Source organism: Bufo bufo, chromosome 10 (assembly GCF_905171765.1).
Source record: "Bufo bufo chromosome 10, aBufBuf1.1, whole genome shotgun sequence".
NCBI classification, from domain to species: Eukaryota; Metazoa; Chordata; class Amphibia; order Anura; family Bufonidae; genus Bufo; species Bufo bufo.
This window is the reverse complement of record NC_053398.1, coordinates 34,266,091-34,338,179: the sequence shown is the minus strand read 5'-3', so window position 1 is coordinate 34,338,179 and position 72,089 is coordinate 34,266,091. Positions and strand designations below refer to the sequence as shown.

Genomic DNA, 72,089 nt, shown 5'->3' with positions numbered 1-72,089 from the left:
GGGATAGCCAGGAGGAGGGGAGTGGTAGTAGTGACTACTGATAGGAGTTGTGGTGTTTTGCAGTGGCTGTCCTCACCCCAATGCTCCTCAGGGCTGTGCAGTGAAGGGAGGGAGGGCACACCCTGGACCTCTTGGGCAGACCCTGGACCTCTTGGGCAGACCCTGGACCTCTTGGGCAGACCCTGGACCTCTTGGGGGCTCCTGCCTGGTGTTAGGCAAGGTGCCCTTGATGTTTGGTAGATGCAAGGCAAGAGGGCAGAAGTATAGGCCAGCGGATGGATGGTGGAGTCAATGACTAGAACCATTGGCTATAATAAATACAGTCTCTCTTTACAGAATTGATTATAGGAGTAATAGTACAAATAGCAGCAATAGGCACAGTCCCAACGTATGTTACAGTATCCCAATAACTGTATAGGCAGCAATTATGGTGGTAGTAGTACTCCCTGTCTCTCTCTCTAAATTCACTTTGCGGTCTCTCCAAGTAACCACACACATGCATATATGTTCTCATTTCCTCTTTCTGTTGTTCCTAGGCTGCGGGGTGCAGATCTTGGATTGGATGACCAGTTTGTCTCAAAGGGTAGCAGGCACTAAAGCAATACACACGTTCCACAAGCAGTAAAGTCCTATTGCCATAAACATGCAAGGCAAAATTCTATATTTTTTGCAGAGCTACGTAACAGACATACGGATGAGAACAGCACATCATGTGTTGTCTGCATTTTTTGCAAACCTCTTGAAATTAATGGGTCCATGTGTGAGATGCAAAAAATGTAGATCAGATGTGGAGCAAAAATACGGTCATGTGAATGCACCCTTTGTGAGTGGGGAATTAAACTGGTGCTATAGTGACATCTACTGACCAATGATATTATCACAAATGGATAATGTCGGGGGGGGGGTGACAAACCTGTGACACCATGTGACTTTAAAGAGGTTGTCCAGTAATTTTATATTGATGGCCTATTAGACACCCTGCACCCTCACTGATCAACTGTTCTGAAGGGGCTCTGCAGCAAGCCAAAGGGGGGAGCGGAGAGGATAGGGGTAGTTGTAGCAATGATAGGGGTAGCAGTCTTCTCCCTCTCCCCTGGCCCACGCAGTGATAGGAAGGGACTCCCTTTGGAGCATACCCTGGTGTTGAGGTTCTCCTGCTTGGTGGATGTTTGGAGTGCCGTCAAGTTGCTTTGAGGTGCAAGGCAGGGTCCCTAAATAACGTGACAGCGGTGCAGGGGCATGCAATGATGAGGCAGGTTACTACAGTAGCTTAAAATACAGTTCACACAGCCACTTGCAAAGTTTAGGCACAGTCTTTGTCATACAGTAGCATAAAACCTCAGAGGTTGCATGGAGTAGACAGGCCAAATACTAACTATCTGAATAAAGAACCTATCTGAATAAACAATACTTTCTTCCCAGTTCAACCAAATGGAGGCCCCCTATAAGACAGTTAAGCAGCCTCCAAAAGGTATTGGTCTATCAGGATAAATCCTCATTTACTGTACGTCCTCAGAGGCAAGGCTCTGTCTCCTGCTGACTGATTCTGCTTCTTCCTTTGCTCTCTCACTGACTAATGCAGAAGCTCCCTCTAGAGGAGGTGGGAGGAACAGCTAACACAAACTACTTTTATTGTGGCCATTTAATTAAAGAGGTATTCGGGTTATGTAACTGTTTTTTTCCCCCTTTATATCAGCCTCTGAAGTGACTGTTTTAAAATTCTGCACCCCACTTCTTCCAGGTCTGCTTCCCTTTCCTGAAACACACAGTGCAGTGCACATCTCCTGTCCTATGAAAGATGGAACCATACATTCAGAAAGAGATACGGAAAATAGTGAGAGATACATAGCGAAAAACATACAGACACAATGTAACATTTGCAGACAGACAGCCTGAGACAGATTGACAGACACATAGAAATACAGAAACAAATACTAGATAGCTATGTAAAAGGCAGAAACATACCAGCATCAAGACACAGACACAGAAAGGCGTTTTAAACAGCAAGTAACAGATGAAGCAGATAGGGAAAGACCAAGTGACACTGAGCAAGATCTACACAGGCAAGTGGAAAAAAGAAGCAGAAAAAGCTACAACAAAATCTCAGCTTACTGCTACATGTCAGGATAAATCAGCAAGCCAGCTTCAGGTGATGTAGAGCACTTCTCCCTTACATGCCTTGTGGAACCTGCAGAAAGCTCCCTCTCTCAGGAAACAGGAAGTTCAGCGCAGAGAAGACCCGACCAGAGCTTGTCCCAGGTGCAAGAGAATGCACTTCCCAGAGCTGGGACTAGACACAGGGCAGAGAAACTGAGCATGCTCGACCAGCAGCAGGAGAGAGCAGACAGGTCGTAACCAAGGCAAGTAGGAGTGTAAACAAGGCAGAGGGAGACTAAGAGTACTTTCACACTAGCGTTTAAGTTTTCCGGTGTTGAGTTCCGTCATAGGGGCTCAATACCAGAAAATAACGCTTACGTTTTGTCCCTTATCATAGGCAATGGGGACAAAACTGAACTGAACAGAACGGAGTGCTCCAAAATGCATTCCGTTCCGTTTAGTTCCGTTCCCAGACCGGAGAGTAAACTGCAACATGTTGTATTTTGCTTTCCGTCCTGGGATGCGGAGCAAGAAGTCAAAGGGGACAGATCCATTTTCTCTGGCACAATCTGCCACAATAGAAAACGGATCCGTCCTCCATTGACTTTCAATAGAGTTCATGCCAGATGGGTCTTGGTTTTATGTTAAAGATTATACAACCGGATCCGTTCATAACGGACGCAGACGGTTGTATTATCAGTAACGGAAGGGTTTTTGCTGGACCCTGCTGGATCGAACAAACAAAAAATGAATAATAAAATAAGTATAATTATAATAAGTATACATAACACTAATAAAACAAGGTGGTTTCCTCAGTTCTTACCCCTCTGTCACACTGACCCTTTGCTAGTCTCCACTTACGTGACCACCTGGACTGGCTGCAGGCTCTTCCGCTCAGATCCTGACCAGATACTTTCTTGAGTCTTCCTGTTCAATTTCATTTACAGTATGTAGCTGAACAGGAAGACTGAGGAACACATCCGGTTGGGACCTGGGGTAGAGGAGCCAAAATATACACATCTGTAAAAACACCAGAATAGGTTTCATTTTTTTTCCCACTAGAGTTTTTTTCATGGCATTTTTCCTCTATAGAGAAGGTCTCAAAATACCTACAAACAATAACTCCAGCATGCTGTGTCTAGGAAAAGAAGCAAGAAAGAAAAAAGAAAAAACTACTTAAGCAAAAATGTCAAGACCAAAAAACTAAACAAAACACTAGTGTGTTCTGCAATTCATATTTCCCATAGACCTTCTGGTAACATCTGGCGCTAGTGTACGTACTGGAAAAAAATGCACCAAAAATGCCAAAGGGCAGAAAAACACCACTCAAAATCTGTGTACTGATGGCGCCACCTTTCTTGAAATAGAGCGATAGGCCCTGTGTATCTATACAGATTGCACACACACATACCTATCAATAAGTGAATGTGATAACACAGCCCTTTTTAGCTTATAGGGTTATGTTGGGTCCATGTCCAACAAGCAATAGTGAAATATTTATTTTCTGAGCAATAACCTGACATACATAGAAATTCGCCTGAAAATATTGATCAAGAAATAATTAGCATCAACTTACAAATCTTTGCACAGTAATTTTTGTGTAAGAGGAAAGGATGGAGAGGACTTCAGTCATTACAAAATGTGGTGGTGCTGCTAGAATTTCATCAGCTTTAAGTAAGAAAGTTGACTAACTTGAAGGGGTTATCAGACTAGTAATAAAACTGGAACCTTCATTTCACAACCCTGTCTCTACCCGGATCATTTCCAGTCACTTGGCAGAAGGAAATTTGATCTGCCATTGACAGACAGATAGCCACCATCACCTTTGTTTGCAATGGTGTCGTGAGAAAGAATCCTGGACAGCTACGGACTGTATGGTCTTTAGAGACGAATCAGGATTCTGTCTGGAATCCTGTGATGGTTGGGTTTGAGTATGGAGGCCTCGTGGTGAGCGCCAGTGGCGTACATAGAGAAGTAAGGGCCGCATAGCAAGGATCAAACCAGGCCCCTCACACAGGACAGAAGGGTTTCTGCCTAATGACCCCTTTTTTGACCCTTGGGCTAGTTTTTCCACTGCCTCATTTGCTAAAAGTTGTTCCTTTAGAGGGCAGAGTCCTGACCAAGTTTTCACCTCGAGTAGAAGAGAGGATAATCCGAACTGGGCCCCCTCTTGCCCTGGGCCCCATAGCAGTTGCATGGTCTGCCGCTATGGTAGTTACACCCCTGGTGAGCGCTTTTATCCTGCCCTTGCCGTGGAGCGACACACTGCCCCAACTGGTCAGTTGCATAAGTGCCATATGCTCCTACATTAATTAAAGGGAACCGGTCATCAACTTTATGCTGACCGTATGGAGGGCAGTATAAAGTAGTGACAGAAATGCTGATTTCAGCGGTGTGTCACACATGAGCTAAAAGTAAGTTGTTGCCAAGAACCAGCATCATAATCATTGCAGCCCGGGCCTTGAAAAGAGTCAAATCTACCTGAGAAGAGTCCTGGTTATTCCTAATCTCCTGCTCTCTCACCCATCTGCTGATGATTGTCAGTTCTCTCCTAGAGAGAAAGGGAGAAAACTAGGTAGAAGCCGGTCAGTCATCAGCAGGAGAGCAGGACTTCATGAATAACCATGACTCTTCTCAGGTAGATTTGACTCTTTTCAAGGCCTGGGCTGCAATGATTATGATGCTGGTTCTCGGCACCCACTTACTTTTAGCTGATGAGTGACACACCGCTGACATCAGCATTTCTGTCACCACTTTATACTGCCCTCAGTACTGTCAGCACAAAGTTGATGACCGGTTCCCTTTAAGGTGGGGGTATTAGATCTTTATGTGCCTTGCTGATTGCCAAGAGGAGGGTTTAAATCGCCCCCTGGGCATCGGGCCACCGGGAAATTTTCCTGTAGGGTCTATGGCCCATCCGCCTATGAACTCAGAGAGTTGTGCAGGACATCCTGTGGCCACGTGTTCCTCTCATGGCAGGGCTTCCAAATGGAATTTTTTCAGCAGGATAATGCTCGCTAACACAGCAAGGGTTTCCCAGGAAAGTCTCCACTAGATTAGATTTCCTTGGCTGCCCAATCAAGCATTTATGGGACCAGCTGGGATGCCAACTTCGGCAACCTACAAGTGTGCAGGATCTACAGGCCCAGCTGCAAGATCTGTGGGCAAATCTGATGCAGAATACCATACGGAACCTGTATGTCTCCATGCTCAACCATATATCATCTTGTATCCAGGCTAGAGGCCGTACCTCATCTTGTATCCAGGCTAGAGGCCGTACCTCATCTTGTATCCAGGCTAGAGGCCGTACCTCATCTTGTATCCAGGCTAGAGGCCGTACCTCATCTTGTATCCAGGCTAGAGGCCGTACCTCATCTTGTATCCAGGCTAGAGGCCGTACCTCATCTTGTATCCAGGCTAGAGGCCGTACCTCATCTTGTATCCAGGCTAGAGGCCGTACCTCATCTTGTATCCAGGCTAGAGGCCGTACCTCATCTTGTATCCAGGCTAGAGGCCGTATCTCATCTTGTATCCAGGCTAGAGGCCGTATCTCATCTTGTATCCAGGCTAGAGGCAGTATCCCATCTTGTATCCAGGCTAGAGGCCGTATCGCATCTTGTATCCAGGCTAGAGGCCGTATCTCATCATGTATCCAGGCTAGACGCCGTATCTCATCTTGTATCCAGGCTAGAGGCCGTACCTCATCTTGTATCCAGGCTAGAGGCCGTACCTCATCTTGTATCCAGGCTAGAGGCCGTACCTCATCTTGTATCCAGGCTAGAGGCCGTACCTCATCTTGTATCCAGGCTAGAGGCCGTACCTCATCTTGTATCCAGGCTAGAGGCCGTATCTCATCTTGTATCCAGGCTAGAGGCAGTATCCCATCTTGTATCCAGGCTAGAGGCCGTATCGCATCTTGTATCCAGGCTAGAGGCCGTATCTCATCATGTATCCAGGCTAGACGCCGTATCTCATCTTGTATTCAGGCTAGAAGCCGTATCTCATCTTGTATCCAGGCTAGAGGCAGCCCAACAGGGTCCAAGAGCCTCCTGTCAATTGTACAGTTTTCTACAATAAACTTCGCCTTTTCTTCTAATATTGTAATCACTTACATATATATTTCACACATAGAAAGTTTCACTCCATTCCAACAACTCCTTCTTGATGTTAAAAATCAATGGGTCCACACCGCGATGTGGCGTTCACACATCTGGTGCCAGTGTTTTGTGGTCCACAACATGGGCATGGCAGCATATGGCAGTGTGAACAGGCCCTTAAATAGACAAGTCTGTGTGTGTGTATAGCTGCCAAAAGTGTAGCCAAATACAGTATAAAAAAACTGAACCCAAAAACTTACAAAGTAAAAAAAATAAAAAAATAAATACCTTAAATTAACGTTTTTATTAATGACAGCCAAAATCCAACAACTTCGCCAAGATTTACAACCAAAAGGAACACATTGTATTTACATGCAAGTGGTTCTTTGACGGCACAAATTTGAAAGGACTCCTAAATTGTGATCGTATTCAATGGCTAAAACGAGTTTCCCTCTGAAAATGACCTTTCATTTTTATTTCCTATTTTTAGATCAAATCCAGTGTATTCACAACAAATTTCCAACAGCAGCCGATAGACCATCTACACCAAATCACATAGAACACAAAGCTAAGGAAGAACCCCAGCAATATTCTAATTTCACACCAGCAGTTTACATAAATAGTGCACGCTTTATACCGCCTCTTCAGGATAGCAGCTATACTCGTGTGAGACACCGGAATTTAATACAATACCACTTGTAATTATATACAAAGGATTTTATTCCTCCTTCATTTCATTTCCTTCTCCCTCCCTTGATTTCTGAAATTGGTTGTCTGAGATTACGAAAAAAAAAAGTAATTTTTTTTACCCCTCCAGGGAACAGCGCCACCCTTATCTATAGGCTGTGCCTGGTATTGCGGCTTAGTCCACGGATGCCCAACCTGCGGCCCTCCAGCTGTTGCAAAAGTACAACTCCCAGCATGCCTTGACAGTCTACAGCTATCAGCCTACAGCAAGGCATGGTGGGAGTTGTAGTTTTACAACAACTGGAGGGCCGCAGGTTGGGCATCCTGGCTTAGTCCTAATCAAGTCACTGAAGCTAAGCTGCAACACCAGACATAGCCTATGCACCATGGTGGTGCTGTTTCTAGAAAATACTTTTTTTTTTTTTTTAAATGTCATATCATCCTTTTATTAAGGGGGTTGTCCCACAAAAAATATTCTATAGTTTTCAAACCAGCACCTGGATCTGAACACTTTTGTAATTGCGTGTAGTTAAAAATTTTGTATAGCCCACAAGTTATTCAACAAAACGTATCTGTATAGCGCCACCTGCTGTCTGTTATTTCTTATTTCTTTGTGCGCCTCAGTTTCATCCTTCAACTTCCTCCTGAGCTGTGATAGGGGGAGAGAGCAGCAGCAAGAACACGCCTCCAGAGAAAGTGCACACCCCTGAGCTGCCAGGTTGAAATAAATCTAGCAGAGCAAGTGGAACAATGAAGGGGGAGATCTCTGGATCCATGGGAGGTACAGGGCTGGTTTATTAGAAAGAGACTGTCATGTCCTATATGATTTTCATTTTTTACATTAATCATGGGACAACCCCTTTAAAAGTCACTTAAAAGTTTATGTATAAAGATTTCTTTTTTGAAGCCCTAAAAATGATATTGTCAATAGACTTAGACATATGAACCCATCCTTATCTTGAAAGGAAGTTGTCATTTTCTGCGGAGACACTGGTCATGATATGACTTTCATATCAGGGTTGGGTAGAGGACTGGAGATGAGAACCTCCTGACCTTGTTCTTTACCTAAGTTGAGAGCAAGGCTTCCCAATGGAGGACATGGTTGTGCCATGACAAGGTCAACTTAAAGAGAACTTTCCACCTGGTTTGGAACCACTAAACAACCAGCATGCAGTTATACAGCTGGTGCTTAGGGCCCAACCCTGCTCATAGCAAAACCATCTGTCCATGCAAACACTGTCCATGAAAACACTGTCCATGAGAGGAGCCCAGGACTCTTCTCCAGGAGGCTTGGACTCATTCACACTACACCAATGAGCTTTCCTATGCATGCACTGCACACTGGAGACTAGGATATTGTGATTTGACTACTGTCAATTAGGCTCTCGGTCCTCACCTCAGTGTAAGGGCTCATGCACACGACCATATGTATTTTGCGTTCCGCAAAAAATATGGATGACATCCGTGTGCATTCCGTATTTTGCGGAATGGAACAGCTGTCCCCTGATAGAACAGTACTATCCTTGTCCGTAATGCGGACAATAATAGGACATGTTCTATGTTTTTGCGGAACGGAAATAAGGAAACGGAATTCACACAGAGTAACTTCCGTTTTTTTTTTGCAGACCCATTGAAATGAATGGTTCCATATACGGTCCGTAAAAAATAAATAAAAAAATGAACGGACACGGAAAGAAAATACGTTCGTGTGCAAAAGGCCTTAGGCAAGGTATCCTTGGCAACCAATCTGTCTCAAATGACTTATCCACTCCGCTCAAAGCAGCCACACAGTGCAAATCCCCATGTCAGGCAGTTTTAGTAATCAGATTTTTTTTTCAAATTTAAAATATATGGAGAATGTATTTTATGTTGACAAAATAAAATCCTGAACAAAATTTCAAGGGATTGTCAGTTATTACAAAAAAAGGGGGTCTGCCTTTTTCATAGAAAAGCACCAAGACCATTCATGGGATTTGTTTGGTATTGCTACTCCACTTTATTCACTTAAATGGGGTTTCATGCGATACCAGTCACAGCCTATGGTCCAGAGTGGCATTGTTCCTGGGAAAATAAAAAGCCAGCTCTTTTTTTTTTTTCTAATCCTAGACCACCATTTTAAGGCAAGGATTTGCTGTGAAGACATTGGGGGTCATTTATCAAACTGATGTAAAGTACAACTGGCTTAGTAGTCCATAGCAACCGATCAGATTCCACCTTTCATTTTCCAAAGTAGCTGTCCAAAATGAAAGGTGGAATCTGATCGGTTGCTATGGGCAACTAAGCCAGCTCTACTTTACACCAGTTTGATAAATGCCCCCCCCCCCCGCCCGCTTGTTCTGAAAGCACATTCATACATTCAACATCAGAGTTAGTGCACCTTTCTGAATTTTTTGCTCATAAACATTAAAACTTTTCATAGAAAATAGAAAAAACAAAAACTAAACTGGCTGAGATTTGTCTAGAATGATGCTGAGAAAAAGTGGGGCAGTTGTCCTTAGCAACCGTTCCGATTCCTTTTTCCCTTGCACTAGTTTTGATACATCTCCTCCGTTAACTAGAAACATGATTGATCATAGAGCGTCATCTGTAAAATCTCTCGGTCCCCATTTGTAAAATCTAGTCTAACCGCTGTGAAGTTCACTAATAAATACATTCAAGATCCAACAGAAGTGGAAAATCTAAAAAATGTCAACATTCGTATTATGAGATCCGATCTGTGTAGAAGATACGAGCTGTGGCCTCCAGACGTGACTACTTGTGATATGTGGAGAACGAGGCACGTGGTGTTACGACTATCTTACCCCTATAAACCACTATGGCAGTAAACATGATATATACTACAAGTCATAGAACTATATATACTGTATAAATATATATAATGACTATCTTCCTCCCACCACTGCTTGTACACATAAGGCACTGGAACATAAGCTCTCCAATGTCCAATGGGGGATGGGGAGGGGAGTCTAATGCCCAAACTCACAAAGCAAATAGTAAAGATACATGTATAAGATCCGCCTCGATCCGATGGGTGTGGTTTAAATGGGTTGGCCACCACCTTTTTTGTTTTTTTTTGGTTAGGGAAGCATACTTACCTGCTCACCCGCCTCTGGTGCTCCTTTGCTCCCTCACCACCTCTGCCTTGCTCGGGTTCCCCGCTGTCAACATCCGCTGTAGCCAATCACTGGCTGCAGTGGTGACCTGCTCCCCTTTCGTTAGGTCACCACTGCAGCTCCCCTTGTGTTAGGTGACGAGAAGGGGCAGGTCACCACTGCGGCCAGTGATTGGCTGTAGCATTGTCAAAATGGATGCTGACAGCGGGGAACCCGAGTGAAGCAGCCGAGGACAGGGAATGAAGGAGCTGGGACCAGGTAAGTATGCTTCCCTTTACATATTGGGCCAAAGGATTGCCACCAACAACGACCCCCCCCCCCCCCCCCCCCCCCCACCAAAAAGGCGGCCAACCCCTTTAATCATTTTTAAGAAAAACAAACTGGCCCAGTAGTCCTTAAAATCTAAGTTACAAGTCAGATTTTACTCCTGGATATATTCTCTTGTACAGGGTTGGGGTGGCCCACCAGAGTACCAAAGGATCCTTTGGTGGGCCTGAAGCCATAGGTCCAGGAGATAAATTCCATTTGGAGCTAATCACTCACCACTAGGTTCTATTTCTTGGATTCAAAACCTGTTAGACTTTATTGAGGATATGGGGGTTGTGCTCCCAAGAATAATTTCCTCTGGTGGACTCGAGGAACCCTAGTCTGACACTGCTCTTGTAGAGCGAACATCGGTGTTCAGCCATTTATTAAAATGTAATTTATATTGTATTTCTATTGGTATTGCATTTATGCCGAAGCCCTTACATATCTTGTAAACGTCCACCCTTTGATTTATCCGTATGCTTTTAGTCAGGCCCCAGTTCTTACAACACAGAGACCCTCTACATATCTGTATGTGTTCATGCAGGTCTCTGGCTGCAAAACATGTTCCCAAAATGGTACGTCACTGGTGACGTCCCCTTTACAGGAATACTATTGGCCCATGTGCTGGACAATATGGTGATGTCACAGGTTACATGATTATCAAACAGGTTACTTTTAAAGCAGCAACTATATTACAAACCTAATAAATGAAGCAAGGGAGTTTTAATGGCCAAGAAAAATACCAGATTTTAGTGGGGTGCGTCTCTTGATAAATTTAATCCTATTCTTCATAAATCCTCAAAAGAGATGAATCAGTACAGAAAATCGGACTTTAAAATGAAACGTATCACTGGATTATTAAAAGTCATTAAATGAAATAAAAATACATTAAAAAACTTTCGCCTCGTATGATTGGCGTTGGCAAAGTGGGGAACTCGAAAATTTTGTTTTCACATAGACTTTCTTTCATTGGGAAGTGGAAAGAAAACCCTTTAGGGCAATGTTATGTCAGTGGGCGCCAGGAGGAGTCGCACAAAGACAGTGCAGCATTAAAAGCGAGCTAGAAGGTCTCAAGAGAAGTCCGAAACCCATGAGCAATGTGGTGGCTTTATCTCATTTAAAGGGCATCTGTCAGCAGTTTTGTACCTATGACACTGGCTGACCTGTTACATGTGCACTTGGCAGCTGAAGACATCTGTGTTGGTCCCATGGTCATATGTGTCCGCATTGCTGAGAAAAATGAAGTTTTCATATATGCAAATGAGCCTCTAGGAGCAATGGGGGCGTTGTCGTTACACCTAGAGGCTCCGCTCTCTCCACAGAACCAGACAGTGAAAACGTCATCACGTCTGGTCCTGTCAAAGCACAGAGGGCGTGACAGTTGTAGAAAGAGCAGAGTCTCTAGGTGTAACGGCAACGCCCCAATTGCTCTTAGAGGTTCATTTGCATATAATAAATCATCATTTTTCTCAGCAATGCGGACACATAGGAACATGGGACCAACACAGATGTCTTCAGCTGCCAAGTGCACATGTAACAGGTCAGCCAGTGTCATAGGGACAAATCTGCTGACAGATGCCCTTTAACTCTAATACAGGATTATATTTTAAGAAATGGCTGAACATTGACGCTATGCGTGACATGGTGCCAGTATGAGAAGGTACGTTCCAACTCTATGGGATGACGGTGAGATCGGTCTCCATACTCAGGGGTGCTATTGGGGCATGTGCCCAGGTGCTGGGTTTCAATAGGGCCCCAACAAGCCATTTTGCCTTTGCTAAAGCATTTGGATACAGGACTAATGAACTGCCTGTTTGCCCCGGGTGAAGTAAAGCCTAGCTATGACTTTCCTATCGTTGCTACCCTCAATTCTATACTGATAATGGTTAGCCTGATCCCATTGTAAATGGTATAAATGCAGCTTTACATACGACATACAATAAGCCTGTACGTTATTCAAGTTCTAGGTTGAGTTAATTACAGTATCTTCTAGTAAAATTATACTTTCTTAGATCAAGCTGCTCCTCCAGACGCCTCCGCCATGTGTAAATGTCGATAAGAATATCTCCACTGCGTAAGTGAAAGCAAAATGGTCCATAGGATGGTTTCTGGGAGACAAAGTGCGATTAGCAGAAGATATCACGTACGTGGAGGCAGAGGCCTACGTACCAACACTTGAATCCAAAAATCACAGGACATTGAAGCTTCTGTCCGGAAAACACCCCCAAAACGGACCAGGAATTCCCATTTCAATGCAAATTAGCAATAACCCGCAACCCTTTGAGGTGCCATTCATGGGACAGTCCCGTGATCATTGGGACCGTTGGCAAGTATACAGGTGAAGTCGTGGACCCACAGAGAACAACCCTGTCCAGGGTTATCAACTGGCAAACTATAGCCAGGTTAGGAAATCAAAAGGGAAAAAAAATGTCCAAAAAGAAATAAAAAAAATGAAGAGTACATTGAGAAGAAGAGGAGCCCACACAGCGTGGTGTAGGTCTCCAATTCAAGAGAAGCCCTTGTAACATTTCTGGAGGACATTCCAGCAGCAACTGAAGTAATGTAAAGTACACATATGTTCCGCAGACCTTGCAACATAAAAACGCCTAAAAACAAATAAAAAATAATAAAAAATAACCGGCAGAAGACTATGGAGAGAGAGCTGTCTGCAGTTGCTTAAAAGCATTAGCTTCAAAGTTAGTTCTGTCAGGACCGTTGTGGTTGTAATATATTGATTTTAAAACTGGAAACGGGTCAGGGAGTCTTCAGGTTTTTTTTCTCGTTTTTTTTAGGTTTGTTTTTTATTCCATCTCATCTTCAGACTTGGAGGCTTTATTTCTTTCCTTTGTTGCAGTTGTTTGTGGAGTTGTTGAATAAGCCCATCATTTCCAGCATGGCTTGTCTGATGTGTTGTCCAAAGCGGTGAGAGTCCTGAAATGAAAGAATCATACGGAATTTTAATTAGAGGGGTTCTGCAGTTTTTTTTTTTATTGATCATCAGCATCTGATCGGCGGGGGTCTGCCGATCATATGCCAATCAGCTGTTTGATAAGGCAGCGGCGCTGGCAGTATTGCCGCGGCCTTCTCGCTGTTTACCGCAGGCCCAGTGACGTCACGACTAGTATCACTGGCCTGGGGACGTAGCTAAGCTCCATTCAAGTGAACAGAGCTTAGCCCCACCCAGGGCAGTGATACTAGCCGTGACGTCACTGGGCCTGTGGTAAACCGCGAGAAGGCCGTGGCGCTACTGCCAGGTGTCGGACCCCCGGCGATCAGATGCTGATGATCTATCCAGAGGATAGATCATCAGTTTAAAAAAACTGCAGAACCCCTTTAACATGCCATCGGATCATGTATTAATTTGCAGCGCATTTGCCTACGATCTAGTGCAGTTAGTTATGGCTAAGGTGAAGTTACATAGATTGAAAAAAATGTCACAAATCCATCAATTTGTTTAATCTTTCTCAGATCAATTAATTAAATTTAATTATTTACTGTAAATTAATTATAACCCTCAGTGCCATTTGCTAATAGATAAACATAGCCCTTTTTTTACATGCTGCCATTACTACCTCTTGGGGTCGGGCATTCAATAGTCCGACTACTCTAACTGTAAAGAATCCTTTCCTGTATTGCCGGACAACATTACCTTTCCGCCACATGTAATCATTGTCCCCTGGTCCTTTGTAACGTCCTTGGAATGTATAAATCCTTTTGCCAGTTCCTCGTATTGACCACATGTATTTATACACGTTAATGAGATCTCCTCCCCCGCCCCTTTGCACAGAACAACAGAGTAGCAGATTGGAAGGAAGCGCTCCTTCCCGACAACCTGCTGCTTGCTGCTCTTACCTGTAGCAATCTCCTCCAGAGTGCTTGCAAACGATTTTTGTCTACGCACAAACTATCGGATTGCCCAATGAATGAGCATTTAGCTTGTTCATTAGGTAATCGGCAGTACATTTACACCGCCAGATAATCGCTAATGAGCATTCTTACTCTCGGCCCGTGTAAAGGGCCCTAAAGGTGTCTTTTTTTCCAAGCTGAACAAGCCCAATTTTTTTATCCTCTCATTATAACAGAGATATTGTATGCCATTAAAGGGGTTATCCCACGAAAACTGTAGACTATTTCTAATCCACCGTTTGCCATCTGCGTCCGTGATCCATGGTTCCAGTCCGTCCAAAAAAATATAACCTGTCCTATTGTTTTCGCGGAAAACGGTTCGCGGACCCATTTAAGTCAATGGGACCGCTAAAAAACGCGGAGGCACACAAGATTGTCGTCCGCGTCCGTTTTTTTCCTATCATTTGCATGGCAAACCTGTCTTAGACTTTTTTGTTACTTTCCTTTATGTCTGGTGGTCCTCCAAAAATAAAGGAAGGCGCACGGAAACAAAAACGGAAACGGATCACGGAACCCCGTTTTGCGGACCGATAAAAACAACTGTCGTGTGCATGAGGCCTTAATGTGTATGTAGTCATATGATTACTATGGTCTAGGTGTATTTTGCATTCATCCACGTTCTCGCTGCCAGTTTATCTAGGGCTTTATGTAATATTTGACAATCAAGCTGGGTTTTAAGTATCCTACACAATTTTCTATTATCAGCAAAAACTGAGACTTTACTCTCAAGTCGACAAGATCATTGATCAAGACCCATTTTAAGTATGTACCATTTACAACGACTCTTTGTTTTCTGTCTCGTAACTGATTCTTTACCTACATGCATATATTGTCCCATAGTCCCCACATTTAAGGTAGATGCCAAATTTGGACCTGATAGATGCAAAAAAACTCACTTGTGCCATTGGAGAACCTTCAGGAAGAAAGTCCAAACACTAAAATTTATTATTTTAACTTTTTCATCCTAGGACTTCAACAGTCAGCCATCCTGACATGAAATTTGTATTACCCATAGAACACCAATTCAGGACTATCGCTACTAAGAACCTGTTGTGCTGTTCCTCTGTTACTCCTCCTGCAAATGCATGAATAAGCTGACAAGTGGGTGTAGCCATCTCTCGTCATGGGGAGTGGGGGACACTATCCAGTGTCACACTGTGTAGAGGCGCAACCCATTGACAAGGAGAATAGTAACACCCAGTTATAAATGTAATTATATATTTCCAATAGCAACAGCACAGTTCCACAGAAATATACTCCAAAATTGGCATTTCATTGGGAATACAATTATTTACTAACACAGACATATCAGGAGAGCGAAGGGTCCTCTTTTAACTGGTTCTCTCTGACCCACGTTCTCCTTTTGATCTTCCACATTGTGCTGGAAATGGACGCAGGTCCTGTTCCTGCTCCTCTTAATTTTCTGGTCCTGGCTTGACATGTCGGAAATGGCTCAGTCAATCGCTGGATGAGGTGGATGATTGCAACGGCAGCGATTGGCTGAGCGCGTCCTTCCTGACATTTCCAATATGTTGAGCCGGGACTAGGAAGTGAGAAGCAGCAGGGATCAGACCGGCATTGGAACAGTAGCTGCGGGGGATCGGTGAGGCATGGTATGGTTTATTTTTTCATTTTTAACTCTTTGTGGCTGAAATTAAAAAATTCACTACAAGCTGATTTGTCGAATAAATTAACTGCGATATAAATAAATAAATAAAATACAATCATCAAAATAGACATTTCCATACATTTGTCTTGGGAGACTCTCCGTATAACAGAACATTATTTCCAAGCATTTTGCTGAGGTACATGCTTGATAGGGATATGTGTGATGCGGTTGAAGGCCAAGAGAAAAGACCGGAGAAAAACAATTAAAAACTATAGGGGATTCTGCCTTATTATAATTAATCCCATGACGCTCTACTCTGGACTAAAATAATTGCTACAAATTAGATGTCGGTATAATCAGCTATTTATATGGACAACAGGTGCCAGCAGCTATTTACAGCATCCATCAACAATTCCAGCTTTAAATACTATAAAAGCTAAACGTTTTTGATACACAGGTGCCAGGGAAAATACGCATATGATAGTCTAGGAACATACGGTATCAAACAAGAACCAGAAGAGCATGCCTACACAAAGTAAAGAAATGAGGACATCATTTAGGATGGATCTCAAGTTCGGGGCTTCCTTCCATTCACCAGATCTGAGAGTTTCTCCAAAAAGGTTTTTCTGCCCTGAAGAACTTTGTATGACCATGCGTTGGAATGGAGCCATCAACACAAATATTAACAAGAAGTCAAGTGCTCTTCTGGATCCCACAAAGTAGGAGATGCAAAGGTGTCCACAGCATGACCAAGATATGTAGTATAGAAAAGGACACAAGAAAGATGCCCATCCCCGAAATGAGATCCATTGTCAAAAACTGACCATTGTGGAAAATATTTCTTCCCGAGAGGAGCTTCACCTTTACATTATTTGTGACAAGCACCATGCAAAATTAAGGTAGCCCTAGAGTAGAAGATCTTTCGAAGACCAGGGAGGTTGCATTGTGACTAGATCAAAACTGAAGGACATGAACCCAATTGAAGGACAGGAACCCATCTCATGTTTGAAAATCGAAGAATAGCAAGTAATAGGAATCTTCAAACTAAAAATATTGTACTTACTGTTTCCGGGCTAGAAAATTTGCTTGATATGTGGAAATTGATCAGATTTTCACCAACAATGATATAGGAAACACCGTATCCATCATTGGCAACCTAAAAATGCAGAAATCTGTATATTATGCTTGTGTCTAATGTTCATTAGTTCATTTTTCATTTAGCGGTGCCACAAGTATTGGAGGCGTCATTGGGGTCTAGCCAGGAAGAAAGATTTCTATAAAATCTACACATACACCTAAAACACTGGAGAAACAGGATTACCACCTTAGGGAATATTTTGTTAATACATGTAATGAATTGTTGAATATTGCTCATTGATACTTACAGGTCCAAAGCCACCACCACTTGAGACATTTTCGGGATACTTCTCCAGTTGGAAAAGGTGAACCTGTTGCTGAGGTGTTTGACTTGTAGACAGTCTCCATGGTTCTGACAGAACCTAAAGAATTCAATTGTACCTCCATTACTTCTCTAGAACACTATATATATAACAATTGTCACTACTATTAATTCAGTATGAAAAATGTTATTCAGTTTATGTTCTGCCTACTGACCCTGTACAGATGCAGCACCACAGAACAGGATTACTGTAATATTATGTTGTTAAGGAAAATGTTCTGATTTAATGTATTTGTATAAGACTTGAGGGAGCAGTGCCCAGGAGAATAAACATTCATATTTACACCACCTCTGACAAAAGTGCTCCACACAAAGTATGTTTATGTTCCACTTTTCCTGGCTCTTACCTAGCACCGTGAGCAGTTTTGCATGGTCAATACTGCTGACAGACTCCCTTTAGTTTAGTCAGTGAGACAACCTCTTTAAAATTATTACCGATGAGAAATATTAAGAAACACTCAGATCGTACACCAGATGACAGTCTTATCTTACTTCTTTAAGGAAAGGTGAGTCCACTGCCAGGTACTTGGACACAACATAAAGACAGAAGAGGTGACGATCTATTCCAGACCCGGTCATGGCCAGACGGTACATCTGCTGATGTTTCTCTGCTGCTGCCTTGAAAAACTTCACTCTTGAGTCATTCTGTAAATAACAAGAATTGTCAAAGTTTTTTTTTTTTTTATCAGGTTCTTGGACATAAAGTAGACTTGGCAAGACATAATCATAGTCATGCCGGGACTTTCCTAAGCATGGTCATAAAACAAATGTGACCATAACTAAGAGTAAAACTGAAACCATTTTTTTTTTTAAAGGCCAATGAATAAGACATCCTATTTTTGGCCGGTTTCACCCCACTGAAATCAATAGGACTGCTTATTTTTTTCTTTTTCTTTTACACAGGAGTGCACCAGTCTACTAAAATGGGTAAACTAGTGAAAAAAAGGTCCTGTAGGTGTTAAAATACAAAAAAAATTACTCACCTCATCCACTTGCATACCCAGGAACAGTTGCTCCTCCTTTGATGCAGAAGGACTGGCGACCTGCACTGGGAGTGCATGGTGACATCATCGCTCTTGGAGCGCAGCTCCTCAACAACTGTCCCCGAGTGTGCAAGTGGATAAGTTGTTTTTTTTGTTGGGGGGGGGGCACTATTAGTACTGGGGGAATTTGTTATGCCGAGGGCCACTAATGGGTGCATTAATAGTACTGGGAGTCACTAATGGGGGAATTTGTTATACTGAGGGGGCATTAATAATCCTGGGGGGCACTCTTTATACTGGGGGTCACTACGGGGGCCATTATTCATACTGAGGGGCACTATAGGGGCGAGGTCAATAAAATAAAGTTAATGAAATTAATCCGTCTTTAATGGCAGTTTTTATTGGATGCAAAACAGCCATTAAAAATAGACAGGCGGCCAGAAAATGGATGCACACATGGATGCAAAATGGCCATGAAAAACTCACAGCGTTTCCGTTTTAATGGCTGTTTTTACACTGTTGTGTGAATGTAAGCTAAGAGGATGGTCTTTCTTTAGATCCAGAAACAGGTCCACTCTGGTATTGCAACTCCATTCACTTGAATGTGACTGTGCATCAATACCACGCAAAACCAGTAGACCAAAGTAATAAAAATCAGGCCCTTTTTTTTCTAACCTTGGACAAGCCCTCAAAACCCCAATGGAATGAAGTTAAACATAACATATATATATATATAAAAAAAAATATAATAACGCATGTACGTAACAGCTAATAAACAAATGTTATCTGAACTTGGAAAACGCTTGGTAGCACTCACATTTTCTTTGGGATTTGACATGGCCAAAACGAATTCACTGGACTCAATGGTACATGAGCGGACTGTCTCAGTTCTGCCTTCTCTGAACAGCCTTGTCATGGAGGCCTCATATGTCAGACAGAACTTGCCTTTATCCTAAAGTAAGCAATAGATGAAGCATTAGTTCCATAGATGAAGAAGACGACACGTGTTGGTTTCTAGTAGCTGGTACATTAATTCAGTCCATAAAATACGCCATGTGAGACAGTCTGAATGTAAGCAGAAGTACAACTTACTCTGAAGTGTGCCAGTTGAAGAGCCAGCTGAACAAAGGCATCAGGGCTTGTTCTAGTTTTCTTGATGAGACCTTTGCCAAAGTTTTCGAAAGGGAATGAATGAAAGTCAACATCATCTGCGAGGGCATTGGCAACAGTCAAGGAACTCTCAATCACATTTTGGCACTGAAAAAGTAAGCACGAGGAAAGTGTGAGCCAAGGGATAGTAATATGAAATACAAACAGGTTTTCCAAAAGTACAGTATAAAAAAAAAGTTTAAAGGAGTTATCTTTTTGCACAAATGTGTTTCCTTCACCTCCATAATGATGAAATTGTTTACTTGCAATAATCAAATACATATTAGGACAACGCCAGAGTCCCTACATCTTTTTATGGCCTATGGAGTCCATAGAGGAGGTCTCTTGCTGTGTGCCCCTCTCTATGTGCCAGAGTGGAGAGCAGCTCACAATCAGATGAGACAACACTTTCCCCTCACAAAACAGTGGCTTGCCTAAGGTACTGAATGCTGGATCTGTGGCCGTCCATTAGGAGACTACCTCTTTAACTTGTTTAGCAGAAAATGGTTATTTTGACTGGGCCAAAAAGTTAAAAGGTCAATACACCTTTTTGGTCTATCCAAGCAAGTGCACAGGTAATATGAATAGAACTAAAGAATTTTCTAAAATCTCATTAGATAATTTTGAATCCAAATGTTAGATTCCACAGAGAGGCCTCCATCTCAACCTAAATCAAACAGCCAAGAGTGTCTCCCTTCTGCTCTCAAATACCCATAGCATCTGTGCTTTACATGGATAGACCATTATATTGAATGCAATGCTTCACTTCGCCTGTGGAGGCACTGCAGGGAAATTAACACTTATTGCTGGGTTCCTTTGCTGACTACAGTTGATCACTACAGGTCCCAGCTCAACCTCAGCTGTTGGGGATTTCTAACAAAAAAAGATTTCATTTATTTCATTGCATCTCATGCATCACTGAGGTTTTACTAAAAGACATGACGCATTCCAAAATTGTAAAGAACTTTGTTTTGTTTTTTGGAAAAAAACCTGGTCAATACTGTAATTTGTTCTCGGAGATAGCAGTCATTCTACATGAGCTCAAGAAATGACTGTTTAATCTCTATAAGCCTCATTTTTGCTAAACTCCTAGAACATTCAGTTCTATAAGAGGTAAAGAGAAGAAAGAGATGTAGGGTCTAGGTTATCAAACTGTTGAGCATATATACTCTGGTCCACACCAGGTCTTTATGAAGTGCTGTCCTCATATTGTGCTCAGAACAGGCCACCATCTTCAAAATTATGGAGGTCCAACTCTCAACAGTCATGCTAATCAGCTGTTTTAAGAGGACACAATGCTAGTTTGAGTGCACCGGCTTATTCATTGTTTTTATCATGTTGTCTACTTATTATTGATGCAGGGTGTTGTGGTAGGAGCACTGGTAGACAGCATGAGTTTGGTGATCCCTTTAAACAGTTGATCAGTTGGCATGTTAATAGTGCCCAAGGATATGCCATCAACGTCCCGATCTCGAAAAATCCTTTTACTGGGTGCATTTGGCTTAGGCCAGGGATGCTCAACCTGTGGCCCTCCAGCTGTTGTAAAACTACAACTCCCACCATGCCCTTCTGTAGGCTGAATGCTGTAGGCTGTCCGGGAATGATGGGAGTTGTAGTTTTGCAACAGCTGGAGGGCCGCAGGTTGAGCATGCCTGGCTTAGGCCATTGATAAAAACTCGTATTGGGGAATTTGGAAACAGAGAAATTTGGAGAGCAGATGTTCCCCTGGTAACTTTGCTAATTTTCATTCTCTGTGATGGTGTAATGAAAGTCATATTTGGAGATCCAATGTATCTGTAATCTCTTACCTCTTCTGGGATGTCCCACTGCAGTCTGCTTGGAGGAGGAATGCTAGGATGGACATCCCCCCTACAATGACCATCTTCGTTATAGCCAAGGTCCAATTTATCAGTTGCCATGACATACTGCAAACGATAAAATCCAAGATTAGAAAGAAATTAAGGAAAGTATAAAACAAACTAATTTGAAAGTTAAAAGTCTAAAGTAAGCTTGCCTATGATCAAACTGTTCCAAGTATGGTATTTTATTGAACGATAGAATGTAAAATTGAATTGACACAAAGCAATCGGGACCAACTTAAAGCAGTCCTCTGCTTTCAAGAAATTCACATTATCTGGGGAACGAACACTTGCCTTTTCATCTTTTTAGCTCCAGATCTGCCAATTCCTAACCTCATCTTCTGTCATCCAAGCTGGCTGTACTACTTCTCCTTCCACGTGATTCTCACTCGGCATTTTGTAGTCCAAGACACTTCCTGCTGCCCTTGGATTGGCCAGCAGTGCTCATGTGAACAGTGCTGGCCAATCCAAGAGCAGGGCTGGACAAGCAGGAAGTGTCTTGGACTACCAAATGCACAGTGGGCATAGGTGCGGCAATACTGGAAGATGGAAGAGGAGCTTAGGAAGTGGCAGATCTGCATCTGAAAAGATGAAGAGGAGGGTAAATGTTCTGTCCATTCCTCAGTTAATGTGAATTTTTCTTTCCTCTGAGAAAAAGGGGGGTGGAGTCGCTTAAATATTTAGCAAGGGCATACAATCCTTAAGGACAGTTGATGCGAGATCCCATCCTTAATAGTCTCATCCTCACTTCTACTGGGTGGCAAGAACCTATCTGTGGCCTGGTGAATTATTGGTAAGGTACCGACAATTTACAGAGATGGTTGAATCAATATACCAGGTTTGAGATTTTATAGAGGCCGTGCAGAGCAAAGATATTGACGACCTATCCTCAAGATAGGTCATCAATATTTTAAATCAGTGGGGTCCGAATCCCATCTCTCTGTGGTGGTGGCACAGTGACTTAAACGGGACGATCAGTTATAATTACTGCACTGCCACTAGAAAGGAGACGACGGGCGGATAGTTTTGAAGCAGAGGCAGCACTAGAAAGAATGCTGTTACCTCTTAAAGAGCAAATCGGCTGGGAGTGCCAGAAGTTGGAACCCCGCCAATCGGATATTGATGACTTATCCCGAGATAGGCCATCAATATCTTTGCACTGTACAATTCAAGCAGATCACAAGGATTCACACTATAACATCAGTGGACAATATCATTTTTTACTATCCTGGACTATGATATCTACAACAAATTATAATTTTTGGATTTTGTCTTGATTACAATGCTAACGAAAAAGAACAACTTACTTCCCACAGATGACCGACAATTGGGGCATCGGCCCAGGAATGCTCACAGTTCATACCCATCTTGCCATTCTTGAAGACAATGAAACTCATTGATTTGTCAAACCACCTAGAACAGATCACACAGTGCCATTAACAAATGGTCCCCATTCAATAAAGCACTGGAAAACCTATTGACCTATTACCACTTACTAAGAAGAAATGGCCCAGACTGTAATCATAAGGTTCATCATAGCAATTAACGGAAAAGTAATTAAATGAAGGTATGTTTTATTCATTATTCTACTTAAGAAAGGGGTTGTCTGAGATTTTCATATTGGTGGTCTATCCTTAGCAGGGCCGCTGATAGGCCAGTACAGCTGGCCCAGTTGTACCGGGGCGGGGGGGGATCTATATGGATGACGTCATGACGGCACTGTTATAGGGAGGGCGGGGGATCCGTGGATGGCACTGTTATGGGGGGGGGGGGTCTGTCATGTGGATGACACTTATGGGGGGGGCCGGGGGGTCTGTGGATGACACTTATGGGGGGGATCTGTGGATGGCACCATTATGGAGGGGGATCTGTGGATGACACTGTTATGGGGGGGATCTGTGGATGACACTGTTATGGGGGGATCTGTGGATGACTGTTATGGGGGGGATCTGTGGATGGCACTGTTATGGAGGGTATCTGTGAATGGCACTGTTATGGAGGGGTATCTGTGGATGACACATAGCATAAGATGCTATATACGGTATGTGTCATCCACAGATCCCCCTCTATAACAGTGCCATCCACAGATCCCCCCATAACAGTGCCATCCACAGATCCCCCCATAACAGTGCCATCCACAGATCCCCTCCATAACAGTGCCATCCACAGATCCTCTCCATAACAGTGCCATCCACAGATCCCCTCCATAACAGTGCCATCCACAGATCCCCTCCATAACAGTGCCATCCACAGATCCCCTCCATGACAGTGCCATCCACAGATCCCCTCCATAACAGTGCCATCCACAGATCCCCTCCATAACAGTGCCATCCACAGATCCCCTCCATAAAAGTGCCATTCACAGATCCCCTCCATAACAGTGCCATTCACAGATCCCCTCCATAACAGCGCCATTCACAGACGACCCCCCAGCGCCATAAATATCACTTGTAGACAAATCTGCATGTTGTTTCAAGGCGGCGTCTGGGGAGGGGCCAAGGGCGGGGCCAGGGGTGTGGCTGAAGGAGGGATCAGGGGGTGGAGCTGAAGGGGGCCCCGTCATGTATGCTGTACGGGGCCCCATGATTTCTATCAGCGGCCCTGATCCTTAGGGTAGGTCATCAATATCAGGTCAATGAGAGTCCAACTCCCAGCACCTCCACTGATCAGCTGTTTTAAGGGGCTGCCCTATGGCCTGTTCATAGGCCAGTGACGTCATGTTCATCAGTCACGTGACTTAGGTGCAGCTCAGTCCCGTTCAAGTGAATGAGGCTGAGCTGCGATACCAAGCACAACCACTATACAATGTACGGCGCCGTGCTTGGTAAGCTGTGAGGAGGACACAGCACTCACTGGAGCACCGATGACTCCTCAAACAGCTGATCGGCGGGGGTGCTGGGAGTTGGAACCCGGCCGGATCTGAAATTGATCACCTATCCTGAGAATAGATCATCAATATCAAAAGCCTGGAAAACCACTTTAAAATATGAAAGGAAAATATTTGAAAGAGCTTCTCCAGTTTGATCCTATAAAGCTGGTGATACACATTAGATGTTTGTCGGCCAAACTGACCAATTTTGACAGGACTGACCGATCATTCAACGTGTATGAGGCTTCCTGACTCTGCCAACTGCGGATGTCAGGGGACTATATAAGGTTTAGTTAACCCCAGGGGCGTAGCTAAAGGCTCATGGACCCTGGTGCGAGAGTTTAGCTTGGTCCCCCTTCCCTCAGTGCTTTGTGGCCAGGAGCAGGGGAGCACATAGCCTTCATGCTGCCTGAGGCAAAAATTGAAACACCTGCCCCCCCCTCCCATGTCAAATTCTTGACCTAACCCCTTCCCTCCAGCCAGAGGTGTAACTTGACCAGCATGCACTTTCTATAATACCAGTGTATATTTATGTGGCCCAAGGGTCTTTGGGCCCCCTCAGGCTCCTGGGCCCGGTAGGTACTGCTACCTCTGCACCGCCTATAGCGACGCCTCTGGTTAACCCAATTCCAACTGCCCTATATTTTTGTTCTTGGGGAGATAAAGTTACAGCCCATTAAGTATGGCAGCAGATTCCTCCCCATCCAACTCCAGAGAACTCATGCTTGCATGGTAGAGCTGAGCAGATGTGTATCTGGGGGGATAGGGAGTGATAGCTGTCGTCCAAATGAGCATTTGGCTAACAGCTACATCATCTGTATGGCTGGCCATAGACACAGGACACTTTTTTAGTGGCGGCAAAATTTAAGCATTGTATGGCTTCCAATTAAATAAACAGGCCATTGCCAATGAACGCAAGTGGTCAACCAGAAAGGAGCACTGTACAAGACTTTCCACTTCATCAATCACAATAGTATGCTGAGTGGTGGACATGGCCTAATACAACATCTAGAACAGTAGTTCAATACACCTAACAAACTTTGAGTTTCTTTAAGCCAAACTTCGCTGGTAGCTATTGGCACAAGTTGGAATTGGCATTAATACCAGATTCCTTAGGCCCCTTTAAGACTAGCGAGTTCCATGCATTGAACTCGCAGCGTGAGTATGCGGCAGCTCCCTTCTTGACCTCACAGCACTGACGGGGTCGCATAGCATTATATTGATTAATGATGCTATGTAACCTTTACAGTTCTGGAAAGTACTGGATATGACTAACAGCATTATGTCAGTGTTATCCAATACATTCCAAACCTCTAAGGGTTACATAGCATCATAAATCAATATAATGCTATGCAACCCCGTCAGTGCTGGAAGGTCAGGACGGGAGCTGCCGCATACTCACGCTGCAAGTCCAGAGTATGGAACTTGCTAGTCTGAAAGGGGCCTTAATGTTGTCTAGAAAACGAGTATAACAATGAACAGGTAAAGGTGAGATGGGATTCCCAACATAAAGTTGATGAGAGTGTCAAAGACACATTAAAATACCTGTCAAAGCATTTTCCATGTAGGAGAGACTTGGCATATTTGTCGAGGGAGGTCACTGGGTCTTCCTTGTTGTATCCTTGCTCGGTGTCATCTAGAGTTACAAAGAAAGCAGCTTTCTCAACAGCGTCCAAGCTTTGCTTGTTCTTTCCATTTCCGAAGTAATCTTTACGAGCCTTGGCCCATGGGACCCTGTGTGACACCAAGCATTTAAAGAGTCAATCTTAAGACAGAGCAACCTGCACAGACCAAATCAAGACTACAATTCACTGCTGTTTAAGAAGGATCTATCAGACCTCCTGACTTGTCCGCTTTAGAAAATACTTGTATTCCCTGTGAAATCATTCTGGATCATGTTTTATAGAACTCTGCTTTGTGGTATTCCTCTGTTATTCCACTGGGAATAGTAACTGCTTGCATCCACCATGTAATAACAATCTGAAGCATCTGATCTTATGACTATGATTTGCCATGTCTTTATTAATCCTGCTAGAATTTTGGAATTACTAGCAATTTGCAATGAAGGTCCAGATGGGTGTTACCAGTTGGGGGTGTGTCCCTGCACAGTCTCACACTATCCAATCAGTAGTGCAGTAGCTGAGGAAGTGTGAGAAGCTTACATGTGCTCACTCCCTATGTTACTAGGCTTAGTTTTTATAGAATTATCTCTGGGGGAAAAAAAAGTAATTGCCACCCAAAAGTACTTCAGAAAGGGACTGAGAAAGGAGAGAACCAAAAAGGTCCAGAATCTGCATGGCTGAGCATGGGATTCAGTCAGTAAGGTATTTTCTGTTTAAGGCTGACAGACTTTACTTTAGTGAGAGGAACACTGCTAATGCATCCTTCACACTTGGACACAATCTGGCCCACCATATCTTAATCCTGTACCCCTGAGTTTGGAGTTACAGCCAGCACTGCAAGAATAATATTGCCAGCCTTAGATTCTGCAGAGGGAGACTTTGGGAAGATGTGGAGGAAGGAAAACTACAATACCCATCCTGGCCTATATCTATACATTGCTATCTGGGAAGATTGCACTGTCAATTGTATGGAACTGTGTTTTGTTACCGTTGGGTGTACTACAACTCCCATTCTGCATTATTGTGAAGTGAGATCTCTATTTTCTACAACTGGTCTGGTTCCTGACTCCAGCCCCTTTCGCTGTTCATTGCACCTTCACCCATAAAAAAGGTTAACATGAAGAAGAGCACCCAACTATCATTAGGCAGGAGCCCCAATGTCAGGGTGCGTCCCGAGAGAAGAAAAGGTGTGCCCTCCTGTCACTGTGCAACCCTAGGGAGCTACGGTGTGAGTATTGCCACTGTGATCATTAATTGCAGCCAGAGCCACTACCATTCTCATCCACCGCTCCTCCCAGGCAGCGGCACATGCCTTACTGTCACTTGGACAGCACAGGCGCTTGAACAGGAAAAATTGTCCAATACCTGTCTCCTGCGGTGAGTGCGGCCAGTGTTTCCTCTCCAGGCTGAGGTCCAGACTTGTCATCAATGATTCGTTGCATCTGTTGTTCAATCTCTCTCGGCTTCAATAACCTTCCATCATGATACAGCCACACTTTGAAGTAACGACCCTTATGGTAGACAACAATATGTTTGGTGTCCTTCACGTGCTGAATGGTGTCTGCAATGGTCAGAAGTTTACAATGAAGACATATTCATGTAAGTCAACCTCCACTCAACTCACATCCCCTACTGTAGATCACTGCGGTGAAAGACCCTACGGACTACCTCAAAATGGCGGAGGATACATTGATAGGATAAAGCAGTAAGAACCTCATTTATGTTCTTTTAGTTACTTCTTAATTTATGGTCTATGTATTTGGCCGAAAGGACAAATGAAAAAAAAAAAAAAAAAAAAAAGGGAACCTGTCACCTCCAAAAACCATCCCAAGCTGCCAGCAGTACCTGACAGTAGTCAGCAGCGTGTTTCCAACGATAATTTTCTTCCTGAAGGCCGATGCGGCTAAAGCTCAGGAAACGTTCTTTTATCCCCTGCCGGCACGCTTGAAGTCAAGGGGGCAGCGGCCTCCTTGCTTCAAGTCAAAATAACCGCGCCCCCTTCCCTGCCCCTTCACTGTGACTGACATCTGGCAATTTGGCTGGCTTTGCCGAACTCTCTGCATAAGCGCTGTCAAGGGGGGGGAAGCGGGTGTGGTTATCTTGACTTCCCCCTTGACTTCAAGCAGGACTAGAGAAGCGCGCCGACGGGGGATAAAATAATACTTTCTGAGCTTTAGCCGCATTGGCCTTCAGGAAGAAAGTTATCGTCGGAAACACGCTGCTGGCTACTGTCAGGTACTGCTGGCAGCTTGGGGTGGTTTTTGGAGGTGACAGGTTCCCTTTAAGACGATTTTCTGGTGTGTAGGCACTTTCGACAGAGATATGCATATGGAGGTTTACTGGGAAGCTATAATTCAGGCACCAGATTTTCTGGTTGAGCTATCAGAGCATAATTATTTATTCAGTTTCCAATATACAGAGGGCTTACTTTTGTGGTCTACTTTTAGCAGAGGTGGACTTAACATATGTCAACCTCTGCTGGTAAAAGGACCCATTCCTACCTTAAAAACACGATAGTATCATCCCTACTGTCTATATAATCTATTTTCTGCAAGTTATCACAAAAGTTAGCTAATTTCTGTAAAATTTTGATCCAGTCTCTATGATAGCCTGATAGAAAGTATGGTGCCCGTATGCTGCTCTTGAATGAGGACCCTCAACAGTCTGTGTCCACATCCCTGTTAAATAACACATACAGGGGGGGCATCAACCCTAAGAAAACCTGTCAAAACCTGCTGGGCTTGGAGGGGCAGTTAACGTAGCAAAAATATGCACCAAATCTTGCATGTGGGCATTACAAAACTGGTGTAGCAGACTTGATAAATGTACCCCCAAATGTCTTCGACTACTTCCAATACAAATACAAAGTAATACTATCATGGGATAAATCCTTGACAGTGTAACTGTCATTTTTTTATATTTTTTTTTGTAATGCTGACCATTTTTGTAATATACTTTGATTACTAAAATCGTACATTTCTGTTAGAAAAATAGCTCTAAAGTGGCCCATTTTGAGCCTTAGCAACGCTCCTCTGTCTTCTGTTTACATAACTCAACACTGACCATGTTATGTAAACAGAAGACATAGGAGCATTGCTAAGGCTCAAAATGGGCCACTTTAGAGCTATTTTTCTAATAGAAATGTACGATTTCAGTAATTAAAGTATATTACAAAAATGGTCAGCATTACAAAAAAAAATATTAAAAAAATGACAGTTACACTGTCAAGGATTTATCCCGTGATAGTATTACTTTGTATTGGAAGTAGTCGAAGACATTTGGGGTAAATTTATCAAGTCTGCTACACCAAGTCAAGTCTGCTAAATTGTCTGTATCACTGCTCCTATACATTACAAATAATACAAATAATGACAGTTACAATTTATGCAAGAAACAACAACTGCAAACCCCACACCATGGTTTAAAGAGCAGGTAGCAATTAATTTACACAGACAGACCATGTTGCTGTTCAGTCAACTAAAAAAGACAATGTACGAAAAAGAGCAAAGACTGTTAGTGCACATGCAAGGAGAAGCAGGTAAGAGGTTATTGGCATGAAGAAACTAGAATGTCTAGATAAGCGGAAAAAAATAGGTAACAATTCAGAGGCAAAAGCATTCGGTGGCATCTACAATATGACCTTAGTTATTTATTCTCTGTAATGATATTGTAAACCTGCATTCAGAGTGAACCATTTACAAACAGGACCTTGGTGGCGGTGGTGGCGGCAGCGGTTTGTTCATCATTTCAAACCTTAAACCTTATGACCAAGCCATGAGGTCTGATTATATTCACTTCCATGTTCAACCCATTTTTAAATACCCTGCTAAGGAAACATGGGCTAATAAGAGAGGATTCCCCTATCCAGGACCCTCATCTGCCAACCTTTCAGTCTGGAGGACCAGACATGGGAAGAATACAGGGACTACTCATTGAGACCAATGGGCATTGTGTAACACTTAAAGGGAACCCACCATCATGAAAATGCATTACAACTTCCAGGCAGCATGTTATAGAGTGAACAGGAGGAGCTGAGGAGACTGATATATATATATTTGAGGGAAAATATTCGGTATAACCTGTATTTTATTCATGTAAAGCGACACCAAACCCGGAAAAAAAACGCAAAAATACATTTAAAACATAGTGCACACAAAGCTATGTCTACATGGTGCTCCCCAAAGTGTAGGAGAGATCTGGCAGACAAAGAACTAATCCCCCCAGTTCTCTCAATCTTTGGCTACAGAACGGCTAAGTGTACAACATCACACACTCAACAGCAAGGTCAGGAAAAGGGCAGGTGTTAAGCCTTTGACACACTGAAATGTATGGATGTTTTTTTGTTGTTTTTTTAAGAGGATAAAAGCAGAGGTAAAATTTTATAATTATTTTTTTGTAATTGCAAATAGACAAATAGTAATAGACAAAAACTAAGCAGACTAAACCCAGCCTCCTCTTCCAAAATGTCCTAGCTTATGTGCTCTACCATCAAAGGGGGAAGAGGGAGGGGGAGAAGACATGGCTGCAGCCTGAGAAAACAATGCACTGCTTTTCTAGTTCATTTTTCAAGGTGTGCAATTGTGATATCTGACAAAACAAGAGCAAATATTAAGGAGATTATCTTACGTTTTGTTGGTTGCTCTTTGTTTGGATTCTGGGTTTAGTGACCTTTTACATTCCTGTGCATTTTGAGCTTTGGAGTCAAAGATGCAATCTATCAGTGATTGACAGCTGTGTGTGCACAGTCATCCAAGGAAGGCTGACAAATCACTGATAGGACTGCCCACTGGAATCCGAAGGAAGAAGAAGATCGGGGATTTAAATGAATAAAATACAAGTCATACATCAATCTGCTCAGCTCCTCCTGCTCTATAACATACATGTTCAACTTGACAGGTTCCCTTTAATTGTCCAGGTGGTGGTGCTTCAGAAAAATTGTATGCATGATGCCAGATTCCCCAACTAATTACAGCAAAACCTTGCCAGTAGGGAAGCTGCCTACCTAAAAAGAGGATGGCAAAAATGGACAATTCCTTGGAGGAAAGAAGCCTTATATTGGGATTGAATGTTGCTTAATTTTTCTCTAGCCTCAAAGGGGTATTTCCGTGTTAATGACTACATTTATTTATTTAGAGAATAATGCATTGAACAATTTTTAAATATACATCTACTTAAAATTTTGCTTGCAGACCTTTATTAGATCCGTAAGTAGCCTCTCCCTAAAGAAGGAAAATGGTACTGCTCATTTTAGTCCTGTAAAATGCTCCATAAGAGAGCTGGATAGGTCTAAACATGGCATCAGTCATGTAAGCCATCATGTGAATTTGCTTTCATTTAACTGTCCAGCAGGTATCTAACAGGTGAATAGCAGTCTACTGAAGAGCAGTATTATTACCTGCTGCAGCACCTCAACATCCTGTCTGTCAGAGTCTGTGGAGAAGCAGATCTTTATTTTTTTTTTTTTTTACACTAATCTTTATGAACATGACAACATCACCTAGAGACAGGCAGCCATTTTACCACATCACCTAGAGGCAGGTGGTCATGTAAATACACACAGTAATGTAAATACTGTAATAACCACAATAAAATCATGACTCCAACACTAGTCCTGATTACTTATCACATGAATGTTTCCTTTGTGATGACCCAACAAGTGTATGTCATGTAACATTACATAGTAACATAGTTTATAAGGCTGAAAAAAAGACATCTGGCCATCCAGTTCAGCTTGTTATCCTGCAACACGGCGGCTTACTGAATGTCAAGGATTATATGATGCGAAGAGTGTCACGTGACTGATGCCATGTTTCAGTTAGACCATGGATACATTACATAAGACTAATCCATGGGGTTATACCATTCTACTCCATATAAGGGTCCACTGCCTGATATAAGAAAGGTATGTATGCAAAATTTTACATACATGTATATTAGAAAATTGTAAAGGTACTTTCACACTAGTGTTATTCTTTTCCGGTATTGAAATCCGGTAAAGGGTCTCAATACCGGAAAAAAATGCATCAGTTTTGTCCCAATGCATTCTGAATGGAAAGCAATCCGTTCAGTATGCATCAGGATGTCTTCGGTTCCATCCCTTGTACGGTATCCCGGAACACTACCGCACTTGCCGGATCCAGCATTAATTTCCATTGAAATGTATTAATGCTGGATCTGGTACTAAGTGTTCCAGAAATTGCCGCATCGCCAGATCCGGTTTTCCGGTCTGCGCATGCGCAGTTCTTTCTAGCTTTGAAAAAAAATTTATACCGGATCGGTTATTTCGGATGATACCGGAAAGACTGATCCGGCATTTTCATACATAAGTCTAACGGATCCGGAAAAAAAAGATATCCGTTTGCATACGGATTTCCGGATCTGGCAGGCAGTTCTGGCAACGGAACTGCCTGCCGGATTCTAAGAACGCTGGTGTGAAAGTACCCCAATATTTCCTATTGTATAAACAAATATATAAAAAAAATAACTGGAATTCCCTTTTAAGAAAACCTAACAATAGAGATGGCATTGCGGTTCGCGGCAAAATTTGCACGTTCGCGATTTGCCGAACGGGCGAATATATGGCAAAACGGTGCCATATTCTTTTGCATTGCAACAAACTTTTAACCCATGACACATCCATTAGGTGGGACAGAACAGCCAATTGAGACGTTTCAGCACATGGACACCCCCCATCCTATCACAGAACCCGATCTGGCAGCCATTTTACATTCTGTGTTTTGACAGTGTAGGGAGAGGTTACTTTGTGGAGCAGGGACAGGCTGTTAGGGACACCAAACGCTAGCTAATAGGGCCACAAAAGTCCTTTTAAGGACTGGTATAGGTGTGCCATCGATAGGTGTGATATACTGAGGGGTATGATATACTTATAATATACTTTCTAACATAGAAAGTATATTATAGTGCATTTGTATTGTGCAGCAGTTGTGTGGGGTTCTGCTGCGAAACCACAGCTATATAGAGGGACAAGCGCTATTGGAGCAACTAATTGCAATGGGTGTGATATACCTGTTGCCCCCAAAAAACAGGGTGGTGTGATATAACTGTTGTAGTAAAAAAATTTTTATTGAGGGGTGTGATATACCTGCTTCCACAAAATACTGATTAAGGGGTTCGATATACCTGCTTTCACCAAATATTGATTGAGGCCTGCGAGATACCCGCTTCCACAAAATACTGATTAAGGGGATTGATATACCTGCTTCCAGCAAATTTGATTGAGGCCTGCGATATACCTGCTTCCACAAATACTGCTCTTCTCTAGGGACTTTGGCACAGGGTCATTTTGAAAATGCATGACAGTATAATTTCTACACTTGAGAAGATGACATAGTTTTGGTCACCCATGATGTTGCAAAAGTATTCTGTAAAATAATGGTTCTATGCAAGCATGTATCAAGTTCAGGGGTGTAGCTAAATGCTCATTGGCCCTGGCAAAAGGGTGCAGCTTGGGCCCCCCTTCCCTTAGTGTTTTGTGTCCGCAGGGATGGTAGGGGTCGGGCAGGTGCACCAGGCCGGAGCCTAAGTGGGAAGTTGGAGAAGGCGCATGCCATTACTTTAAAGGACGCACCAGAGTTGGCTGAATGGCTCATTCAGCCTTCCACTTCTGCACCCTCCTCACTCTCTGCTGTGTGCACCCCCAAAGACACCACCACCACAATAGCCCCTCCATTCGAGTCAGAGGAATTATTTTCCCATCCAGACCATACCGATGCACAGCCATTCTTGACATCGGATGAGGACGAGGAGGTAGCAACGTTCGCCACCCAGTGGTCTGACGACAGTACCCAGAACAGCCCAAGGAGGGAGGTTCCCGCTCTTGCTGCCTACTCTGAGATCTCAAATTGGTGGTGAAGGTGACGATGATGACGTGTTGATGGACGTCACATGGGTGCCCACAAGAGAGGAAGAGGAGGGGAGTTCAGAGGGAGAGACCGAGCAGCAGAGAAGGAGGCAGAGTTTGCAGGGCACAGGAGGCAAAAAGCAGACTGCAAATGTATCTGGAGCGAGCCATCCACCATGCACGGTCACTTCTGGCACTCCCAGGATGCCAGCATATGGCTCTGCAGTGTGGGCTTTTTTTAACGTGTCAGCTGCTGACAATAGTGTTGCAATCTACAGCCTGTGCTGTCAACGCATAAGTCACGGTAAGCCCAACACTCACCTAGGGATGACCACCTTAAGAAGGAACCTGGCCTCCCATCACAGAGCCCAGTGGGAGCAACGCTGTCAGAACCCACAAAGCCACACTCCCGGCGCTCCACGTCCTGTCTCTTCTCCTTCTCCTTCTCCTCCCATTTGTCCTCCACCTTCCACCGTGCCATCGTCGCGTTCATCTGGCAGAAGGCAGGCTTCCGGGGCACAAGTGTTCGAGCATAAAAAGTTGATGACGCCGGATAACCCTCTAGCCCAACGGCTGACCACTGGCTTGTTGGAACTGCTAGCCCGCCAACTACTGCCATATAAACTGGTGTACTCTGAGGCCTTTAGAAAATTTGTGACCATTGGCACACCGCAATGGAAGGTCCCCGGAAGGAAATATTTTTCCCAGAAGGGCATCCCTGAGCTATATGGCCACGTTCAGCGGCAAGTGAATATATTTCTGGCACACAGTGTCGGTGCCAAGATACATCTGACAATAGACACGTGGTCTATCAAACACGGGCAGGGAATGTACATAACTTTTACTGCCCACTGGGTGTAACCAGTGGCTCCCGTGTTTATTTGGTGTTACCGCCACAGATTGCATGCAGGCCTGCCTCTTATTCTCCTCCTCCTCCTCCTCCTACTCCATCCTCCGTCTCCTCCTCGGTTGACTCCTCCTTTTCCACTGCTACCGCCTCTTCAGCTGCACCCCCCAATCTCCCCAGAACCTATTCGGCGTGCCAGGTGAGACGTTGCCATGCTGTGCTGCGGCTGTTGTGCCTGGAAGCCAAGAGCCACACCGGTCCTGCACTGCTTTCAGCTCTGCGGTCACAGGCCGATCAGTGGCTAACCCCACTCAATTTGACGGTTGGTAAAGTGGTGTGTGACAACAGTGCCAATCTGCTGAGCGTACTAAAACAGGGCGAAATGACACACGTGCCGTGTATGGCACACGTCCTGAACTTAGTCGTGCAGCGATTCATTGCCAAATACCCCAGGGTCCAGGACGTCTCACGGCAGGCCAGAAAAATCTGGCCATTTTAGAAGATCTTACACGCCCATGGCATCACTACCTACTAATGCATGACAGTATAATTTCTACACTTGAGAAGATGACATAGTTTTGGTCACCCATGATGTTGCAAAAGTATTCTGTAAAATAATGGTTCTATGCAAGCATGTATCAAGTTCAGGGGTGTAGCTAAATGCTCATTGGCCCTGGCAAAAGGGTGCAGCTTGGGCCCCCCTTCCCTTAGTGTTTTGTGTCCAGGGACAGGGAAGCACATAGCCTTAGTGCTGCCTGAGGCACAAATTGAAACAGCACCCCCCATGCCATATTCTTGACCTAACCCATTCCCTCCATCCAGAGGTGTAACTTGACCAGCATGCACTTTCTACAATACCGGTGTCTTCTTATGCGGCACAAGGGTCTTTGGGCCCCCTCAGGCTCCGGGGCCGGGTAGCAACTGCCACCTCTGCACCCCCCATAGCTACGCCCCTGATCAAGTTCAATGATCATGAATACCTCTGCTACTGTATATATTTTATGGCTACAAGTGGAAAAAACAAAGAACATATATTTGTAAATGGTCCACTCTTTTTAGGTTAGCGTCCTCATTGCGCGTGTTAAATGTTAATGCACATCAATGCGCTAGAATTGTGATGACTAACAACATGGAAGACAGGACCGAGGCTGTACCTGTCTCAACGCCTGGTATACGGCTAGAATTGAACATTCTTTCATACTGGGAGGAGCACATGGGAATGGTATTATTAATCATAAGCTGAAAGGAAACATAAGGGATGAACACAAATGAGGAAAAAGGAATGGAAAATAATTATACCAGAACAGGCATAAAGTAAAATTCACATCCACGTAATACAAAAGAAACACAAGAAAGGACACAGATGAACCTAGGATGAAAATACCATTAAAGGAGAGAAATCGCCGAGCAAGGCGAGAAAGCATCAAGGTATCTGATGAAATATTAACAGTAGATATAATCAACCGGTTTGAGCTACGTATGTTAGGGTAGGCCAAGGAACTTAGCAGAAACAAGTGTATCCAGCACATCACCATGAATTACATAAAGCAAGTAAATAATTCAATCTAGTGCCGACACATCGAGCAGATGCCAGTTTCCATGGGTTTTCACCAAGGATTTGGAGGCTCTTTGGGTAAGGTTTTGAGAACCGGATTGATTTTTGGAAACAAACTGGTTGTCCTCTAGTCTCGAAGTCTTACAGATTGAGGTCTTTGAAAGTCATCAGAGCCATCACAACCGGGAAATCTCACAGCTAATATTTGATAGATAGCAGGGATGGGTTACGTTGGGGCAGGGGGCCGCTCTTACCTGTCTCTTCTCCGGGTATACGGGAAGTATTAAACATTCTTTCCCACTGAGCTGAACATAATGGAACTGTGGATCCCATCAGCTGAATCTAAACCGCATAACCAAATGGTGTGCCGAAGGCGTAATAAATAGAAATATCATAAAAAGGGATAAAATTCAATAAGGTCCAGCATTTTGTTTTCTTCTCAAAGAGGACCTGGCACTGCTTCTGACTTGTCTATTTTTGGTACCTATTTGTGTTGCTAAGAAAATAACAATTCTGGAGCATCTTTTCTCATTACTCTGTGTTGTGTCATTCCTTTGTTATTCCACACAGAAATTTCAGAATAAATTGACAACTGGATGATGCCATTCCCTTTGTCATAAGGATATGGCCCAATACGGTTTGATATGGTCAGTGTTTCATACTGTGCAGGGACAAACCTCCAACTGGTACCACTCAGTTGTCAATTTATTTATACACCTCTTGTAGCCATAACGGAGGAATGAGAAAAGTGGAGAAAAGGGGAACTAATCCTTCGGCGCTGCCAGCATACAGAGGAGTCTTCAAGGTAAGTATCGGTATCCTTTATTTATTAAAGAAATAAATAAAAAAATACCAATACTTACCTTGAAGACTCCTCTGAAGGCTGGCAGCGCCGAAGGATTGGTTCCCCTTTTCTCCACTTTTCTCTTCTCCAATTTTTCCTGGTGCTCGTAGAATCGAGACAAGAAGGGACCAAGGCAGCAGCACAGCACACCCTGACACTGGTGGGGCTATATACCAGCAAGGCGCTCATAGCTGTTGTGACTCCTCAGCCTCCGGTAAGCACAATAGGCACCATTTATTTGTACACTCACCCAGACGATACCACACAAGGCGGTGTTTTTTGTTTTTCCTGCTTTTTCTATATACATAACAGAGGAATGGCAGAACAGAGAGTTCTTAGAAAAGATCCAGAATTACTTCTTAGCCAGTACAATTATTTACTAAAATGGACATGGTCAGGAGAGGTGACAGTTTCTCTTTAAAAAGCACCTCTCAGCAGGATCAACCTTATTAATCCAGGCATACTGCCTGGTAGGGTTGATCCTGCTAATTAAAATGATACTTGTCTTGTGTAAATTGTTTGTGGCATTCCCGTTTAAAAAAAAATATTATTTTTCTATTTAGCCCCCTCAAAGCACCTCAGGTTTTCAGTCCTGGCCACGCACTTCAATAAACAAGAAGAGTCTTTTTTTTGTCAGGAACGCCAAAACCGATTTTCACAAGAAGCATCATTTTAAGCAGCAGGATCAACCCTACTAGCATAACCGCTTTAATAGGGTTGTTCATGGTGACGGGTTTTTATATACTTTCAGTAAGAACCATTAATAATCAGTTCACTTCGTCTTCAGTGGGTTCTCCAGGCTTATATAAATAAAGTTATGAGTTGCAAGAATTTTGTTGCCCAATTTGAGTTTCGTCATGTCACAATTAGGGTTATGATTCCTGGCCAGTAGGATGTATTAATAGACTGTGTTTGACAAGTCATCAAACATTTGCGTAGACATCCATTTGTTGCTGTTGCTACCTATTGGTAGGTCTAGGGATATATTTGGTGTAGACATTGGGAGTCTAAAATTTCTGTTATCCTACATGGGTCAAATAACTTTATTTATAAAAGCCCAGATAACGCCTCATCCATGATCTGTCCATCGTGACAATCACTTCCATATAAGAACCACAGTTCAGGTGTATACACAGTATGGCACCCACTGCTTTAATGGAGTTCTTCAGGAACACACATTTATAAGAGACTCTTGATAACAATTTGGTCCTTAAACCCTAACCTTGGGATTGTGGGGTGTGGGTAGGGGAAGATCTTGAGGCCAAAAAGGATTACGGTATATTAAACGCTATGTACACCTTTAGAGGCAATTTTTGTTTATAATTGCATTTTACTCATTTTTGGCTAAAAGTCATATTTTCAATTGGCCTTTATTAAAAATATTGAGCCATTCTGTCACAAAGGGTTAACTGTTTTTCTAGCTGGGTGCATCCTACTTTTACCTTGTGCCTGTCATCTAATTACCCTTATCTGTAAACTACTAAGAGGTCATAAACACTTGTAAGATAAGGATTGAGCTTTGATGAGTGTTTAGGTTGATGTGAGAGAGCAGAGATTAGGAGTCCTTCTGCTCCCCAGATGACTGAGAAGACAAAAAATTCACAAGCTGCTACTACAGCATCTCAGTCCTGTACAATGGAATAATAAAAAAAAGTCCCCAAAGGTGTACATAGCCTTTAAGTTATTTAAAATACATATCAAACATCTTTACAGCTTCAGGTATGTAAACCCTTCACAAGCAAACAGCAGGTTATACAATATTAACATCATAGTGTGAAGCTCCTGGGCCTCTCTCTTAAAAAAATAAAATAAATCTCGTGTGGTTTAAAAGGAACCTGTTAGGACGGAGCTTCATGCTGCCCCGACACCATGAAATATAGACAGGCTCCCTGGTTACAACCATCCATGCTTCTACTTCTCAGCAAAGAAAGCCTACATGCAGGTATATTGAGAAAGGGTCAATTTAACTCTAACCTTCCCAATTATTTCAGAACCTGTATAGCTCTAGAAACTCAAAGTAGTAGGTCCATGCTGGCCAAACCTGGTGCAGCATAAAATACCAACAGTCTCCCTGATTTCAAACAACTTTGCTTAAAATGGGCTGAAACAAGCATTAGAGACGTAGGAGAGGCTCTATCCTAGGCTTCGGTTGATTGACAGATCTCTCCCTGCTGACAAATCGGAAGAGATCTGTCAGTCAACTTGAGCTGGGTTTACTTTGCAGCTTTTCATATAACAAATGAACCAAAAATAGAGAACAGTTTGGGGGCAGCTTCCTGCTCGCTCCTTCAAACTTGGCTCCAGTTGACTAACAGATCTCTTCCTATTTGTAAGAGCTGTCAATCCACTGAAGCCTAGGAGGGAGCCTCTCTCCCGTGTCTCTCCTCCACATTTCAGCTGGTTTTAAACATAGCTGTTTGTAACCGGGGAGCCTATTGGTATTTCATGCTGCCCATAGTTTGACCAGCATGAAGCTCCTGACAGGTTCCTATTAATATACAGTAAGTCACTAGTGATATTCAGGTTCTGATGAAATAATTGGAAAGGCTAGAGTTAAGGAAGGTTTAGATGGGCCGATAGAGCGGCCTATTGTCGGGATGAACAGTCAGCTGCTTGTTCAGTGAAGGAGACCACTGCATTTACATGCAGCGATCTCCTTCACTGTATGAGGACAAGGGATCACTCGTCCCCATACAGAATCATTGTTTCTGGGCAGCAGATCACAGTTTAGACAGCATGATCTGCTGCCCAGGAACGATGATTGAAGTGTCTACACGAATGACAGCATCACGATGAATGAGCGTTTCGCTCGTTCATCGGGTGATCGATCGGCAGCACATTTAGATGGCCAGATTATCGGAAATGGTCATTCCCGATAATCTGGACGATTATTGGTTCGTCTAAATCCACCTTTAAATTAACTCTTTCTCAATCCACTTGCATGTAGTCTATCTATTCTGAGAGGTAGAAAGAAAATTCTGACAGAACAGAGGGGGAAATGCTGAGCTTAACGATACGTACTTTTCTATTATATATTTTGTTTTTATTTTCATTTTTCTTTTTTATTTAATGTTCATGTTTCATTTAATTAAATGCTGCCAGGACTAAGACTGCTTTCCTGACCCACACACTGCTGACTGACAGCTTTTCTTGTGTTAGCTTATTTACAGGGACAGCTGTCAATCATTGTGTGGGGGTGGGGGAAGCAGGACTCACAAGCTTCATCTAGGAGTCCTGGCAGTTAAATGGCTTTTTACATGAAAATACAGAAGCAAATCATAGAAAAATATACATCCCTGAGATCAGCATCTATACTCCACCGGGAGGAAGCAAGGCAGGGACAGAAGAGATCCACTTTAAAGTGAATCTAAAATGTTTTAAACTATTTTTAATATTAGTTTTTTATGTAGAATTTATTTCCGTTGTGCATAGTTTTACAGTATACGCTGGAAATTATCATTTTGGCCTCCAAGGCTATATACAAGTGAATTCACATTACACCTTTAATCTCTACTATTCTAAAAAATAAAAAAAAACATGTTGTTATGTCAGGGAATAGTAGGAGTAGTAGTTCCACAAAAGATTTAGAGCAACAGATTGGAAACTACTGGTATATGTGTCAGGTGAGAAATAATGGCTTATCTTCACAATCTTTCTCAGTGTTTTTGTTTTTTAAGAACATGAAGGAATGTTTCCTTAAAGTTAAAACAAGGGAAATCCCCGCTGGTTGAAAACAAAACATACCGGTTTAATTTCCTCCCTGTCCAGTTTTCTCCGGTAGAGCAGAAGTGCATGGATCGCATTGCCAGCTCTGGCTGCTTGCACTGTGGTTGGCAAGACATAAAGGTAATCCTGGGAGGTAAAGAAAACATGTCCTATTAATCACGGCTCGGACTAAAGGGGTTGTTAGAATAAAACAAAACATGGTTGCTTCATTCAAAAACATCGTCATGCTTGTTCGAAGGTCATGTGTCCGTTTCTCAGGAAATAAAAAAAAAGCTATGTTGGCCAACCCCTTTAATGGAACGTTTTGAGTCAAGGAAATACTTTGACAATCCTTCCATTCTTTCCCAGTGATGAAGTGTGAAAATAAGTGTTGCAATGAGTTAAAGCTATACCAAAGTTATCATCCTCTTCTATGCAAAAACACAAAATCAGGGAAGTCCATGGAAATCATACAGCACCACAAAAAAAATCTCAGGATAAGCTCCACCACTCACTGAGAGCTTTGCCCAATGTGCTATTATTTAATATAAATCTCATCCATGATTGTCCACCATATTTCTGTCATGTAGCTTTCCTTCACACAGTTACGTCTTAAAATTTTGGCTACCTGCCACCACTAGGAGGAGCACTCCTCAAAGTTTGGCAGTAAACTCCCTCTAGTAGTGCCTGTAGACCAATGCTGTGACAGAGTGGAGGAACGCGAGTGAAGCAGTTTTCAATTTTGGGATCTTCAAGGTCCAATGTACCTGAAGGCTGTAATGGGGACCAACATATATGTTCTGAAAGAAGGGGTCCTGGCACATGGTAAATTTGGAGGGCAACTTAATCATCTAAATTAATACAAATGACTTGTTTAAAAGGGGCTTTCCAATAACAGATCATGGTGGTCTGAAACCCAGCACCCACATAATCAGCTATTTTGGGCAGCTGCCAGCACTAGAACCTATATGGTGTATGGAGCTGGAAGCAGAAGGGTCTGTCCGCTATGTAATTTAAGGCACCGAAGTAGTACAGCTCAGCTCCTAACCACTTGAATTGGAGCTGAGCTTTAGCACCCCGACACAGCCACTGCACAATGGATGGAGTCTTCTACTTCCAACTCTATACTCTGTATAGTTTGCAATGCCGGAGGCTGCTCAAAATAGGTAGTCAGTATGGGTATAGGGTGTCAAACCTCCACCAATTTGATAATGATGACATCATGAGGAGAACACATTGAAGAACTGAAGAAAAAGGGCTCCGAGGATGGTGTGCTTCCCAAACAATACTCCACCTGTTTCAATGAAGATAAAGGAACATCCATCTTTATTCGATACAGAGTATCACCATTTAAAGTCCAATCGACTGCGTTTTGGGGTTTAAACCCCATCACCCGGTCAAATGGACAGGAACATCTATCTTTATTCAACACAGCATATCACCATTTAAAGTCCAATCGACAACGCATTTCTGGGTTTAAACCCCATCACCCGGTCAAATGGACTATGTTAGTCCTGACAACCTCTTTAACATCTAGCTGATGTCATACAGGGAAACAGTGAAGGGCGTGTATATCATAAAATAAGGTGAGCTACGCTATGTCCCAACTGTGTACTGGTTCATTGTACTTTGGAAAAGTTTTATCACATCCTTCTAGTAATAGTACAAGAAAGGAGATAAGAAAAAATCCATGTAATAGATAATAACATTTTCCAATTAATTGTAAAATTAACCTTGGCAAAAGCAATATTTATTCAGGAAATGAAAATGATCATAAAAGGCTATGCAGCAAGACGGATTGGAATTGCTCCAGCAGACAGTTGATCACGACAGGTCAGTTTTCAGAAACCCCCGGTGATCACCTATTATGCCGCTGACCATACGTTCTCTCCCTACAGCAGCCACTGCTGGTGAAATGTAGTATTACATGCCGACCATTTAAAGGAGTTATCCCATGAACAGTATGTATCACCTATTGGCAGGGTAGGTGATAAATGTTAGATCAATGGAATCAATGGAGGTCCAACCATTGGGCTCCTGAGGGCCCTGACTGACTAGAGCGATGGTGTCCATGTCAGTCCACTGCTCTATTTACTCAGTAAAATGTGTAATTGCCTTTTTATATACTGCTCCTAAAATGTGGTTTAAGAAGCATTTTTGCTAAAAGGTGGTGTCCATCTTTCACTAAATGAAGGTATAACCTCAGGGTAGGCCATCACTAGATGATCAGCAGGAGTCCGACAACCCACACCACAAAAAATCCTTTCCCAAAAGTCGGTGTTGGAACTATACAGCTCCATCAACTATGTAGTGGCCATAGCTCCCATCCAGTACTGTAGGAATGAGCTCCCTCTTCTACAAGGTTGATGGAGCTGTGGAGTTCTGCTGCCGACTTCTGGTAGCCGACCCACACCCAAACAGCTGGTCGTAACGGTGCAGGGTGTCAGACCCTCACTAATCCGCTAGTGATGGTCTATCCTATAAAAATGTAAGTGTGTAGGGGACAGAGGGTATGTATGACACTATACAGTATACTGTATTATGGATCTGTATGCACTCTGAGCGCTGTCATATTGTCCTTGTATGAGGCACCATACTCGCCCCTAGAAGCAATGCTTACGATCTCCATATTACACCATGCTGTTGAGCATGCCACAATCATTTACCTCATTCATTCATATGGATTATTCTACAGTATGGGCCTATAACAGACTAAGGTGCCCCACATTATACATTTTTACTATGCATATTTGTAATGTAGACCTCATTTAGTTTGTGTAGAGCATTAGAATAGCAATTGCTTGAATAACTCCATGCAGCGACATGTTGGGAGCTCCACTGTCATCTTCCTCTCTATTGACCTCTAGAACATTATTTTGTATAGATATAATTGTCGTAAAAAGTTTTCTCCTTGACGGGAAAGCCATTATTAGACTTACCATTGCATAGTAATTACTGTTGACCATGATTGGCCCGCGACCCCTGAGGTAGATGTATTCTTCCCACCAGTCGCTGACCTGGAACCACAAAGGTACTTGAGTTAACTCATTGAAACATGCACCATATTTATCACTCTCATATTTTTCTCAACCTGTTCTTTTTAAACCAAGTTTCTAGGCATTTACCATATTTCAACATTTGTCATATGTTCATGTACAGACAGGTTTCCCTGCAGTTCATAATGTTATACATTTATTGAATAGCTATACCAGATAATACCATTCTCTTAGGTAAGGATGTATAGAGGAGAACCCATAAAAAAAAAAAAATTGAAATTGGACCGTTCCTGGTAATGCCACTGCAAACCCTCCCACCGAGGGCCGGGTTCTTGTTTGCACCACCATCACTTGGGCAGATTCCATGCTCCCTGTATCTCACCATCCAATAGAAAAACAAAGTATGGAACCCACTTGCCACAGGACTCACCCTGGTCCAACGGTACGTTTACCTAAGCCAATGTGGAACAACCCATTCTCTAAATGAGAACTTGCAGGCAACCAGCTGACCACCTGCAGTCTGAGGATACGGCCACACAGAGTTTTTTGGACAAGGTTTTGAGGAAGATCTCCTTGCAGGATTTTGAGCCAAGGCCAGAAGTGGATGTACCAGGAAAAATAAGTCCTTCCTTTATATTTCTGATTCCTTTCGAATCCACTTCTGACTTTGGCAAAAAATCCTGAAGGCCAATCTGCCTCAAAACCTGGTCCAAAACACTGTGTTGTCGTACCATGAGAGCTGAAACCTGTGATGACCAGCTGTAATCGCCAGCAAAGCTGCATTCACCCATTTGTTAAAATCATTGCCATGTAATGCATTCATGCTTAGTCCTCAAGGACAAGAGCTTCTCTTTGACAAGGTTCTTTGCTCTAAGCGATTCTGGCAGAAAACCATCCTCCACTATGATGTACAACCCTTATAGGGTTTGTTCTATGACAAACACCTATCAACAGGATAGGGGATAAGTGTCTGATAGTCAGGCATCCGACCACTGAGGTCCCTGCCACGTACGATAACAGGGGGCCTTGTTCACCTGTTTGAAGGGCGTGGTGGTCATGTACATCGTTGCTGCTCCATTTAACTCTATGGGACTAAGGGCTCGTGCACACGCTTATGCATTTTGCGGAACAGTACGTCCTGCCCTCTGTTAGAACTGCCTATTCTTGTCCGCCAAACGGACAACAAAAGGACATGTTCTATTTCTCGCATCTTTTGCGACCCCATTGAAATGAATGGATCTACATCCGATCTGCAAAAATTGCGGATTGGAATGCAGATGAAAACCACGGTCGTGGGCATGAGCCCTAATAAAGATAGCTGTGTATAGCGCTTGGCTCTCTCCGGTAGTCCCAAAGAGTTGAGTGGAGCAGCAACACACATCCTTGACCTCAACTCCATTCAAATGGGGGAACACAGGGACCCGTTCTTGTCATTGATGGGGTCCCCAAGGCTCAGATGACTTATTCCCTACCCGGTGGTTAGGGGATAAGTGTTTGTCATGGGACAACAAAGTCATTTGGCTTCTTGTCCAATAAACTAGATTCAGCCAGCACTAGATTACGTTCCAGTAAAACTAATGTAATGCTGCTTAAAACTTTACAGCAGTTCTGCTAACTATAAGCACCCGTGAAACAATGCAAGCAGTGTTCTGGAGGAAAATCACAAAGCCGACATTTTATTTCAACCCACACAAGTTGCATTTGTGCAAACAGAGGCAATAAAGTAATATCCAAACAATTTCAACTGCCCTGATAAGATCATAGCCGATATACTAGATGTCTGCAGAAGGCACACCTGCTTCTATCTATGACACCATTCAATGGCAAGCTTGGAACCGCATCATGTTCCTAGCAATCCTTGCAGGCCAAATATTGTGCAAGATCATAAAGAGAGTTGAAAGCTAAAGTCGAGGCCTGATAGCAAACTCTTTTTCTTTGATAAGCTAAATATCTTCCAATAAAAATCTAGTCTACCGGCCAGTATGCATTAAAGCAACAAACATGACACTCACATAGTTTGTGGCCCACCACGATTTCAGTTTCAAGTACCACTGAAGCCTTGGTCCCAGGTTGACGGCAAAATCTTTGGCAAGACCTTCCATTCTCTTAAATTGTTCCTCATCCATCAGTGGTTTCACAGAGTCCAGGAACTAGAGGAAGAGAGAGAAGTGATGATAATTAATATTTGTAGCAGAATTGAGCCTGCATAATTCACTCTTTTCATCCCCTGGTTGTGCTTATCTGCACCATATGTTGTCTGATTCAAGTTCCTCTAAAGGCGTTATCTAGTTTAGATATGTAAGTTTTTCACATGATCTATATAGTCACCGTACTTTAACACTACTGTGCATAAATCAATAGTACAGGTGGCCATAAGAAACTTTGTAATATATCTATATTTTCTAAACAAACTTTCTCTTTGTAAATTTGTACGGCATCCATCTTGTGAAACCAAGTCTAAAGCTCCAGAATACATCATCTTATAAAACCCTATGTAGAGGGGAGGGGGAGAGAAGGGAGGAAGTGCAGAGAAACCAGCCAGCACAGACATAGTAAGTGTTATATCTCACTGCAAGTGCTTTATTAACATCTATACTGCTCAGTACCTCCCTATAATGTCCTATATTGTACTTCTGAGGGATTCTAAGTGCATGGGAGAGTTAGGAAGCAGAATCTGCTGTCTCTAAGTGTAGTCTATGAGCAGATGTCATTACAACTAGCCTTCACCCACCAACTCAGAGACAACTGAGAATTAGATGCAGCATGTGCATGAGAAAACTGCTAAAAAAAAGACAGATACAAGTCATATAATGGCCAGATGTAGTGCTATCACTAATGTATACACACATGGCAGCTTATTCTGAAAGGTTATCTGAACATTTAGATAAGCATTAAAGGGGTTTTCCGGGAGTTCAATATTGATGGCCTATCCTTAGGATAGGTCATCAATATCTGATTGGTAGAGGTTTGACTTCTGTCACCCCCACCGATCAGTTGTTTGAAGAGGCTGCAGTGCACATGTTCATTGGTCATGGTCACAAGTCTTGTATGCAGTCCCATGTAAGTAAATACTACTGAGCTGTAATACTAAGCACAGCAGATATACAATGTATGCAAAATAACAGTGGAGCCCCAGTAATGGGTCTTCAACACACTGATATACAATGTATGGCACAGTACTTGGCAAGCCATCAGGAGGCCACAGAACTCACTGAAGCACCACAACCTCTTCATATAGCTGTGTGCAGGGAATTAGATCCGTACTGATTAGATATTGTGGACCTATTCTAAGGATAGGCCATCAGTATAAGACTCCTGGGAAAACCCCTTTAAGGTAATAAAGGGGAAACCAGATCAGAGAGCTGTTACAAAGAGCACTTCTCACCCCGGGGACCGGTTCTGTCCTGCTCTATGCAGACAGCCCATTGATTTCAATGGAGATTGTGTAATGCCTTATTTCTCCTGTGGTGGAGCTGCAGATAAAAGCCAAATTCTGAGGGTTACTTGTGATCAGCTTACTGCCAAGGGACACTTCTAACAATGAGGGATCTTCCAAAGCTGAGAGACTTTAATGTCACCCCCAAGTAGGGGTCCTGCCTGACCGCCTAGACATTAGGGTGTCAGTGAATGGTGTCAAAATGCCAACGCTGTAGCGCAGACTAATGAAATGGTGCAAATTGTCATATCCCCATGACCATCCGCTAAATGGGTCCAATGCAATAAAGCCATTAGAAAACCGCAAGCTGCACCACTACAAAGCTGCGGCGGAAAAGCAAATGACAACAATGGCCCAATCACATGCTGTAATGCAAGGTATTCAGAGGGGGCTTACAACGTATTGGTCTACTTTAGCTTTCATGAAGAAGAAATAAAACATTTGTGTAACCAGAGTAGAAGACATAGCAATGGCTTTGAGGTCCGTCCAATAGTGGGTCCACATCTCTAAACAGAAGTGAGGAGCAGTTGGTAGGGTATGGATAATGGAAGGGGTTGTGGCAGGCTGAATGTGACCTCTACTATGGAGCCCAATGGTTATTGCTGTTGTGTGCACTATCGCTCTTCTGCTCCATTAATTTGTGCATTATTTCTATAACGTGACCGTTGTATTATTCCTGTGCTGCGATATTAGGCTAGCTTCACACTAGCATCAGGCTGTTCTGGCAGAGGAGTTCATTGTATCCGGCACAGCTGGATACTGCCTTCCCCCTCGGAACCCATTGATTATAATTGGACCCAGTGGAGATCCGGACGGTTTCTGGCATGAGTGCTGCAATTCACCCGGACAAAAAACAGTGCAAGCACCCGTTTTTGCCTGGCCGAATCCCAGTACTCATGCCAGAAACTGACTGAATCCCCGTTGGGTCCTATTATAGTTAATGGGGCCTGGTGGTGCTCCGGCTCTTTCAGGCTATGCCAGATACGATGAACTCCGGCAGACTCTGCCAGAATAGCCTGCCATATAGTTTTAGTACTAGTGTAAAACTAGCCTTACTTGTTCATTATACTTGCATGTGTGATATCATTAGATGCATGCGACACCATTATGTTATCTTCTCCTGTGATGTCAGAGTGCACATTCTGCTATGATATCACAGTTCATGGTGTGCAATGCTATACCTGTACCGTGACATCAGTGTGTGCATAATCCCTGTACCCTGACATCAGTGTGTGCATAATCCCTGTACCCTGACATCAGTGTGTGCATAATCCCTGTACCCTGACATCAGTGTGTGCATAATCCCTGTACCCTGACATCAGTGGTGTGTGCATAATCCCTGTACCCTGACATCAGTGTGTGCATTATCTCTGTACTGCGACATCACCGTGTGCATTATCCCTGTACCGTGACATCAGTGTGTGTATAATCCCTGTACCGTGACATTACTGTGTGCATAATCCCTGTACTGTGAGGAGTAGTCATGATGGAGCAGGGTCCTTTCTCAAGTTTTGCTAGGGGGCTCTATTGTTATTTGCAACACCCCTGGAAATTAAGCAGCCTTGTAGTGCACTTATTGTACATAAGCTATATAAAAAGCAGCAAACACAAGCCTAACCAAAACCTCATATTAGTAGGAGTGAAATATTACGTCATGCGTGTCAGTATGGCATCAGAGATTATGCATCTCGGACAACTCTTCATAAAACTTAAAGGACTTTCATGGAGGAGACCAGAGGGAGTCAATTATTGCTTACACGTTCTGTAAGTAGGAGGAATATCTACAGGGTCGAATCAGGCAAATCCCAGAAGTTGCTAAAAGGAACCGGTCTCCATGAAAATACAGAGCAGGAGGAGCTGAGCAGATCTCTATATAGTTTTATGGGAAAGGATTCAGTATAACTTGTAACTTATTCAATTAAGCCTCTGCTCTTTGTATGCTTAAGAGTCATGTGGGCGGAGCTACTCAGTGACTGACAGCTGACTGCAAGATTGAGCATAGAGTTAGCTGTCAATCACTGAGTGTCCCCTCCCACATGACTCCTAAGCATAGAATGAGCAGAGGTTTATATGTATAAATTACAAGTCATACTGAATCCTTTCCCAAAAAAATCTCTATATCTCACCTGGTCAACTCCTCCTGGTCTAAAACCTGCTGCCTGCAGATTGCACTGCATTTCATGGTGACAAGTACCCTTTAAGGCTGACTGGGCTTGAGGGGCTCACATCACCACCACGGAGGGTGATGTACACCTAAGTCATAGTTGTCAACTGTCCCGAATTTGGCGTGACTGTCCTTGAATTTCAGAGACAGTCCTGGCAAATTCAGACTGCCCCAGGCCAAAAATGGGCGGGCTAATATAAACTCAGCCCATAAGTGGGTGATCCTGGGCGGGGACAGGGCTTCCCTGGCATTCCTTTGCATATTATTTTCCCATGGAGCATTGCGATACACAGCTGATCTCCTTAAGGAAAGTCGGTATCTCCCCCTAAGCAGCAAACCAGGAATGGGGCCTAGATGGAGATATGGTATAGTGGAAAGATCTACACCTAGTTTTGGCAAAACATTGAGTCCTGAATAAGCCCTAAGGGTTACGGTGAATATCACCCTAGGGCCAACGTACACCTGCAGACGGCCTTGGATGTGTACAAGGTCAATCTTAACAGGACATGGACATGCCACATTGTCAGTAATAGCCTTAAATTAGAGAACAATCTGAAAGAAATAAGACAAATGGAAAGAACAGACCAGAATCGGCAAAGAAGCTAAAAGCCAATACTCAAAACTTGATGCATCGTTGAAGGCAAGGCGAGTAAAAAACGAGCGAGTTAGAGATTGTGTCGATTATTTTAATCGTTATTTAAAAGGTTACGAACCTTAACGACTCTCCAAACGTTCCTAAAAGAGCATATAAAAAAGGACAATTGACCCTTTCAGACTTTGCTCATCATAGATGTTTAGTCATGAAACGCTACATTTTTATGTTCTAGGGTCTTTTGTAGCCAAATGGAGTAGTATTTCGGCTGACACGTGAGCCTCTCAAAGTTTTCAGTAAACTTTTGATATGTCACAGAGACTAGTCTTGAGCTAATCGAAGTCGAATCCGAATTCAATTTGTCGCGAAGCTGAAATCGAATCGATTTTCCCCGAATGGCGGTAAAAAATGGCCGCCATCTTGATTGAAGATCTTGCACGAAATCCTATGTGCGGTGACTCATGAGCTGACCACACCGCCCGACATGATGTCGTCATCACGGGCTGCACGAGATTTCGCACTGGATCTTCAATCAAGATGGTGGCGGCAGGCTCTTCGCGATCAAACGGATGAGGTAAGTATGATGTAATATTCAGGTCAGATGCCTCGATCAGCTATGAACGCGGCATCTGAGGGGTACAATGATGGGGAGCGGCACAATTGCCTATCCCTGTCATTAAACCCACGAATGCGCTTTATGATAAATTAATTCGTCACAAAGCAATTTTCTTTGTAAAATTCGGCAAAGCAGCCGAATCGACTTTTTCAATACATCGCTCATCACTAAGCCTTGATCGGTGAAGCCTTGATCGGTGAAGGTCTGAGTGCTGATACCCCCACCGATAGCTAAAACGAGGAAAGAGAAGCACTCAAACATCACGCTCTCTCTCCTGACTGCAGGAGACGGGCTCCATAGAAAGTGCATGCGCCGGTCTCGATCCCCCGCTGCGAGGAGAGAGAGCGCTATTGACTATTTGGTCATAATATGATGGTTTACTTTTTTGCACTACTATTTATGCACTATAGTGGATATTATTTTTGCAGTGTATGGTGGTGATGGCATTGCATAGCATTTTTAATGAGGCAGCCGTATACAGTAGAAGTATCGTTTGGCCACCACTTCAAGGAAGTGACCCAACGTTTTTCGTTTTTGCTCAGGGTCTCCATCACCAGTTTATGGCACCCTCAGACTTGGCAGCATAAAACTGGTGACCGGATCCCTTCATTAAATGGGTTGTCTCACTTCATCAAATGCCAATTATCACGTAGAGAAATACAAGGCACTTACTAATATATTGTAATTATTCATATTGCTTCCTTTGCTGGATAGATTAATCTTTCCATCATATTATAGATGGTTTTTTTCCATGGTTACGACCACCCTGAAATCCAGAAGAGGTGGTCGTGCTTGCACACTATAGAAAAAAAAGTGCTGGACTATGCGCGCTCCCTCGGTCCCTGGCCACCAGAGAGGCCAACGCTTTTTCCTGTAGTGTGCACGCACGACCACCGCTGCTGGATTGCAGGGTGGTCGTAACCATAGAAATGTGCAATGTATAATGAGATGGAAAAATGAATCCAACCAGCAAAGGAGGCAATATGGCCAATCACAATACATTAGTAAGTGCCTTGTATTAACTTTCTCTACATGTTAAATGGGATTTGCTGAAGTGACAGAATCAATTTAAGAGTTAAAGGCAAGCCGGTTTTCAGATTACGGGAGGTTGTGCATCCAGTATTCTCTGAATGGAAATTACATGAACTCACAAATGAAAGAGTATGCGGCCTGGTTGCCAATGAAAACAGAGGTTGGACCTGTTTTTCCCCAGATGCCGGAAAATCACAATTATGACACAACTGAAATAATCGCATTTAGTCAACGCTTCACTGGGTAATGCTCAGACGGAATATACTACGATAACAATTTTTTAATTGAAATGAATAAGGAAACCTACCCTTTTGACCGTGTCCTTCACAGCTGGCACGGGGAGACGAGGAAGAGAAGTTTGGAAGCTGTAAAGCATAGGCTTTCGGCCAGAGAACAATTTCACCATTCCCTGGAAAACCAAGTACACAAACTCATTAACCCAAATGCACAAGTCCAAGATTCCTCGAGTAACAGACTGTCAGCTTTCACCAGAAGTCGCCTCAGATTTTATTAATATGGTCTATTTTTAAAACACTGTCTGACTGGAACTCCAAGACACGCCGGAGGAGATCCATGCAGAACCTCGGCACGTCTAATTTTGGGTAAGGTCTAATACAGGGCTGGCCAACCTGCAGCTCTCCAGCTGTTGTAAAACTACAACTCCCACCATTCCCTGCTGTAGGCTGATAGCTGTAGGCAGACTGGGCATGCTGGGAGTTGTAGTTTTGCAACAGCTGGAGAGCCGCAGGTTGGCCAGTCCTGGTCTAATAGATTATTTCTGGATCAACCCATAAGAAATGGAACAAGAGCAATTGGTTTCAATGCTCTCTCCCAATGAGGTTGTCTAGTGCTGGACCTTTGGGCCCCTATTGTATTGGACCCCCGAGAGGATCCTCTGGTACTCTAGTTGGTCAGTCCCAACCTTTTTTAAATAATTCGGAACCTATTAAATGGACCTACTTATGCAGTGATAAATCCTCACTCCTAAAGGATAAGGGCTCACGCACAGGGCCATAGACGTTTTTGTGGTCCGCAAATTGCAAAACATGGATACCGGCCTTGTACGTTCCCGCATTTCGCGGAATGGCCCATAATAGAACAGTCCTATCCTTTTCCGTAATGCGGCCAAGAATAGGACATGTTCTATACTATACTTCACTGGAGCCGCAAATCCACATCTTTTGCGGCTCCAGTGAAGTGAATAGGTCCGCATCCGACACCCAAAAAATGCAGATTGGATGCAGACAAAAACCATGGTCGTGTGCATGATCCCTAAGGCTGATGAGCAGACAACAGAAGGACACTGTAAAAAGACTATATGGGGCCCTTGGTAGTAAATCATCCCTATGTGTTTCTTAACAGTCCAGCAGTGACTGTGAAATCCATCATCTAAGGCTTTTATATGCAAACACAGAAAGGATTGTCATGATTAATGTAAAAAATTAAAATCAGACATCATATAGTACAGGGATGGCCAACCTGCGGCTCTCCAGCTGTTGCAAAACTACAACTTCCAGCATGCCCAGTCTGCCAACAGCTATCAGCCTACAGCAGGGCATGGTGGGAGTTGTAGTTTTACAATAGCTGGAGAGCCGCAGGTTGGCCAGCCCTGATATAGTACATGACAACCTCTTTCTAACAAAGCTAGAACCAGCCCTGTACCTCACATGGATCCAGAGATCTCCCCATTCATTGCTCTGCTAGATTTATATCAAGCTGGAAGCTCAGGGGCGTGTCTTTTCTGCTGCAGCTCAGGGGCGTGTCTTTACTCAGGAGACGTGTCCTTTTTGCTGCAGCTCCCTTCCCATCACAGCTCAGAGGGGATGTACTTCCTGCTACAACTCTCTCCCTGTAACGGTCACAATTTTTAACTGTACAAAAGGCTGGTGGCAGTTGGAGGATGGAACTGAGAGTAAACGACCACCTCAGTAGGTGGTCGTGCATAATACTACACAGATTAAACACCAGGGGGGCCATTATAATAAAGTAAAGAGAATACCTGACAACTGGAGCATTTTTGTAACAAAAAGTAAATTACAAAACTAACTAGTTTTTAATGCTGCATAATATTAAAACAACATTTATTGATGGCACAACCCCTTAAAGGTGGCAGTTCCTCCCCTTACCTACTGGATACCTAAGCTGGCGCTCATGTTGCACATATTGTATGTCTACAATTGGTGCTACATGAAGGTTATATCGGAAAAAACAGATAGAGCTAAGAAATGACTGAAGAGAATTGTTATCCGCTTTACAGCAGGGGGCAGCTGAAGGATGTATTCATTTCTTATTTTAGAGGGAAATGTTCTTTAGGGACCCTTCTTAAATTTCTTTTATGAATTTGTCCATTTCAAATCCTACATCAATGTGTTCAGCTACTTCCATCTGATAACTCAGATTTGCAAGTCAAAATAGCAATATAACCAATTCCAGGACTGACCTGGAAGCATTCAAATATCCGATTTTGTATAAACCTGAAATTACACGATCTTCAATGGCTGCTTTAAATATTTTTCACTGAGGAACTTGGCAGATGTGCCATCCCGCCGACTGCTATATGATGGCTACTTTAACAAGGGGTAACAAACACCAAAGTGATTAAAATATTTAAAAAAATATATAATTTTTTAAATTATCATTAAAAGAGTTTTCCTAGACTTTTCTACTTTTCTACTCTTCAGTATCCCCGACGATCAGCTGTTTGAGAAGACACTGGCACTGTCAGTAGTGCTGTGGCCTTCTCTCAGCTCACCATACATGGCACAGACCATTTGATAGTGGCTGTGTTTGGTATCGCAGCTGAGCCCCATCCATTTCAATGGCGATGAGCTAGGCCATAAACGGGACATCACATGGCCTAGACTAAGCTAAGTGAAGGCCTTGGTGCTACAGCAAGCGTTGATGCCTTCTCAAACAGCTGATCATTTGGGGAACCTGGACTCCTGGGTGTTGGACCCCCATTGATTAGATACTTTAATCAACAAGAGAACCCAAAAATATAATCGTCTGTGTCAGTCAATCACCCAGAAGACCAGAACTTGTAGAAAAATCTGGGGAACTAGACTACAACCAATGTTTGCCAGTACTTGTTTTCTGGTGCATGCACCCCACCAATGAAAACAATGGCAGTCCAGGCAGATATGGCCATTATTACTGAGACTGAGCACTATAACCCATTTATTCAGGTCAATGTTTTGGTCCTAGCTCAATGAATTTTGACCTTCAAACATGTCATTGGAATATATTTAAGGGAAGGTCATTAGGGAACTACCTCTAAACTCTACAATACGTCCACAAGGATGGATTATTACTTCTACAGTTCAAGGTTACTCACCATCCATAACCTTGTACTCTTGGAGAGTTTTCCATGCTCTTCAAACATCCATCCATTATAATTCAGAAGCATCTTTAGGGAATATCGCATTGTTGCGGTCAAGGCCACCCAAAAGCCTGTGCCAAAGAGGACATTACTGACAATGTTCTGAGTCTGACTGGACATGTAGCCGCTGATGGAAAGGAGAACACAATTATACGTTTGAAGCTCAACGTGACTGAATTGCATAGAAAGGATTCAGAGAAAAATTCTTCTAATCCCCAAATTTCCAAAATGGTTTCCAGCACAAAACAGTATCAGAAGCCAAAAAAAATGTATTCCATTTTGAACTGCGCAATAATGTCCAACTGACCTCCATATCTTTCCAGAAAATCTCTGTAGTTCAGTTGAGAGTTTGACCCTCAGGATAGGTCACCAATATTTGATCGGTGGAAGTCCGACCCCCCAGCAGCCCCAACAACCATCTGTTTGAAGACGCCACAGAGCTCAACCAAAAAGCCGTACATTGTATAGTGGCCATGCTTGATATTGCAGCCCAGGCCCATTCACTTGGATGGTACTGAGTAGCACAAAGGCCATGTCACCGTTGAATGTGACGTCACAGTGCTCACCAGTACACCGTGACCTCTTCAAACGGCTGATTGGCAGGCATGCCAGGAATTGGACCCCCACTAATCAGATATAGATGACCTATCTTGAGGACAGGTCATCAATATTTAACTCCCGGAAAACCCCTTTAAAACAAATTGAAGATTAGCTTCCTTCTTTTGAAATTAAAGCATATAATTATTAACTCCGTACATTTTACATTTTCCTCGGCAAGGACAGACTGGCATTGTGCACTGGGCCAAGGAAACCAACTGTCTAAGTAGATATAATCTAGTACTGTTTTAAACTAGGCTTGTGATGGCTAACCTCCGGCACTCCAGCTGTGGTAAAACTACGACTCTCAAGATGTAAACTTGCTTGGCTGTTCTCAGAACTCCATAGAAATGAATGGAACACGCTGGGAGTTGTAGTTTCACCACAGCTGGAGTGCCGGAGGTTAGCCATCACTGGTCTAGTATAACATCAGGAAAAACCCGAAGACTTTGAGATACTGGAGGACATCAAACTGAACTTTAACGACCAGTGTCAGGCAGCTGCTGCCAGGGCAAATAAAATAATGAGATGCATCAACAGAGGTGTAGATGCTAATGACAATAACGTGGTTTTGCCTCTTTACAAATTACTAGTCAGGGGACTTATCAATATTAACAACTAAGTAACTCTTGTTAAGATTACCATGGGTCAAGCAGTAAGCAAATCATGGCACCGTGTTAGTGGTGCGAAATAGGCTGTAATCAAATTGGTATCCTCAAATGTATTTTAAGATAGCCATGGGTTCCCTATCACCTTGGTGCCTCCATAGGCTACTTTCACATCAGTGATTTTGCTGGATCCGGCAGAGGATCAGCAAAAACACTTCTGTTACAATACAATTATCCGTCCATTATGAACGGATCCGGTTGTATTATCTCTAAAATGACCAAGAAGGATTTGGCACTAAAACCATGGTAAGTCAATCGGCGCCTGATCCGTTTTCTTTTGTGTCAGAGAAAACGGATCCGGCACCATTGACTTACATTGTGTTTCATGTGGGATCCGTCTTGATCAGTATCCCATGAATCACACAATAACGCTGCTTGCTGCACTTTTGTGTGCATCATGGGAACGCAAGGAAACAGAACGTAATGCATTCTGGAGCACTCCGTTCCGTTCAGTTTTGTCCCCATTGACAATGAATAGGGACAAAGCTGAAGCGCTTTCCTCCAGTTTTGAGATTCTATAACGGATCTCAATACCGGAAAGGAAAACCGCAGATGTGAAAGTAGCCTTACCTGATTCAGGAAGTAAGGGACACTATAGTATATAAAATGTAGTCTATGATGTAGTATATGACTTTATAATATAAAAAAATGTTCCAGCATGTTACTCTATTGGAGTCATTGGTCTAGAAATAGCAAAAAGTTGCAATAGGTTCAATCCTTGGGACAAACAATGCAAAAATGAAGAAAGAAAAGCCTGCCTCACCGTAAACCATTGTCACCTCTACCTGCACACGTGAAAGGTGCTGTGTTGGTGCAAAAAATAAAGGGCCTTTAACAGCACAGCAAAAGCAATCTGTATAGAAAACACCCAGTGAAACCCATTAAATGTTTTTTCTACATCTAAATTATATAAACATTATTCTGTATAAACAATAAAAGTACAAAAAAAGCTGTGTGTAAAGTGAACTTTTTGGCAACTTTTGTTTTTCATGGGAAGTCAATTAAATTAATTGGATGATCTTTGAAAAGTGGAGGAAAACGATATAAACATCTGTAGAACATAAAAACTCCATACATATGTTCTCCTTGGTCAAGTTTGAACCTAGGACCCGTTATGCTACAAGGTACAGTCCTGATCAAAAGTTTAAGACCACTTGAAAAATGGCAAAAAATCTTATTTTACATTGTTGGATCTTAACAAGGTTCCAAGTAGAGCTTCAACATGCAACAAGAAGAAATGAGAGTGAGAAAAAACATTTTTTGAGCATTCAATTAATTGAAAATAACGATTAAACGGAAACAGGCTGTTTTTCAGCTGATCCAAATTTTAGGACCACATGCCTTTAAAAGGCCAAATCTGTGCAAAGATGTGGATTCACTGTCATTTTCTGTCAGGTAGTCACACGTTGTGATGGCAAAGGCAAAAAAAACTCTCCCTTTTTGAACATGGTCGGGTTGTTGAACTGCATAAGCAGAGTCTCTCACAGCGCGCCATCGCTACTGAGGTGGGACGCAGTAAGACAGTCATTTGGAATTTCTTAAATGATTCTGAGGGTTATAGAACAAAAAAGTCAAGTGGAAGACCCAAATAAATTTCATCAGCACTGAGCCGGAGGATCCAATTGGCTGTCCGTCAAGATACTGGACGATCCTCGACCCAAATTAAGGCCCTTACTGGTGCTGACTGGAGCCCCATAACCATCAGACGGCATCTGAGACTGAAGGGCTTCAAAAACAAAAAACCTCTTCAAAGACCTCGTCTCCATGAAAGCCACAGAACTGCTTGTTTGGACTTTGCAAGAGAGCACCAAACATGGGACATTCAAAGGTGGAAGAAAGTTTTATTCTCTGATGAGAAAAAATTTAACCTTGATGGTCCTGATGGTTTCCAACGTTACTGGCATGACAAGCAGATCCCACCTGAGATGTTTTCTACGTGCCACAGTGAAGGGGGCGCCATAATGGTCTGGGGTGCTTTTTCCTTCAGTGGAACAATGGAGCTTCAGGAAGTGCAGGGGCGTCAAACGGCCGCTGGCTATGTCCAGATGTTGCAGAGAGCATTCCTCATGACTGAGGGCCCTCGTCTGTGTGGTAATGACTGGGTTTTTCAACAGGACAACGCTACAGTACACAATGCCCGCAGGACAAGGGACTTCTTCCAGGACAATAACATCACTTTTTTGGCCCATCCTGCATGTTCCCCTGATCTAAATCCAATTGAGAACCTTTGGGGATGGATGGCAAGGGAAGTTTACAAAAATGGACAACAGTTCCAGACAGTAGATGGCCTTCGTGCGGCCGTCTTCACCACTTGGAGAAATGTTCCCACTCACCTCATGGAAACGCTTGCTTCAAGCATGCCGAGATGAATTTTTGAAATGATAAACAATAACGGCGGAGCTACTCATTACTGAGTTCATGTTTGGAGGTTGGATTTCTGTTTTTTTTTTTGGGGGGGGGGGGGTTTAGTTTTTTTTGGGAGGTGTGGTCCTAAACTTTTGATCAGCTGAAAAACAGCCTGTTTCAGTTTATTCGTTGTTTTCATTAAATTGAATGCTCAAAAAATGTTTTGTCTCACTCCCATTTCTTCTTGTTGCATGTTGAAGCTCTACTTGGAACCTTGTTAAGATCCAGCCATGCTAAATATGATTTTTTGCCATTTTTCAAGTGGTCTTAAACTTTTGTTCAGGACTGTAATAGCGCAATGAGGAGGAAACCAGTACAAACATCTGGAGAACATACAAACTCCATACAGATGTTGTCCCTGTTGAGGTTTGAACCTAGGACGCCCTATGCTACAAGGTAATAGGGCAATGAAGGACCCACAAAGGGACTGACTCAAGGGATATATCAATGCCAACCATGATACCGTTTCAGCAGGAAGAAAATTTACAGAAAAATGGTGGAGGGCTAAAAGTTGATTGACTGCTCAGTGTCTAGACGCCCACCACACTGGCTAGTAGGGTAGTGCCACCAAGTAGAGAGTTGGCACAATGTATACTATTCACCAGAGTTGGTAGAATTTAGACTCTACACTGTGACAGGTACTGCAACCCCCGTCCAATTCAAGTGTCATTAGGGATTACTTCAATTACAACCAGTAACATTAGCACACAGAGCATACCCACAATATTCTGACAGACCAGACGGTTTGCACTGTGTGCGCTGCACCTTCATACACTACATAAATAAAGGACACACATGAAAAAATTTAAATCTTACGTGGTAGCAAGTGCCTGGTTTATTTTCTCTATCAACCCAAATGATGGATCCACTTTGGTGTACATTGATGTGGAGGTCACACCAACCACTACCACTAACCAGCTGGTTGGGGTTGATGGGAAGACGCCGGTGAGGATCCCATTCTGTTAAAGAAACATTTTACCACATTAAACAAACTGAATAAAAGCAGACGTGAGAAGGAAAGTATAAAAGTGGCCACACTTGTAATTTTGTGCATCTTCTGTGGAGAACGTGAATGTTGCCCTCACCACTGATGACATTTGGAACCCCTTTTTTTTACTTCATAATTGTTGGTAAAATCCTTAAAATAGGCAAATGCCAAGATAGTAAAGTTAAATAATTGCTCTTGCGTTACCTTAAACCTAATAAACTTCTTCTTCCAGGAGTGGAGGCCAGAAAGGTAGATCTGTCGCAGAGCTTCATGGCTTAATCTTAGGTCAATTCCATCTGGAGTTACTGTAAACTGGAATGCTACAGCCTGATGAGCTTCTGCCATCTTTGTGATGCCCCTAAGAATAAAAAAAACCCACATAAAATATATATATTTTTTTTATGAATATTTGTAGTAAAAAGTCAGAGCAACTGGACTTGCTGCATTCTCTCTTGAAGAAGTTTTACCAGTCATTCAAATGACTTTCTCAGAATAACTTGTACACAATATCTCTGGCATTAATCTGTTGATCACAATCAACGTGAGGTCAAGGACTTCATGGAGGTAAGATATGAATTGCAATTTGCATGACTGAAGCAATTAAACTGCTAGAACAGCATTGTAAGCGGCAAACAACAGATATCGCACCCCTCCACCTCTATTCAAGCTCAATTTCACTTTTTGAAGTAGTCCTTCTCTGTATCGGAGATGCAAACCTCGCTTTCATGAAACAAGTATCCTTTTTCCTTAAAGGGGTTGTCCCTTTTTGACTATTGATGACCAATTCTCAGGATAAGTCATCAATATCAGATTGGCGAGGGGTCGACACCAAGCACCCCTCCCGATCAGCTGTTTGAAGAGAACGCTTTACTTCTATGGGACGGCTCCGTCCTATTCACTTGAACAGATGGAGCTGTCTCGTAGACTTCCATGTCAGACTTTTATTTATTTTTTTAGATCTTTTTAAAGCTAAACTTTTTTGATGGATTTTTCTGCAGAACTATGTGTCCACACTGATATTACATTTCTGCAGAAGAGATTATCGCCCCAAATGAACCTTCCAACTTCTAATAGGATTAAGATATCACAATAAAGCCTAAGCCGTTAAGTATTTTTAATGCATTTCTAAAATAACTATGTAGACCTTCCCAATGTTAGCCGTTTGACGTATCACTTGAAAAAAACAAAATGTAAAACTATAAGAACTATAAAATGGTAAAAAAATAAAGGTACAGAAATGTGTTTAAATTATAGATGGATGAAGGCCTATATTTAGTCATCCACAAATCCATGAGAACCGCAGACAAACCTTCCAAATACGGTTACTCTGTGGGATGTAAAAATATCTAAATGCTAAGGCCACGCAGAATAAATACTGGATGGGATTCTGAACACCACGGTCTACATAATACAGAGCTAAACATTAAAAGGGATATCACCAGAAAAGAAGGGGCACTTTATCAATTTGGGATTAGACTGTGGGGATATACTCCCCAGGGCAGATGTGTCCGGGGCTTTTTTCCACGTTCCAATACCGATTCTCTATTGTCTAGTTTGCCAACAATGGAGAGAGCTGGACAGGTTCTCACCACCTATAGCAAAGGATGGGACTACCCCAACTCCAAGGACCTCGTAGCAGACACATGATCTCTTTCTAGTGTCCCAAAATGTTGTTTGGACCACTAGATGTTCTCACAGTACATTAGAGGCCTGTACCTCAATACAGAATCAGGACCCCACAATTGGGTCCCACTTATAATATGGGTGTCACCTGGGTGCGACTGCTACTCTTTACCCACTATAGCTATGCTCTTGGGATATATACTCACAACCAGTAGATGATGGAACATTTAGGAAACTCCTATGGTGTTGGTAGAGCGGCCCTCTTAAAAGGTCATCTTCTCTTATGCACGAGTTCCTATTTTCTACATGGGCACTGGTTTTTATTGAAGAGATCCAGCTGAAGTTATGGAGTCCGACAGGCAATGCTTCATGGGAAAAAAAAAATGCAAATGTGTTCCCCTACTAACTCTCTAGCGCCTACTACAGGTGGCTACCTTATAAGTGAACGAGAAACCCATAATAAAGCCTTTAAACCAAACTGGGGATATTAGGCAAACCAATCTCCACGAGTCCCATTTCAAGATTCACTTATGGGTTGGACATTCTCTCACAGGGCATCTACCTATAGACGGCACAAGAGAGAGTCACCATTCTACCTTCTGGAGGAGAACTTCTGTTCATATTTTCTATGACTGTCCATTGATCCAGAATATCTCACAATCCAGCACCTATCTGGCCCCCTAATAATATCAGATTAAAGGAATATGATAATGTCCCCAGTCCATGGGTGAAATCTGTATGTGTGCATGTATTCGATGTAAAGACTATACTGTTGTACAGATGTAATAGATGGAACATCTAGTCTTATAACTCTATATTGTGCCATAACTTTTTTAATTCCTTCTAGAATTTATGAATGAATAAGGCCTCCTGCACACGACCGTTGTGTGCATCCGCGTCCGTGGTTCCGTTTTCCATTTTTTTTCGCGGACCCATCGACTTTCAATGGGTCCGTGGAAAAATCGGAAAATGCACCGTTTGGCAGCCGCATCTGTGACCCGTGTTTCCTGGCCGTGAAAAAAATATGACCTGTCCTATTCTTTTCACGGTCAACGGTTCGCGGACCCATTCAAGTCAATGGGTCCGTGAAAAATCACGGATGCACACAAGATTGTCATCCGCGTCCGTGATCCGTGTCCGTTTTTTCCTATCATTTCAATGGCAAACTTGACTTAGGTTTTTTTTACATTTTTCATGTCCGTGGATCCTCCAAAAATCAAGGAAGACCCACGGACGAAAAAACGGTCACGGATCACGGACCAACGGAACCCCGTTTTTCGGACCGTGAAAAAATACTGTCGTGTGCAGGAGGCCTTACTAGCAGTTTTCAATGAAAATCCACATGGGTGTTACCAGTTTGGGGGGGTGTCCCTGCACAGTTTGACATTATCCAATCAGTGCTGCCAGTGTCAGACTATGCAGGGACACCTCCCTAACTGGTAACAACTATCTGGACCTTCATTACAATCGGCTAGTAATTCATTCTTAATTTCTAGCAGGAATAATAAAGGAACGGCACATCACAGAGTCTTAAGATCAGATGCTCCAGATTTGTTATTACAGACATGTCAGGAGACTTTAAAGGAGGATTCTGGTAACTAAAAGTTATTCCCTGTCCAAAGGATAGAGAATAACTAACTGATAGGTGGGGGCCTGACCACTAGGAACCTCAATGATCCTAAGAATCGGGGACCTATGCCCCCTTCCTGCTAGAGCAGGATCTGTGGGTGTCCGGCGGTCGGACTCACACTGATCAGATAGATAATCTCTTTCCAGGAAAACCCTTTTAATAAGGGCACATTCACACAACCGCGCAGTGTATTGCGGATCCGCAAAACACGGATGACGCCCGTGTGCGTTCCGCAATTTGCGGAACGGACGGCAAATTATGGGAATGCCTATTCTTGTCCGCGGAGTGCGGACAAGAATAGGACCTGCTCTATATTTTTTGGCGGAGCTGCGGAACGGAAAAACGGATGCAGACAGCACACGGTGTACTGTCCGCATCTTTTGCAGCCCCTTTGAAATGAACGGGTCCGCACCCAATCGGCAAAATTGTGGAACGGACGCGGACCCATTCGTACGGTCGTGTGAATGAGCCCCAACACATATTCATGATCCTACTTTAATTGTGGCAGTAATAATAGAGTAACATGAATGAATACAGACATGCAGATAATGTCCCTTGTATTTTAAGATAAAAGTCAGGAAATAAAGGGTTAAACCAGGGGGAGGTTCCCTAGTGAGTTAGTTGCCATGCATGATAATGGTTTCTATTACAATTCACTGGTTCCTGGAAACATTAAATATAAATATTTAAAAGAAATTTCCTGTGATTTTTTTTATTTTTATTTTTTAAATGAGTTTCTTTTCGTGTGTTAATTTTTTTGGGGGTAAAATCTATAGAAGTGCTAATTCCTATATGTACTGTGGGGCTTCAAGTTTGGGATATAGCGCTACATTCAGAATATGGAATCATAAAAAAGAACACTAAAGGAGGAAATGAATGCTAAAAATAAAGAAGAACTATAGTTATCCTCATGGTCTGCAGCATTTTCCGCCGGATCCTGACACAGGCTTGTAGAAATCCTACAGAAAAGGCTACATGCACACGACCGTAGGTGTTTTGCGGCTCGCAAATTGCAGATCCGCAAAAAAAAAAAAAACAATGACATCCGTATGCCATCCGTTTTTTTTTGCGGATCCATTGTAAAAATGTCTAAAACGGACAAGAATAGGACATGTTCTATTTTTTTTTAGGGGCTACAAAAAAGGGACATACTGATGCGGACAACACATTTTTTGCGGACCCATTGAAATGAATAGGTCCGCATCCTATCCCCAAAAACCTAAAATAAATAAATAAAATGGAACGGAAACAAACAACGTTCGTGTGCATGTAGCCAAACACAGGGGTTAATCTCCTGCTGATCTCTTCCATCTTTGGCTGGTGGTCATTAAGGCCAATTTCACATCTCCGGCATTGTGATCCAGCAGCTAGCTCCGGCAGAGAATGCCGGGAATCTGCCGGACACAATCTGCAGTATTGCTGGAATATTTGCCAGATGGCAGCCGGATCTCCGCCAGACCCCATTATAGTTAATGAGGCCAGCGGGCATTCTGTTTGCAGCAGGCAGTGTCGGATTCAGGGAATCCCGGCAGGCTGTTCTCTGCCGGAACTAGCTGCCAGAAATCTGAAACTAGCCTAAGGGGTCTGTTATTTTTTTTTAGTCATCCTTTTGTCCTACTGCAGACAGGGTGGGTTGAGGCTCCTGCTCCAGCCAGTTGTCATACAGCCAGACATGTGGTAGTGAGCAGCAGGGAAGACATGGCTGGGATCCTGAGACAGACAGAGATTGTTTTTTAAATACATCCTTCATTCAAACCCTAAAATCACACCAGTTTAATTTGTAATATGAGATAACATGGGTACAAGGGAAAGAAGGAAATGAAGGAAGGAAGGAAGTCCTGGCATATTTTGCTTTTAGATTTTTTTGTGCATTTTCTGTTTAATGTTCCTTTAAAGGGGTTCTCCAACCCTTTACAATTGATGGCCTATCCTCAGGATACCTGATCAGTGGGGGTCTGATATCCCACACCCCTGCCGATCTGCAGTAGTTCTAATGCCAGAACTACACAGCTCTGTCCCTTGTGCAGTGGACGGAGCTGTTACTGCAGCACTGGTTCTATTCTCTTCAGTGGGGGCAGCGTGACAGTAACCAGCTCCATCCGCCATGTAGTTCGGGCATCAGAGCAGGCAGGGGTGTGGGATGCCGGACCCCTACCGATGGCCTATCTTGGCATTATAGCTTACAGCAGCTCGGTTTCATTCAAGCAACTCGGACAAAGGAACAGCCACAACCAAAACCACAAATCTTGGACCACCAGTGATTACATATTGACGACCTATCCTAAAAGTAGCCCAAAAATTTTTAAAAACCCGGAGACTGATTCTACCATATCTCCACCACACGTGGCCACTGCTATTCATGAGAAAATTATGCCAGCTCTGAGCCGACGTAGATTTGGGCTGTCATTCATGCAAGGTTCTGGCATATTTATAGCCCCCATCCCACCAAGTCAAACCACTAAAATAAAAAAAAGCCATCATGAGTTATTCAATAAAATCTATCTGTATAGCGCCACCTGCTGTTTGCTCTTTTTCTAATTTCTCTGTCCTGCTCACCGAGATGGAAGCACATGCTCAGTTCTATCCTTCAAGTGTCACCAGCTGCTGCAGAAAGGACACAACCCCTGAGAAAGGGAACGCCCCTGAGCTGCCAGCTTGAAATAAATCTAGCAGAACAATTGGGGCGATGAATGGGGAGATCTCTGGATCCATGTGAGGTACAGGGCTGGTTCTAGTTTTGTTAGAAAGAGATTGCCATATATTATATGATGTCTGATTTCAAAATCTGGTTGCTTTGAGGGTTTCAGTGAAGCCAGGTAATAAATGGTAGATATTGTCCGTCTTGATTTTGGATATATAGGCAGCCATACTGATGGTCCTCCTAGGTGCTGCTGCTATGCTGAACATCCAGCAATCCTACATCTTTCTACTAATAAGGCCTCATGCACATGGCCGTTGCCCGTATTGCGGGTCCGCAATATGTGGGTACCGGCCATTTGCTTACCGCATCACGGATGCGGACCCCCAAAATGTAACATCTTAGGTCATGTCCTTTCCTGCCAAATAATCCCCCATGGCAAGCTAGACATAGCGAATTGTTTAAAAACTAGAAATGCCAAATTGCGCCTAAAAGACACCAAATATTTGGCACAGTTCACGATAAGGTCTAGGTGCACTCACTACAGTAAATGTGAACCAGTGTAAGTAGAGTTCCCATTTAGTTAAAAGGGGACCTGTCACCGTGAAAATGCAGGATGACACAGGAAGCGCAGCTCCGTTCAAAGTGTAGTGGCCGTGTTGGGTTACTGCACCTCAGCTCCTATTGAAAAGAATGGGAGCTGAGCTGCAGTAACCTGGTGCGACCACTACACTTTGAACGGAGCTGTGGTTCCTGTTCCGTCCACAGTGCAATTTCCATCGCTGGAGGATGCAGGGAGCAAATGATCGGTGGGGGTATCAGAAGACCCTCAGCAATACAATTTTAGTAACCTACTCTGAGGATAATTTATATAGGAACCTGGAAAACCCCTTTAAGAGATAGCAGGATCCAGGACTAAAGTAAAATGGTTCTTTATGGAATGGCTACATATTTCGTCAGTGGACCTGCTGACAGTGAAGGACTGTTTTACTTTACTATCCCTTCAGCAGCGCTCAACAGTCCAATCACTTCTCCCTTTCCATTGACTTTACTGGTGTTGTGTTACAGAATCGGGTGCAGCGCCTGGTGGGATGGTGCTGGTTCAGGGTCCAACCAACGGGGTAACAGTCACCAGACGTTGATGGAATATGCCATCAATGCATCAACCGATTATGTCAGAGCCCAGCAACCTTCAACGTGCTAGGTGCTGTCAAAACTACAACTCCCAGCATGCACACTTGCTCAGCTGTTCCTGTAACTTCCATAGAACTGAATGGATCTGGGAGGGCTGCAAAACAGGAATATCTTTATTATATTATCACAGGGTTGGTATCCCCCTCAGGGCGATCACTGTCGCTGCTCCTTTGATGATACAATCCAAGGACACAGAGTTAACAAGGAGTCAGGTTGCGCCCATAATGCTTGTTTTACAACCCGGTCCAAGCAAACTCCATTCATGTCCTAGTAATTGTAGCCGAAGAAGGGTCACACTGCTCTGTAGGCACAGATAAGGACAATATATACTGATGGACCCAATAAAACCGCTACAATGACCGGAACAGATAAATAAATACTACTACTACTATTATCTGACAAGGTAGTTGTGGCAGGTTTATTAGTTTACTGTGCCATCAGCAGACTATCTCCAGTACATGGGGCATCCTGTTCGACAGGATCAGCATCCTGTTTGACCACACACAGATAGTCCTTCTCAGAATTCCAGGACCTGAGCAGCCATGAGTCTAGAACTAGGATCAGCAACCTCCGCCACTACATCTCCCAGCATGCACACTTGCTCAGCCGTTCTTGGAACTTCCATAGAAGTGAATGGAACATGCCGGGAGTTGTAGTTTCACAACAGCTGGAGTTGCTGACTCCTGGTCTAGAAATTCAATTTTTCGATATTGATGACCTGTCCTCAGGATCATCAATATCAGATCGGTGGGGGTCCGACTGCTGATCGGCTGTTGGAAGAGAATGCAGCACTCCTGGTCATCGATGTTGGAAATCAGACCACCCCTTTAATGATTGGTGCAGGTTTTCTCACCTTCTATGGTAGCTATGGAGGGGTCAAAGGAAGCAGTTATATCCGACCACTAGCAGAGAGACAAAGAGCACCTGTCCCCTCTCCTGACATGTCTGTTTTCGGAGCTGCTTGCACCCCCGTGAAATAACAATCCTGGAGCATCTATTATTATGACTATGTTGTGCCATTCCTCTACTATTCCCACTAGAAGTATGTCACCACTCTGCAATAGGTCTAATTGGGAGTTACCAGTTGGGACGGTTTCCCTGCACAGTGTGACATTGGCAGGGCTGAGTGGATAGTGTCAGACTGTGCAGGGACACCCCCCCCCCCCCAACTGGCAATGTGCGCAGTGCACACGTGCCATCTCCCTTCTCTCTACCTGTCCACTGCTGCGGTCTATGGTCTTCAGCGGTGAACATATAGCAGATCAGCGGTGGTGCAGGGTGTCGCTAGGATATGCCCCCATTGTCTGATAGGAGATAGGTGCGGGTGCCAGCACTGGGACCTAAGTGGAGCCTCGAAAGTGTTGGAGGGCGCACTGTGCATGCGCAGCTGCCCTCCACTCATTTCTATGGGGACACTGAAAATAGCAGAGCGCTGGCTTGGCTATTTCCGTCGGGCCCATTGAAGTGAACGGGAGCAGTGACCGGCCATGCACGGTGTGACCCCATTCACCTCTACAGGGAGAGCGCTTGGTGGTGGCCGGACCGGAGTCCTCCAGCCACCACTTTGGCCCGCTCCGTTCTCGATGTAGGTGCAGGTCCCACACCTATAAAACAGTGGGGGCATATCCTAGCCATATACCCCCATTGTCTCAGATGAGGCAACCCCTATAAGTCATTATGACGTTGTGAGTTCGGGTCAGAGGAGCAATGTTTGGTCTGGGACCCTCACACGGAGCTTGTATCCAGGTCTGAACATGGTCGTGTGAAACCTACCCAACTCATAGTGCCCTCTGCCCTGCTGTACGTAAGGAGGCATTGACATGGTTTATCACCGGCCCCTTTTACTGCATTATGGATGCCTTTTGGGTCGGTGTTGGGGCAGATGTTCTGATTCTAGACTCCAGAGAAGGAACCCCTTATAGCCCCCAGTGATCATCAGAAGATTGTTCTGCTAATTCAACTAGATTCAGAAATTGCTATATGAGCAATTTCGCCATAGATGTTGCTAGGAAACTTAGTGTGTTTGCCCGCACCCGATTTATAATATGCAGCGAGAGGTAAGTAATGGGATGTAGGTCTCGTGATGGACTGTACATACTGCTCGACCACCACTATTGGGAATATGAGCCATAGTCCAATTTTTAAGTGCATTGTTACTTTATAGCGACGCACATCTTCTCTATTCACGTGTCTATCATTATAGGGGCAGAGAGTCATACATACACTGTCGTGACGAAAACCTTACGTACACGGTTGCGTTTTTTACTTTTAAATTTCATGTCTGCATTCATTGAAGAAAAGCTAGTAAATTGCTAATTGTTATTGTGCTCAGTCTATGCAATGCTCATTCCTGCAAAGCCGTACGGGGATGAATGATCGCTTGTACTATTGTTTGACCACCATTTTACAGGGGGTGTTGTGCTTCTGACAACCGAGATTTTTTTTTTATTATTATACCTGTATAAAAGATGCGATCAGTCGGACAAATGAGAATTTGCTTGTTTTCGGCCGATCGGGGGGGAAGTTTCTTCGCCTGATCATGTCCCATGTAATAGATCCTTTATCCGACGCACTTTCTAATTTAAATATACCTGCATTTCCCTATAATAATCTACGCGCCAGAGCATTACTACTACCTTACCAACCAAGCACAGCCGACCTTCCTGCCGGATAGCTACAGATGTAGCAGGGGTAACACGCAGCCTCTTAACTCAAATTTCTTAACTCATCGCGTTATCTTGAAACAAAAGCCATTGCCTAACGCACTTAGTTTAGAAAACATGTCTCATAAAGCGTGCGTGTGTCAATCCGTATGCACGCATGATCTTCAGGGATCCAAAGACTGTCACATGCATTCGGAAAAAGGGAACCTATAGGCATGTCCTTTAAATGCACACAACCTGCTCTACACCAATTTACTAATTCCCTTTTCAGTCAAGGACACAAACCGGCAGCCTAACCTATTCCTATAGCCATCCCCGCCCCCCCCCCTCTAGCTACGTCATCATTCCCAACCCCCAAACTTGCTATGGAACCACATGACTGCTGCTTCACAAAAAGTAGGTAAAAGGTCACAGCTTTGCAGAGCATGCTGCTGCGGGAGACCGATCTCTCCGATGCTCTGGAAGGAGCAGGAATGATCAATGATGACAAGAGAACATTCTTTCCCCCCCTTCCCTTGCAGAAGATAATAGAACCACTAATTTAATTTTGCAACATTGCATCTTCTGTTTAGAAAACACCCCCCCTCCAGTGCTACAATGTATCCACACATCATGCAAATAATAAACATACTGTAGCAATGTCTACAGGCCAATGAGTTATCCTATTAGTGATCTATACAAGAATATTGAGGATTTCTATCATTTTTACATTTCCAATCAACATATTTTTACTGATTATTGTTACAGACCAGGGATTGCTCTCGGCAAGTGGGCCTTCCTAAAACCAACCCCAAATTGAGAAAATACAATTAGAAAAGCAATATATACAGTATTTAATCCCATATATATGCAAATGACTAGCGAGATAGTATTACGATCTGCGTTTCTAAAGATTTGTGCAGATGCTATGGAAACAGTCAGATTGTAGATTGTAAGCTCTTGAGGGCAGGGTCCTCCCCCTCTGTTGATAGATTCTTATTTATTGTATTTTTATATCCTGTGTGTGTAACCCTACCCCATGTCTCGGAATTAATGGCGCTTTCAAATAAATAATAATAAAAAAAATAGGTAAGAATATTAGTAATAAATCGAGGTCATCTCAAGTATAAACATAAGACTGAAGGAAGGAAAAATCAGCTTAATGATAAAGGCACGTACATAACATATGTGTAGGAATTATGTGTCTTCCAACAGAGGCCCTGAATGAATGGTGCAGCATGTACATTGCACTTAAAGGGTGACACCCCCCCCCCCCCCCCCTTCCCCCATACAAAGTCATCCTTGTGTCCCACATCCATCTATCTGGTTGACTCTATGTAAAGTTAGATTTGCCTAGAGAGGGTTAAGCCCAGGCCTTGTCTGGGGGAAAGCCCATAGTAACCCACTGATACATAAGGACAAGGTTTAGATGATGCTAAGAATGAATCCCATTTACCTGTCTTTGCTTAGCTCTTGACAAGCTGCAGCCTGAAGCTCTGCAAATCCCCAGCCTCTCTCCCCTGCACCACTCCACAGAATGGGAAGTCAGCCCTGTCCAGCCCAGCCCGTCCCTTCCTACTAGAGGGAGGAGTGAGGCTTGTATCCTGATACAAACCACGCAGACTGAGGCGTGCTAGCAGCTGGGGGGTGGTTGTATTCCATTCAAACCCACATGTGAAATGTTAGGAAATGTCTGCGTGACACGAATCTTGCTTCGCTTACGAGAAGACGTGAGACTCGAATCACGTCGCGAGACGGACGTAGACATCCGTGTGCCGGATGGCAGCGGACAATATAGTCTATTTCAGGGATCAGCAACCTTCAGCACTCCAGCTGTTCTGAAACTACAACTCCTATCATGCCCCATTCACTGCTATGGTAGTTAGAACAGCCGAGTATGTTGCATGCTGGGAGTTGTAGTTTCACAGCACTTGGAATGCAGAAGGTTGCTGATCCCCTGCAGAAGGAATCTTTTCGGCTATACTGCGAAGTGCTACAGATCTGCTGAAAAACAGGGCGAGAAGCTATTTCCATTGGCTGCCCTGCAATAAACAGAGGATCACTATGCACAGAATTGACTGGATGTTTTTTTTTAACAGCAGTTAAAATGTAAACATACGCTAGTTAATTTTTATAATCTGTATGCTATTTAATAGTGAGATAACCACTTAGATGGTGTTCCCAAACAGCATATTGATGTTCTGTTAGGATAGGTCATCAGTATCAATGAGGACCAATTCTTAGCACTCACTGTATATGTATAATATATATTAGAGATAAGCAAATAAATTCTATGGATTAGGAATTTATTCTAAATTTCTTGTGATTTGTTTTAGGCAAATGAGAGAGCAACCCACATGTAATACTTTTCTGAGTGAAACATGGAAACCATCTCTCCTTCCAAGATGACAAAGGCATTGAGTGTCTCAAGAGAAAATTGCCTTGGTCAGCTAAATAGCCTTGGGGGTGCTTTTTCTCATTAGGGAGACGGCCCAGTATGCATGAGGAGTATTGTAGTCCAGCCAACGCTGATCTACATTTATGGGAAACATATATGAAAATTAGCATATTTTACATCTGCTGACATTAAATAGGCTTAGTATTCTCTTATTTTTGGAAGGCAAGCTAATTTGAATCTTTCACAGAAACCCAAAAGTATGCAAATTAGCTATCCTTCTAAAAAGGAAAGAACACTAAACCTTTCTGATGTCAACAGATGTAAGATGTGATAATTTGCATATATATATTTCCCAGAAATGCAAAGCTGTATTGGCTGGACTACAATACTCCTCATGCATACTAAGTTGTCTTCCTAATGAGAAAGAGCACCCCATAGAGCACCCCTCAGGATAAGTCATCAATATATGCTCACTGGAGTGTCTTTGCTGCTGCAGCTAAAGGGGGCGTGTCTTAGCTC

At 43.2% G+C, this 72,089-nt stretch overlaps 1 protein-coding gene across 2 annotated transcripts; it reads right to left on the bottom strand.

Annotated features, from left to right (window-relative positions):
- Positions 1 to 13,051: 13,051 nt before the first annotated feature.
- On the bottom strand, positions 13,052 to 70,739 carry CPT1A (carnitine palmitoyltransferase 1A). 2 transcript variants are annotated; one of them, XM_040409541.1, is made up of 19 exons: positions 70,629 to 70,739; positions 59,650 to 59,803; positions 59,274 to 59,416; positions 54,742 to 54,913; positions 51,715 to 51,816; positions 45,580 to 45,717; positions 43,511 to 43,588; positions 40,611 to 40,718; positions 36,277 to 36,364; positions 27,125 to 27,320; positions 25,683 to 25,871; positions 22,576 to 22,681; positions 21,218 to 21,334; positions 19,353 to 19,517; positions 19,078 to 19,212; positions 17,770 to 17,922; positions 17,204 to 17,317; positions 16,882 to 16,974; positions 13,052 to 13,234 (listed from the first exon to the last, which is right to left on the bottom strand). In XM_040409541.1, the coding sequence occupies exons 2-19, from the start codon at positions 59,788 to 59,790 to the stop codon at positions 13,136 to 13,138; spliced, it is 2,337 nt and encodes a 778-aa protein (XP_040265475.1). In that variant the 5' UTR covers positions 59,791 to 59,803; positions 70,629 to 70,739; the 3' UTR covers positions 13,052 to 13,135. The 2 variants fall into 2 exon arrangements, with proteins under 2 accessions (XP_040265475.1, XP_040265476.1); XM_040409542.1 differs by lacking the exon at positions 36,277 to 36,364 and adding an exon at positions 35,622 to 35,706.
- Positions 70,740 to 72,089: the final 1,350 nt, after the last annotated feature.

Excerpts from the sequence above, each read along its gene's own strand:
- CPT1A (XM_040409541.1), bottom strand. The coding sequence starts at position 59,790 with ATGGCAGAAGCTCATCAGGCTGTAGCATTCCAGTTTACAGTAACTCCA. Across the intron at positions 45,718-51,714 it reads TGAAGGACACGGTCAAAAGG|TTCCTGGACTCTGTGAAACC; the intron begins GTAGGTTTCCTT and ends CTCTTCCTCTAG. Across the intron at positions 22,682-25,682 it reads CATGGAAAATGCTTTGACAG|GTGGTTTGACAAATCAATGA; the intron begins GTATTTTAATGT and ends GATCTGTTCTAG.